Here is a 72,089-nt window from a genome sequence, read left to right on the forward strand (position 1 = left end):
AGACTCCTTGAAACAGTTTCCGTGAGCTGGCCAGGGCATTCATGATGTGGTTGAGCTCTCTGGTGTTCATTTTAATAATAATCATACATAACGTTTCTCCTCTGATTCACCTCAATAATATTGTCAAACACTGCATACACGACCATATTTACAGTGCGTGGTAGAGGCTGCTTGAAACGCATCTCCAAACGCATATTGCCCGTCTTCATCAGTGAAAAATGTTGTCCACACTCTTCGTCAGGGGTCAGGTTGAAACCGTACAGGGTGTAACCGCTGCAGTATTCCCGGCGATCGATCAGCCGGGAGTTTGATCCTTGAGATGGCGACCCGTAGCCAGTACTAGACTGTCATATTCACGAACCACATTGCCGTTTTCAAAGTCAGGTTGAAAAGGTCTGGATGGAACCTGCACACCATCGACGTACAACGCTATAAATTCCGCGTTATAATGTTTAAAGTTAAAGGGGTTCTTGTTGTAAACCCCGGTAAATGCATCATTATCCACGAGACCTATAATAACCTGTTTTGGGAGCTGTCCTAGAAACAGATTTTCCTGGTTCATCACCCGTGTCCCTGCGGGGATACTGTGGACTTTCATATAGACTCTTTCGATCGGGTACTTGGCGTTTGCCGTCATTAACGCCTGCGCGTGTCCTAGTTTAACCGCCGGGGAGACGGACACTTTTTTCACAAACAGCGAGGCCGATAATATGGTCAGTTTATATTTTTCAGTATCAGGGGTCATCAGACAAAAAGCACTTTTACTACGGATCATTTTAATTTTAATGTCTACCCCGTTGAGCATGAGTTTTTCTTGGAAAAATATGTCTGCATGGATATGCCCCATTAGCTCAAAGGTCCTCCCTTCTGTTGAAAAGGCCGTTCTTTTTTGCAAACCCTTATTGAGTCCCTCTGGATCCTTGTCGTCCATAGCTTCCGGGATGTCTTTGAAGAAAAGGCCGGGGTTGAACTGTTTGCTTAGGGTCTCCTCACTATAATTAAGTATACACTCCATCATGGCTCTATAGGGGTAAGTATTGCTGCTTTGACTAATGAGCCGATCTCCCAGGGTCACATCCACCTGTGAAAACATGGTGGCCACCGGGTAATTGATGACCCCAGCGTTGGTCGTCTTCTCGATTGCATCGCCATCCTCATCAGTCACTTTACAGTTCATTAAAATAAATGTGTTATTCAAATCAATATAATCCTCGCCATTGCCAGCTATAAAAAACTCCAGAGGGGCCGTGTCTGAAATTGCAGAAAGAGGGGGAATCTCTACATATATGATCTTATCTATACTTGTTTGAGTGTATGGAACTGTAAACAGATCCAGTTCTGATTTGACGCATTCTTCCGATAGACTGTGGACAAAAGACATGTTTAAAAGATGTATCCTGAGGCTCTATTTTTCTTTCTTTGAGACTTTCTTTTTGCAGGTTTTTTCTTGTGCTGCTTCCTTCTCCGAGTGTTTCCACGATATGTTGGAGAATGAGAGATTCTTCGTTTTTTGTTAGCCACGGATCTTTGTCGCCCCCTGGTGGACACATGCTGTTTCTTCTTTTACCCCCCTCCTCGCCATTACCATGAGACCTGAACCCTCCTGATGCTCATGGCTAGCTGCCCGGTTCATAACATTGGTGAACACGTCACTAACAATATTTTTAGCCGCTGATTTCAAGTGGGGTCTGGCTATAGCAAAGCCTCTCTTAAGTAGGGGTATGGCCATTCTAAAGAGACCACGAAAGAGTCCTCCTAGACCGGCGCCATACATTGTGGGGGCTCCTACAATACCGGGCAAGCCGTTCCATCTTGCATCTTGTAATAATCCACATAGGCGCTAGGATCTACATAACCCCTCGAGGTAGCCATTTTAATAATGTACAAACTGTTTCAGGGGTCGACAATGTAGTTTGACATTAACTTTAACGAAGCGGAAGGGTACGTTGATATTCTGATCTGATTTTACTTCGATCGTGATGTTGTCAAAGTGGGTCTTTGAGACTGGTACGTAGTGTGGTTTGTCATAAGTAATTGTGACCATGTCATTGCTTTTACCTTTATTAAGTACATTTCTCAAAAGGGGGACATAACTATCCCCGACCCTCTGGTGGGTTATGATATCCGTATACACATAAAGAGTGTAAAAGCCGCCCCACCACTTCTGAGAACCTGCTCTCTGTGTCAGAATAGAACCCAAATATACGCCCCAGTTGGCCGCTGGTTTGAATGCTAATACCTGGTTTTGACACCTTGTACACTCTGTTTTTAATAGGGTTGTAATATAGCTTGATGTTGGGGGTGCCTTCTGAGAACTGTTTATGCATCTCATCTAATATTTTATCCACATTGTCATAATAACCTCCTTGTATCGTGAATGTCCATTGACTCTTTTTAACATCATCAAAAATGGCGAAGGTGGCATCCTTATCTTGTAAAACAGCCCAAGTGTAAGGATACTGTATTTCCGCCAACCCCACTTCCCACGACCCCCTTAGATCTATAGATTTTCCAAATTCCAAATATTTCATTTTTAGGGTATATATCGAGAGAGGCGTTACTGGGTAGAGTCACGTAGAAGCCTCCTGATTCGATCTTGAGTATCGAAAGTAATGCCCCCAACACACCCGCGGGCAAGTTGTTATAAGGATTGAATATCGCAAACCTGTTGTTCCGGGACCCAACTATTGAACTTTTCAGGCCATCCAAGCCATTTCATCAACACATATTTTTTCCGGTTCTGGGTTTTTTCAGCTAATATCTTTTCAACTCTGTATACACTGTCTTTACCCACAATAATTTTTTGTAACTCGGCTTCGTAAAACGTTCCTTCTATATCCTCCCTGTCATAGTCTTTTAACCGGTACACGGGGGGGTCTCTAGCCAACTGTTCGGTAACTGTAAAATATTCGTCAGAAAATGTTTGTTCATAACCTTTGGCAAAAGTACTCCTTAGCTTTGAAACGCGAACCACATCACCGATGTTGAACTAATAAGTAGTTTTTCCCTTCTTAATAAATGGTCGGTATAATTTTTTATAGACCTTAAAAGAATTACTTTGATCAACATCTAAAGGCTTCATTTTAATACTGGTGTGATACCCTTGGTTGTAAGCATCGATAAAATCTTGAACTTTATCAAAATACTTGAACGTGTTGACCGCTGTAAAATATCTCCACATTTTGGTCTTTATGGTGCGGTTAAACCTCTCCACTACCGATGCCCTAAGCTCATTACCGGTGGTGAAATGATGTATTTTGTGTCTCTTCAGTAGATTCTGAAATTCTCTGTTGAGAAACTCTTTTCCTTTATCAGTCTGCAGTTTTTTAGGACATCGACCCTGGGACAATATATCCTCAAAGGCCCTTGTCACCGCCCGACCTGTTTTATTATGTAGAATGCGAGCCCAGGCATATTTTGATAACACATCGATACACATCAACATCAATTTGTGACCATTGTTATGTTTTGATAAATTTGACATATCGACTAGATCCATTTGCCATTGTGAATCTATGTCAGTTGCATATACGCGGTTTCTTTTAAAGTTAATCCTGAGAGGTTTATGTAAGGTATAGGCGTCTTGTTCCCGTAACCATTCTGAAACAACCACATCATTAACCTTCACTCCGGCCTCAGCGAGTCCTCTTTGAAAACCCTTCTTACCCGCCAAACCCCCAATCTTGGCTGGGTTGTAGTATAGTTCCTGCATTTGGGGAGCTTGCCGAGTCATTCTGTCAAATAACCACACAGACCCACACTATGCGCAAAGTTTTTATACAAGGTTTTTTATTCAACTTCAGGAGAGCAGATACCACTTTTTAGACATTTGAGAAAAGTATAACATACACAACAATTTTTTCTACGGTCCAGACAAAAATAAATCAGATGATTGGTTACTTGATCTATATCAACAAATATACCTGTTTCTTTATCTTGTAGGCACACACCTCAGTTACATATGTAAATAAAACAACAATATGACCTATTTTAAAAGTAAACAGAGGTGTATTAAACATGCTCAGTAAAAGGTCATACAGATGTTGATGAAATGGCCTAATATCATTCTTGGCCCCCTTGAGCCCTTCATCCCAGTGTTCGTACCCCCCGGTCTTTGTTACAGCAGCCATTCACTTTTCCAGGTTTGAAAGTTGATCCTCATCGATGGTTAAATCTGTAGAGAAAAGGCTCGCGTTGGCTACTTTTCTGTCAAGCACATGGTGTAATAGCGCTCTCAGGTTAGCTGCTGAGTGTTGATGACAGAACCAGTTGCAGAAGCAGTCCAGAACATTCCCCATGTTCAAAGTCCCTTAGTTCAGGTCAGAGTCTGAATCAGTGGCGTAGATGTCGAATTCTTCGTCGCTGCCCCCAGCTTTAACTTCTTTACGGAAGAAATAAGCTTTTAGCTTGCCAGCGGTTTTTCTACTCGGCTCATCCAGGTCATTGAGCAGCTGCCCAAGTTTCTCTATTATAAACGGCTCCTTTTTCAGCTCCAGCAAAATCTCATCTATGATTTTCTGGACTTGTCCCACAGTGACATGTATGTGGGAGTAAGAGAGCGCCTTGATTAGTGCCGGTTTCAGCCACGGTTTGTTCAGTCTTCTGTAAAACACGTTGAAATAGAACAGGAAATAGTAACGGTCTGGTTCAAACAAACAACTGTGTCTCAACTGACTGGGGTGATTCACTTCACACCCCCGACAGACTTCTTTCAGAGCTCGGTCGATGAGAGCACTCAGAATATACACCAGGGTGCTTTTAACCACTCTGCTTACTTGGTCACATACCCCGGGCAAAAATCCTGCGTCTTCATCACGCCCCCGGGACAGTCCGATGCTCATTGGGTCGCCTGGTGGTTTGTGGGGTGTTTCTCCATCCATTGGACTGACCCCCTCCTGAGACGCACAGACGGTAGACAGTTCGGCAAAATCAAGGCCCTCCATGAGCTCCAGAGGCTGTGGATCCCCGAGACTCATTTGGACATCCATCGCACCGCATGTTGTTTCGTCCTGAGGGACCGGGGTCTGAGGTCTTGGAGAGTAACCACAGTCAAAGGGTTCCAGAGTGTATACAAAATCTGGGGAATAGAACCAGGGGTGATCCCGGGTTTGAAGAGGCCTGTAGAGCCTGTCGACGTCCGCAGCTTTCGGGTAAGACATTCTCTTTAATTTTAAACCATGAATGAATTGTTGCACCTTTTATCCTATCTCTTCACTACGTCACGACACACCGCCCTCTTAGAAGAGAGTAGCCCCTGAGCCGTCAGACCCCCCTCCAAAACCCCACACGTCGTCTGTCGTAGTTCTGCAAGCTTTCCCATTCACACCTTTCAAAACCCTGAGTCGGAGACTCCATTTCGCATTCTCTTGGACCCTCTTGCAAGCCTTCTAGAGTCTTATCCACAAGCCCCAGATCTCTCCAGGCCATCACCTTCAACCAGTCCTCATAAGAGTATTCAATTACCGTCTCAAAAGGTTCCAACGTACCCTCCTTCTCTCCCAAAGCAAGAAGCTCCACTCCAACATAGCTGGGATCCCTTTTAAAGCGGTAACCCCGTCGAGCCCCCCAGAACAACACCCAGGAGCGTTCAATCTTCAAATTGGTGAGTACAGGAACCCTTGCCCGGGATTGTTTCTTGCGGGGTTTCATGTTGATGTCGCTGGACATGTTGAAGAAGCGGGATGTTTCAGAAGCTGAGAATTAAAGAGGTATTGCCTAAAAGAAGCGCGGGTTCTTAAATAGAGAGGAGAGTTTCGGGGCGTTGCCTTCAGAGGGGTGGGGGTATTTATGGGTGGCCTTGTTGTTCAGGGTTTTATGGGTGCACACTTTCTGACGGATATGACGTAGGAATAATTAAGGAAATAACTCTACCTAAAATCACGCCCCCCAATTATGACGTAGGAATATTAATAAGCTTAGGGCATACGTCATAACAAAATAGGCCGCGCCCAAAAAACCCTACTATCTACTCTTATGTAGTTGAAGGCGCAGTATAGCTCTCATAGTCTGGTGGAGACGGAAGACCACCAGCCGTTTGAACAAGCCATTCAGCATCACCTTGTTGGGTTAAGTGCAGGCACTGTCAGAGCGCAGGGCGTCCTGCCTTTGAAAGAGTTTCCGAAGTGTCCTGATGTGCCCTTTAGCAATGCAAAATAGGTCAGTGAAAATAGAAACCTATATCTCACAGGCTGGCCCACGGGAAACGCCTGTGCGCGTTTTATCAGCCTGCTTCGATGGGAGGCATTCGAAACGCCAGGACGGGTCGTTTTCCGTAGTGTAGTGGCTATCACGTTTGCCTCACACGCGAAAGGTCCCCGGTTCGAAACCGGGCGGAAACAACCCGCGGTGCACGCGTGCCAGTGCCATGTTACCCGTCGCCATCTCTCTGCCCCAAGGCAGGCCGTCGTTTTCTCTTCCTCGGAGTGGCAAGAAATCCTGACCTTGAGAACAAGCGATCGCAGAAGGGTAGCTTTGCGAGGCGCTGGAACTCACACTTTTAAAATCGATACATGTTGTAGCTGTTACAATACGACCGTAGCAGGATCAGCGACATTGCTGTTACTCTTATGTAGTCGAAGGCGCAGTATAGCTCTGATAGTCTGGTGGTGACGGAGGACCTCCAGCCGTTTGAACAAGCCATTCAGCATCACCTTGTTGGGCTAAGTGCAGGCACTGTCAGAGCGCAGGGCGACCTGCCTTTGATAGAGTTTCCTAAGTGTCCCGAAATCGGTGCACTCAGAGCGTCCGTCCGTCGACAGGTTGAAATTGTAAACGCTGGTGTAGCCACTTTTAATTGAAATATGATGATGATGATGATGATGTTGTTGTTCTTGTTCTTGTTGTTGTTGTTGTTCTTGTTTTTCTTGTTGTCGTCGTGGTCGCCGTCATTATTATTGTTAAAGTAAAGCAGTAGTTAGATTTGTTGCTACCGTAAGGTGTAGAAGGCACAATAGCTTTGTGATTGTCTGATGGTGGCACAAGACGAGCAGCAGCTGTTTGAACAAGCCATTGAACATCACCTTGTTGGGGTAAGTGTAAGTCTTGTCATAGCTCAGGGCGTTCTTCCTTTGAAAGAGTTTCCAAAGTGTCCTGATGTGCCCTTGAGCAATGCAAAATAGGTCAGTGAAAATAGAAACCTTTATCTCACAGGCTGGCCCACGGGAAACCCCTGTGCGCGTTTTACCAGCCGGCTTCGATGGGAGCCATTTGAAACACCAGGACGGGTCGGTTTCCGTAGTGTAGTGGCTATCACGTTCGCCTCACACGCGAAAGGTCCCTGGTTCGAAACCGGGCGAAAACAACCCGCGGTGCATGCGTGCCAGTGCCGTGTTACCCGTCGCCATCTCTCTGCCCCAAGGCCGGCCGTCGTTTTCTCTTCCTCGGAGTGGCAAGAAATCCTGACCTTGAGAACAAACGATCGCAGAAGGGTAGCTTTGCGAGGCACCGGAACTGACACTTTTAAAATCGATACATGTTGTTGCGTTACAATACGACCGTAGCAGGATCGGCGACATTGCTGTTACTCTTATGTAGTTGAAGGCGCAGTATAGCTCTGATAGTCTGGTGGTGACGGAAGACCACCAGCCGTTTGAACAAGCCATTCAGCATCACCTTGTAGGGCTAAACGCAGGCACTGTCAGAGCGCAGGTCGTCCTGCCTTTGAAAGAGTTTCCGAAGTGTCCCGAAATCCGTGCACTCAGAGCGTTCGTCCATCGACAGGTTGAAATTGTAAACGCTGGTGTAGCCACTTTTAATTAAAATCTGATGATGATGATGTTGTTGTTGTTATTCTTGTTGTCGTCGTAGTCGCCGTCATTATTAATGTTAAAGTAAAGCAGTAGTTAGATTTGTTGCTACCGTAAGGTGTAGAAGGCACAATAGCTCTGATAGTCTGGTGGTGAAGGAAGACCACCAGACGTTTGAACAAGCCATTCAGCATCACCTTGTTGGGTTAAGTGCAGGCACTGTCAGAGCGCAGGGCGTCCTGCCTTTAAAAGAGTTTCCGAAGTGTCCTGATGTGCCCTTTAGCAATGCCAAACAGGTCAGTGAAAATGGCATCCTTTCGCCGCACTTCAGACGCCATCTCACAGCCTAGCCGACCTGAAACACCTGAGCCCGTTTTACCAGCAGGCTTTAACGGTAACCATTTGAAGCAAGAGGCAGCGGTGTCAGTTTCCGTAGTGTAGCGGTTATCACGTTCGCCTAACGCGCGAAAGGTCCCCGGTTCGAAACCGGGCGGAAACAGCCTACTGTGGGCTGGCCCTTTTCGTCATTCTTGCCCTCGTGGTTCCCCGGAGGCGGTGGGTGTCTTTTCTTCATTGGAGTGCCCGCAATCGATGCACTCAGAGCGTCCGTCCGTCGACAGGTTGAAATTGTAAACGCTGGTGTAGCCACTTTTAATTAAAATCTGATGATGATGATGATGATGATTTTGTTGTTGTTGTTCTTGTTGTTGTTGTTCTTGTTGTCATCGTGGTCGCCGTCATTATTATTGTTAAAGTAAAGCAGTAGTTAGATTTGTTGCTACCGTAAGGTGTAGAAGACAACAGTTGGTATGGCGTGTGATATCAAAACATTCAGAATACGTTTAACCTATATAATTTATAAGCTTTGTAAAATAAACCCAAATATATCTTTTGCGGGGATAAACGCTGTTCTGAGTAGTTTGTGACTTGTTTAATACCAAACATAGCATCGCTATAAAAAAAAAAAAAAAATCACTGTAAAAGCGCTAGTTATTTTTGATCTTTATAGTTATTTTCTAGGCTCAGGTTGTTTTTTAGTGCTTATAAAGGCCTGAAATATTCTTAGTGGTTGTTGACTATAGGTCTTGATGTTTAAAAATGTTTTTTTGAGAGACCAAAAGGTTCTAATAAAAGTTTAGAGTAGAGAGGAGAGAGATCGTCTCCATCTTGGTTTCTATTTGAAATTTGATGCAATGTCATTTTATTGGTTGGTTTTGATATGTTAATTGGTAACAGGGCGGCACAAAGGCCAGACCAGAACAATGCCTTACAAGCAGATCCGGCATGTGGCCATCAGTATAAGTATGAAGGTCTGGTCTTCAGCTCGACAGACTCATACTGACCTTTCGATTTAAGACTAAAGATCAACAATGTCCGGAAACAACATCAGCGATTCGATTTAAACGAGTTTTTAGGCAAGTCTTCAGATTCTTTTCATTGACTCAGAGCGTGTTGTGTGCATGTATTGTAAATAAGGCTATAACATCTGTTTTAAGTTCTGTAAAATAATTTTTCAGCCAGTCAACAGGAGTTAATTCCCAACGCTGAGGAGATCATCTGGAACAACGACGGTAAGATTTTTGTGTTTGCGCTCATGGGTTCTTATGCATGGGTGTGTGTGGTTTGAAGCGGCTCATTAGAGTTATGAAAACGTTTTAATATATATTAATGCCGGTCTCTTTAATTACACAGAAACTATCGAAAGGCCTGTGATTAATGTCTCCAAGGATCGACCAAGAGAAGTGGTTGTCCCTAGACAGGCTGTCTGCCGACCGGGTAAGAACTAAACCCCTGTTTGTTTGTATAACGTTTCTGTAAGATGTTTGAGTCCAGTTTTGTTAATTTTAAAAAATTATCCTGTCTAACAGTATTAAGAAACGTGGTTCGAGACAACGAAAGGCCTTCCACATCGAGGGCTTGTTTCGTTTTACCTTCGAGAACCGTAACCTTTCAAGAATCTGAAAGGCCGTCAGCCCCGGTATCTGATAGCTGTGAGTATATATCTGCAGCCTGTAAGAGGTTAAAGCTTTTTATAAAGCGGTGTGGTTAAAGGTTAAACATGTCTCTTACCTTCACAGTGGTGCAAAAAGCTAAACCAGCCGAAAAACATAAGAAACGATTATTCTGTGGAGGTAAGTAAGATCTTTCAAACTTTAATGTTTTTAAAAGGGCTTTGTTTGCCCGTTGAGGGCTAATATTTAAGCGATTTAAGCGTTTCCTGTAGGGCGGGGGGTTCTGGGAAAGATCTTTAGAAGTCCGGACAGGTCTAGGCTTGTTTCTGGGGAACGTGTTTAGAAATGACCGATTGCCGTACCGTCTGGTTAGGAAGTAAAGCCGTCCGAAAGGGTTTAGTAAGTTGTTTGGCTTATCTCCCGCTATTATACTTCTGTTTTAAAGTGGTTGTAGGAAAAGGCTTGAAGGTGTTCATTGTATTTAATATTTAAACAGATCGTGAAAACGTTTGTGAAACAGGAAGTCCCGGGATCAGGAAGCGTTTACACTTGGAAGGTTCGTTTAAAAATGAAATGTTGTTGTGTGTGTGTGTGTTTTATTAACAATATTACAGTTTTTAAAGAAACATTTAAGAAACAGTTTATTTACAGCGGCTTCTCTGTTTTAAATTTATTATCAAGTCCTAATAAATATATTGTCTGTAAATAATAAGGCGTTGTAGTGAATGTCTAAGGCTATTTTCAAAGGTCTAAAAAAGCTAAAGGTTTTGAATGTCCTGGACATGTTGTTTTAAGTTTGATTTCTGTCGCCGTTTAAAGATGTAAATGTAATGTATATTTTTATTCTTCCCAAGACTCTTGGGATAGTCATTCTGTGAATGAGCTATTGAGGACAATTACCCCGTCTAAGTGGGATCAAACATCTTTCCCGGTGAGATCACCGAGAGGATCCCCCACGATGGTCTTGGAGACCCCCCAACATCTACTCAGGCCACAGCCTTCTGGGGGTAATTCAACACCCCAGATTCAGCCCGCCGCATTGTCGGGCGGAACAAATACAGGCATCCAACAACCTCAGGGGTCGCCGTCAGTCAGGGCTGACACACCACCCAACGACGGCCTAGTTTCAACATCGTCCCCCCAGACCCGTTTCTTGGCTACCGAAACGCGAAACAGTAACCCCGCGCTTGGCCAGGGTGTCACCGCAAAGGCCTTCTTGGTCTCCGTCCATGAGTATACACTCGCTCCCTGCCTCCTTCGACCGAGATTTACCGGAGCGACCATCCTTTGAAGCTGAGCCAGGCCACCAGCCCCCGGAGCTACTTCCTGAAGGTCGGCATGAGTTGCTACATACTTTGTTACAAAATCAAAGACTTGTGTTAGTGGGGCAAAACCTGGTGATAGAGAGCCAAAACACCCTTATTAATACCCTTACTAACGAATTGTACCGTATTTAATGTTTTAATAGACACAAAACGCCTTACTATTGTGGGTTGTTGGAAAAATAAAAAATAAATTAAAAAATGTCCTGACTTGGTAAAAGAACTCACAAACTAAAGGATTATGAACAAGCTAGGGCCCCAAAAAGACCTTCCCGAGAGAACATCCCCGGCCCTGTTGTGAACTCCTCTGATGTCCCAATGAACCTGGAACTATTACAAATGATAAATGATTTAAATAACCCCCAATTACCACCGATAGAATGTGAATTAACAGACTTACCTGTGAACCCCGACCTGTTACAGATGGTCAATGATCTAAATAACCACCTCCCACCGGTAGCGCTTATAGAGGTTCACCCCCTAGTTCACCCCGATTTGTTTGAAATGGTGGAGTCTTTGGAGGAGCTACCCCGACCAAATTCTGCCCCTATTATAAATGATTTGAAACAATTAGAACACAGGATGGCGGCAGAAGCAGCCATCACTATAGAGGAGGGTCTTGACATTAACCGGTTGGATATCTTTGAAGGACTTTTACAGGCTTTAAATGAGCCTCCTCAAAAAGGGGGTTTTGTAGATGTCAGCAGTGGGGGTGTTCGGAATGTGGAGGGTTCTGAGACTGATAAGGCTGTGGAGGACATGCTCTGTGAGAATGTAGGGGGTGAAGGCTTTGTTCAAAATGATGATGTGTCCAAGAGTACCAGTGATCCCGTGATTATAGATAGACCGGCCTATAACAATTTTGAAATGATTCAGTGTTTTAATTTTGCAGAACTTTTAAATTGTGACAATTATGCAGAAATATTTGTCAACATACACGAGGCTTTGCAGAAAATGCTTGAACAGGTTGCTGAAAGGGTCAGACCTCGAGATGTTGTACAGTTAGAACTCAGAGGGGATGATTTGTTTAGCATCTGTAATGCTGAGTGGAGATAATTTAGATGTCTGGCTAAAATCGAAGCGTTATTGCAAAGTAACGCAGCCATCTTAGCTGATGAAAGTCTGTCTCTGGTAATGAATGTGGTTCGTAACCCTGAGGGTGGGGCGCTTAGAAGACTGTCGAAATGCTTGTAGAACGACATAATTAGGACCAAGCTCAGGCAATTAGTGGTGAGTTCCAGTGGGGACAATAAGCTCTGTTTTGCTTACAGTTTAATAAAACTACTCACCCCCGACATCCCTGAACCCCAAGCTCTGCAAGAGGCTTTAACGCTTCATCAGAGGGCTGGCTTAAACTCTCAACAGAGGGTTGCCTTTTCAGACATCACCAAGTTGCAGGAACATAACTGTAAACCCCGCCAAGAGACAAATGTCCAAACTGATTTTAAACAGTCTGTGGGGTAAGTTTGGGGAAAGAAATTACCGTCTAAACACAACCTTGATTAAAACCCCTGAACAGTTTATAGAATTTATGTTTTCCAAACAACATGCAGTATCACACTTTCAATTCTTAAATGACCACGTGGCACAGGTCCAGTGGAGGGCCCTTAAAGATTTCCCCACCAAACAGGGGAACGTTAATGTTTTCATAGCGGTTTTTACCACGGCTTACGCCCGGCTTGAACTGTACAACTTAATGGATCAGTTGCAGGAACGCACACTCTATCATGATTCTGACTCTGTAATCTTTGTCACCAGGCCAGGGGATTGGGTCCCTCCCCTCGGGGACTACCTTGGGGAGTTAACGAGCGAACTAGATCCTCAGGACCACATAGTGGAGTTTGTTTCAGGGGGTCCTAAGACGCATACAGAACGGCTGCGGGTAAGACCTGTATGAAAGTTAAGGGTTTCACTCTGAACCATTGTAACAACAAGCTCATTAACATCAAGTCTCTGACGACCCTGGTAGAAAGTTTTGTAACCGAGAAACACGCGCCTCCTCGTGAGATTATTACAGCCGGAAATCAGATCTATCGCAATAAAAAGGAGTACACGTTGGAAAATAGATCACTAAACAAACGGTTCAGGGTGGTGTACAATAAAGGAGTGTTGAAGACTGATTATACCACTCTGCCTTATGGATATTAGCGGTGGTTTTGATAACAGACTTCAACACCCTTTCTCCTGTATTATAGCTGGTCCCTCCAATTCGGGGAAGAGCTATCTTATAAGGAACATCATAGAAGATGTGGACGCAACCGTGTCCCAAGCTCTTGACAACATAGTGTGGTGTTACTCTTGCTGGCAACCTCTCTACGATGATTTGGCTTCGAAAAAAAATAATCTGAAATTTGTGCAAGGTCTCCCCGCCTCGTTGTAAGACGATGACTTGTTCCCGCCCGGTCAAACTAACCTAGTGATCCTTGATGACCTGATGGAGCAGGCCGGTGACAACAGTGAAGTGGAAAAAGCTTTCACAAAGTACACTCATCATAGGAATTTAAGTATTCTTTATTTAGTTCAAAATCTATTTTTTCAAGGTAAAAAAAGCCGCACTATTAATTTAAATGCCAATTATATAATTCTTTTTAAAAACCCCAGAGATAAACTACAGGTCACCGTCTTGGCTCGTCAAATGTACCCTAACCAGACCAAGTTCTTTTTGGAGGCATTTGAGGATGCCACCAAAAAACCCTACGGGTACTTGATTGCGGACTTAAAAGCACAAACCCCAGAAGACTTTCGCCTCAGAACAGGTTTGTGCCCGCCCGATTGGCCGGCAGTGTATGTGCTAAAGAAAAGGAAATAAATAAGAATGTCTGTTCGGATTAAAAGAAATCTGCCACTTTTGCAAATGTTATTTGAGGGGAGCCTGCGCCATAGGAAAGCTGTGCTGGCAGGGGCCCCCTCGGATTTGATCGAGACCATGTGTGAAATAGCTTTTAACATCTTACACGGTAATATACCCCTAACCCCTTCTTAACATTCTAAACTCAAAAAACAAAAAGCGGTTATCAAGATCATCGCTAATAAGAAGTATTCTATTAAAAGAAAAAGAAAGAAGATTAATCAAACCAGGGGTTTTATAGGACCGCTGTTGAGCATAGCCGTGCCTTTCCTAACCAGTCTTCTAGCTTCCAGAGTGGGTTAATAATGGAATATGCTCAGAAAATGTTTTTGATCCCTCAGGAGCAGCTTGAGAAACTGAGAAAAAATGTTGTCGGGCAAGAGCCCATTAGACAAACGGCCGAAAACAACCTGGACTCTGAAATGAAAGCTATACAGGCCAGGGCCGATTTAAATCAGTATTCCAAAGCCCAGTTGTATACCAACACGTTACAGCGTTACCTCCGTCTGGTTAGACAGGGTGAAAAAGATCAAAACATTTTAACTTTAACCATGGCCTCTCAAGAAAATGGTTCTGGGGCTGATGCGGGGGGTACGGTTGATAAAGATGTTGCGGTGACCGAACCTGTTGAGAGTTCAGAGGGAGATGTTGTAACGGATGTTTTGAGAAACATGCCGGCCAGAAGCAGGAGACATGCAGAATATATCCTGCGCAAAATGGTTCAGAAACCGCGGGTAACGGCTTGGAATGAACAGGGTGAATTTGTTTTTAAAGGACAACTGATCAAAGGTTCACACATGTTTGATTTGTTGAAGAGTGTCAATAGCACTAATAAGGTACCCGAGAGTCGCCGACCTGTAGGCTGGAATGCTTTCCTACAGGCGATGGCCTGTCTGAACATGCCCCAATCCACAGTTCCTAACCAGGAAACGCGACAAAAAATCCATCTGTGTAAAGAGGTGTAGCCTGATCTGACTCCGATATCTCATTACTCTGACCGTGCTTAGCGACCATCCTCAGGATCTATCCATCGTTGGGAAGCTTATTAATCTCATGTTTTTATTTGTCTCCCCTGTAAATAATGACCCGACAAACAATTTTTTATTTATTTTTTTTTATTTTCAAATGTTGTACATTTATTTATAACATAACCCCTGCTTTGTATAAGAATTGTTTTGAATAAAAACAAAACTAATGATTCAAAGGCTGTTTTCATTATTTTTTCACCTTAACACGCATGACATCTTTTAAAATCCTCACAAGAACACCCCATCTGTATACATGACTGGCTAGGGTCGTAAGTCATTGTGTTATAAGGGGGGTCCACAGTGTACTGACAAACTCTGCCACTTTTTTATCATTTTGGCCTAAATCCTCACTGTACAAGGCCATAATATCGGGGTATGACCTTCCTTTAGATCTATGATATAAGAAAAACACACAGTGCTGACCACAAGTGAAGGTCTGAAGACTTTGTACTTGACGACCGCTGTAAATGGTTTCTTGACAGTTGTTGAGCAGAAAGTTATTGATCTTCCGAGGGAAAGGTCTGAAATCCGGGGGGTTTCCATAGGAATCAAAAAATTCACCACGGTGGTCCTCCCTTAGATAAATAGCCAGCCAATGTTCTCCGGGCATATTTTTAGGGTGTGTGTTGATTATGTACATTGCAGGTAAATTCTTGATCTTAAATTTAGGTAGCTGATCGCAGGCGTAGACTCCTTGAAACAGTTTCCGTGAGCCGGCCAGGGCATTCATGATGTGGTTGAGCTCTCTGGTGTTCATTTTAATAATAATCATACAGAACGTTTCTCCTCCGATTCACCTCAATAATGTTGTCAAACACAGCATACACGACCATATTTACAGTGCGTGGTAGAGGCTGCTTGAAACGCATCTCCAAACGCATATTGCCCGTCTTCATCAGTGAAAAATGTTGTCCACACTCTTCGTCAGGGGTCAGGTTGAAACCGTACAGGGTGTAACCGCTGCAGTATTCCCGGCGATCGATCAGCAGAGTTTGATCCTTGAGATGGCGACCCGTAGCCAGTACTACACTGTAATATTCACGAACCGCATTGCCGTTTTCAAAGTCAGGTTGAAAAGGTCTGGATGGAACCTGCACACCATCGACGTACAACGCTATAAATTCCGCGTTATAATGTTTAAAGTTAAAAAGGTTCTTGTTGTAAACCCCGGTAAATGCATCATTATCCACGAGACCAATAATAACCTGTTTTGGGAGCTGTCCTAGAAACAGATTTTCCTGGTTCATCACCCGTGTCCCTGCAGGGATACTGTGGACTTTCATATAGACTCTTTCGATCGGGTACTCGGCGTTTGCCGTCATTAACGCCTGCGCGTGTCCTAGTTTAACCGCCGGGGAGACGGACACTTTTTTCACAAACAGCGAGGCCGATAATATGGTCAGTTTATATTTTTCCGTATCAGGGGTCATCAGACAAAAAGCATTTTTACTACGGATCATTTTAATTTTAATGTCTACCCCGTTGAGCATGAGTTTTTCTTGGAAAAATATGTCTGCATGGATATGCCCCATTAGCTCAAAGGTCCTCCCTTCTGTTGAAGAGGCCGTTCTTTTTTGCAAACCCTTATTGAGTCCCTCTGGATCCTTGTCGTCCATAGCTTCCGAGATGTCTTTGAAGAAAAGGCCGGGGCTGAACTGTTTGCTTAGGGTCTCCTCACTATAATTAAGTTTACACTCCATCATGGCTCTATAGGGGTAAGTATTGCTGCTTTGACTAATGAGCCGATCTCCCAGGGTCACATCCACCTGTGAAAACATGGTGGCCACCGGGTAATTGATGACCCCAGCGATGGCCGTATTCTCGATTGCATCGCCATCCTAATCAGTCACTTTACAGTTCATTAAAATAAATGTGTTATTCAAATCAATATAATCCTCGCCATTGCCAGCTATAAAAAACTCCAGAGGGGCCGTGTTTGAAATTGCAGATAGAGGGGGAATCTCTACATATATGATCTTATCTATACTCGTTTGAGTGTATGGAACTGTAAACAGATCCAGTTCTGATTTGACGCATACTTCCGATAGACTGTGGAAAAAAGACATGTTTAAAAGATGTATCCTGAGGCTCTATTTTTCTTTCTTTGAGACTTTCTTTTTGCAGGTTTTTTCTTGTGCTGCTTCCTTCTCCGAGTGTTTCCACGATATGTTGGAGAATGAGAGATTCTTCGTTTTTTGTTAGCCACGGATCTTCGTCGCCCTGGTGGACACATGCTGTTTCTTCTTTTACCCCCCCTCCTCGCCATTACCATGAGACCCGAACCCTCCTGATGCTCATGGCTAGCTGCCCGGTTCATAACATTGGTGAACACGTCACTAACAATATTTTTAGCCGCTGATTTCAAGTGGGGTCTGGCTATAGCAAAGCCTCTCTTAAGCAGGGGTACGGCCATTCTAAAGAGACCATGAAAGAGTCCTCCTAGACCGGCGCCATACATTGTGGGGGCTCCTACAAAACCGGGCAAGCCGTTCCATCTTGCATCTTGTAATAATCCACATAGGCGCTAGGATCTACATAACCCCTCGAGGTAGCCATTTTAATAATGTACACACTGTTTCAGGGGTCGAAAATGTAGTTTGACATTAACTTTACCGAAGCGGAAGGGTACGTTGATATTCTGATCCGATTTTACTTCGATCGTGATGTTGTCAAAGTGGGTCATTGAGACTGGTACGTAGTGTGGTTTGTCATAAGTAATTGTGACCATGTCATTGCTTTTACCTTTAATAAGTACATTTCTCAAAAGGGGGACATAACTATCCCAGACCCTCTGGTGGGTTATGATATCCGTATACACATAAAGAGTGTAAAAGCCGCCACACCACTTCTGAGAACCTGCTCTCTGTGTCCGAATAGAACCCTAATATACGCCCCAGTTGGCCGCTGGTTTGAATGCTAATACCTGGTTTTGACACCTTGTACACTCTGTTTTTAATAGGGTTGTAATATAGCTTGATGTTGGGGGTGCCTTCTGAGAACTGTTTATGCATCTCATCTAATATTTTATCCACATTGTCATAATAACCTCCTTGTATCGTGAATGTCCATTGACTCTTTTTAACATCATCAAAAATGGCGAAAGTGGCATCCTTATCTTGTAAAACAGCCCAAGTGTAAGGATACTGTATTTCCGCCAACCCCACTTCCCACGACCCCCTTAGATCTATAGATTTTCCAAATTCCAAATATTTCATTTTTAGGGTATATATCGAGAGAGGCGTTACTGGGTAGAGTCACGTAGAAGCCTCCTGATTCGATCTTGAGTATCGAAAGTAATGCCCCCAACACACCCGCGGGCAAGTTGTTATAAGGATTGAATATCGCAAACCTGTTGTTCCGGGACCCAACTATTGAACTTTTCAGGCCATCCAAGCCATTTCATCAACACATATTTTTTCCGGTTCTGGGTTTTTTCAGCTAATATCTTTTCAACTCTGTATACACTGTCTTTACCCACAATAATTTTTTGTAACTCGGCTTCGTAAAACGTTCCTTCTATATTCTCCCCGTCATAGTCTTTTAACCGGTACACGGGGGGGTCTCTAGCCAACTGTTTGGTAACTGTAAAAGTACTCCTTAGCTTTGAAACGCGAACCACATCACAGATGTTGAACTTATAAGTAGTTTTTCCCTTCTTAATAAATGGTCCGTATAATTTTTTATAGACCTTAAAAGAATTACTTTGATCCACATCTATAGGCTTCATTTTAATACTGGTGTGATACCCTTGGTTGTAAGTATCGATAAAATCCTGAACTTTATCAAAATACTTGAACGTGTTGACCGCTGTAAAATATCTCCACATTTTGGTCTTTATGGTGCGGTTAAACCTCTCCACTACCGATGCCTTAAGCTCATTACCGGTGGTGAAATGATGTATTTTGTGTCTCTTCAGTAGATTCTGAAATTCTCTGTTGAGAAACTCTTTTCCTTTATCAGTCTGCAGTTTTTTAGGACATCGACCCTGGGACAATATATCCTCAAAGGCCCTTGTCACCGCCCGACCTGTTTTATTATGTAGAATGCGAGCCCAGGCATATTTTGATAACACATCGATACACATCAACATCAATTTGTGACCATTGTTATGTTTTGATAAATTTGACATATCGACTAGATCCATTTGCCATTGTGAGTCTATGTCAGTTGCATATACGCGGTTTCTTTTAAAGTTAATCCTGAGAGGTTTATGTAAGGTATAGGCGTCTTGTTCCCGTAACCATTCTGAAACAACCACATCATTAACCTTCACTCCGGCCTCAGCGAGTCCTCTTTGAAAACCCTTCTTACCCGCCAAACCCCCAATCTTGGCTGGGTTGTAGTATAGTTCCTGCATTTGGGGAGCTTGCCGAGTCATTCTGTCAAATAACCACACAGACCCACACTATGCGCAAAGTTTTTATACAAGGTTTTTTATTCAACTTCAGGAGAGCAGATACCCCTTTTTAGACATTTGAGAAAAGTATAACATACACAACAATTTTTTCTACGGTCCAGACAAAAAGAAATCAGATGATTGGTTACTTGATCTATATCAACAAATATACCTGTTTCTTTATCTTGTAGGCACACACCTCAGTTACATATGTAAATAAAACAACAATATGACCTATTTTAAAAGTAAACAGAGGTGTATTAAACATGCTCAGTAAAAGGTCATACAGATGTTGATGAAATGGCCTAATATCATTCTTGGCCCCCTTGAGCGCTTCATCCCAGTGTTCGTACCCCCCGGTCTTTGTTACAGCAGCCATTAACTTTTCCAGGTTTGAAAGTTGATCCTCATCGATGGTTAAATCTGTAGAGAAAAGGCTCGCATTGGCTACTTTTCTGTCAAGCACATGGTGTAATAGCGCTCTCAGGTTAGCTGCAGAGTGTTGATGACAGAACCAGTTGCAGAAGCAGTCCAGGGTCTGAGGTCTTGGAGAGTAACCGCAGTCAAAGGGTTCCAGAGTGTATACAAAATCTGGGGAATAGAACCAGGGGTGATCCCGGGTTTGAAGAGGCCTGTAGAGCCTGTCGACGTCCGCAGCTTTCAGGTAAGACATTCTCTTTAATTTTAAACCATGATTGAATTGTTGCGCCTTTTATCCTATCTCTTCACTACGTCACGACACACCGCCCTCTTAGAAGAGAGTAGCCCCTGAGCCGTCAGACCCCCCTCCAAAACCCCACACGTCGTCTGTTTTATCATCGTCGTCGTCATTCAAGGGGGATATATAATCCATAATCCAGCATATTCTCCTTCTAACCAAATCCAGTTGCGAACATTTGGTCAAGATGTCAAAACCATCATTTATACAGTTTATGACCTCTTTCAAGAACGGCCAGTCCACGGCGTCAAACATAATTTCAGTAACCTGTTTTTCTGGATCCTCCACACCCCCTTCAATAGGGTTTGTAATCAGGGTACTGCTAAACAAAACCTTACGATCTGTAGTTAGAGATAGACTCTTCACCACTCTACCGTAGTTCTGCAAGCTTTCCCATTCACACCTTTCAAAACCCTGAGTCGGAGACTCCATTTCGCATTCTCTTGGACCCTCTTGCAAGCCTTCTAGAGTCTTATCCACAAGCCCCAGATCTCTCCAGGCCATCACCTTCAACCAGTCCTCATAAGAGTATTCAATTACCGTCTCAAAAGGTTCCAACGTACCCTCCTTCTCTCCCAAAGCAAAAAGCTCCACTCCAACATAGCTGGGATCCCTTTTAAAGCGGTAACCCCGTCGAGCCCCCCAGAACAACACCCAGGAGCGTTCAATCTTCAAATTGGTGAGTACAGGAACCCTTGCCCGGGATTGTTTCTTGCGGGGTTTCATGTTGATGTCGCTGGACATGTTGAAGAAGCGGGATGTTTCTGATGCTGAGAATTAAAGAGGTATTGCCTAAAAGCAGCGCGGGTTCTTAAATAGAGAGGAGAGTTTCGGGGCGTTGCCTTCAGAGGGGTGGGGGTATTTATGGGTGGCCTTGATGTTCAGGGTTTTATGGGTGTACACTTTCTGACGGATATGACGTAGGAATAATTAAGGAAATAACTCTACCTAAAATCACGCCCCCCAATTATGACGTAGGAATATTAATAAGCTTAGGGCATACGTCATAACAAAATAGGCCGCGCCCAAAAAACCCTACTATCTACTCTTATGTAGTTGAAGGCGCAGTATAGCTCTGATAGTCTGGTGGTGACGGAAGACCACCAGCCGTTTGAACAAGCCATTCAGCATCACCTTGTTGGGCTAAGTGCAGGCACTGTCAGAGCGCAGGGCGTCCTGCCTTTGAAAGAGTTTCCGAAGTGTCCTGATGTGCCCTTTAGCAATGCCAAACAGGTCTGTGAAAATGGCATCCTTTCGCGGCACTTCAGACGCCATCTCACAGTCTAGCCGACCTGAAATGCCTGAGCCCGTTTTACCAGCAGGCTTCAACGGTAACCGTTTGAAGCAAGACGTGGCGGTGTCAGTTTCCGTAGTGTAGCGGTTATCACGTTCGCCTAACACGCGAAAGGTCCCCGGTTCGAAACCGGGCGGAAACAGCCTGCTGTGGGCCGGCCCTTTTCGTCCTGTTTGCCCTCGTGGTTCCCCGGAGGCGGTGGGTAGCTTTTCTTCATTGGAGTGCCCGAAATCGGTGCTCTCAGAGCGTCCGTCCGTCGACAGGTTGAAATTGTAAACGCTGGTGTAGCCACTTTTAATTAAAATCTGATGATGATGATGATGATGATGTTGTTGTTGTTGTTCTTGTTGTCATCGTGGTCGCCGTCATTATTATTGTTAAAGTAAAGCAGTAGTTAGATTTGTTGCTACCGTAAGGTGTAGAAGGCACAATAGCTCTGTGATTGTCTGATGGTGGCACAAGACGAGCAGCAGCTGTTTGAACAAGCCATTGAGCATCACCTTGTTGGGGTAAGTGTAAGTCTTGTCATAGCTCAGGGCATTCTTCCTTTAAAAGAGTTTCCAAAGTGTCCTGATGTGCCCTTGAGCAATGCAATATAGGTCAGTGAAAATAGAAACCTTTATCTCACAGGCAGGCCCACGGGAAACGCCTGTGCGCGTTTTACCAGCCTGCTTCGATGGGAGCCAATCGAAACCCCAGGACAGGTTGGTTTCTGTAGTGTAGTGGCTATCATGTTCGCCTCACACGCGAGAAGTCCCTGGTTCGAAACTGGGCGGAAACAACCCGCGGTGCACGCGTGCCAGTGCCGTGTTACCCGTCCTCATCTCTCTGCCCCATGGCCGGCCGTCGTTTTCTCTTCCTCGGAGTGGCAAGAAATCCTGACCTTGAGAACAAATGATCGCAGAAGGGTAGCTTTGCGAGGCGCTGGAACTGACACTTTTAAAATCGATACATGTCGTTGCTGTTGCAATACGACCGTAGCAGGATCGGTGACATTGCTGTTACTCTTATGTAGTTGAAGGCGCAAAATAGCTCTGATAGTCTGGTGGTGACGGAAGACCACCAGCCGTTTGAACAAGCCATTCAGCATCACCTTGTTGGGCTAAGTGCAGGCACTGTCTGATCGCAGGGCGTCCTGCCTTTGAAAGAGTTTCCGAAGTATCCCGAAATCGGTGCACTCAGAGCGTCCGTCCGTCGACAGGTTGAAATTGTAAACGCTGGTGTAGCCACTTTTAATTAAAATCTGATGATGATGATGATGATGTTGTTGTTGTTCTTGTTGATGTTGTTGTTGTTGTTGTTGTTCTTGTTGTCGTCGTAGTCGCCGTCATTATTAATGTTAAAGTAAAGCAGTAGTTAGATTTGTTGCTACCGTAAGGTGCAGAAGGCACAATAGCTCTGTGATTGTCTGATGGTGGCACAAGACGAGCAGCAGCTGTTTGAACAAGCCATTGAGCATCACCTTGTTGGGGTAAGTGTAAGTCTTGTCATTGCTCAGGGCGTTCTTCCTTTGAAAGAGTTTCCAAAGTGTCCTGATGTGCCCTTGAGCAATGCAAAATAGGTCAGTGAAAATAGAAACCTTTATCTCACAGGCTGGCCCACGGGAAACGCCTGTGTGCGTTTTACCAGCCGGCTTCGATAGGAGTTATTCGAAACACCAGGACGGGTTGGTTTCCGTAGTGTAGTGGCTATCACGTTCGCCTAACGCACGAAAGGTCCCCGGTTTGAAACCGGGCGGAAAGAGCCTGCTGTGGGCCGGCCCTTTTCGTCCTGCTTGCCCTCGTGGTTCCCCAGAGGCGGTAGGTGGCTTTTCTTCATTGGAGTTCCCGAAATTGTTGGACTCAGAGCGTCCGTCCGTCGACAGGTTGAAATTGTAAACGCTGGTGTAGCCACTTTTAATTAAAATCTGATGATGATGTTATTGTTCTTGTTGTTGTTGTTGTTGTTCTTGTTTTTCTTTTTGTCGTCGTGGTCGCCGTCATTATTATTGTTAAAGTAAAGCTACCGTAAGGTGTAGAAGGCACAATAGCTCTGTGATTGTCTGATGGTGGCACAAGACGAGCAGCAGCTGTTTGAACAAGCCATTGAGCATCACCTTGTTGGGGTAAGTGTAAGTCTTGTCATAGCTCAGGGCGTTCTTCCTTTGAAAGAGTTTCCAAAGTGTCCTGATGTGTCCTTGAGCAATGCAAAATAGGTCAGTGAAAATACACTCACCTAAAGGATTATTAGGAACACCATACTAATACTATGTTTGACACCCTTTCGCCTTCAGAACTGACTTAATTCTACGTGGCATTGATTCAACAAGGTGCTGAAAGCATTCTTTAGAAATGTTGGCCCATATTGATAGGATAGCATCTTGCAGTTGATGGAGATTTGTGGGATGCACATCCAGGGCACGAAGCTCCCGTTCCACCACATCCCAAAGATGCTCTATTGGGTTGAGATCTGGTGACTGTGGGGGCCAGTTTAGTACAGTGAACTCATTGTCATGTTCAAGAAACCAATTTGAAATGATTCAACCTTTGTGACATGGTGCATTATCCTGCTGGAAGTAGCCATCAGAGGATGGGTACATGGTGGTCATAAAGGGATGGACATGGTCAGAAACAATGCTCAGGTAGGCCGTGGCATTTAAACGATGCCCAATTGGCACTAAGGAGCCTAAAGTGTGCCAAGAAAACATCCCCCACACCATTACACCACCACCACCAGCCTGCACAGTGGTAACAAGGCATGATGGATCCATGTTCTCATTCTGTTTACGTCAAATTCTGACTCTACCATCTGAATGTCTCAACAGAAATCGAGACTCATCAGACCAGGCAACAACTGTCCAATTTTGGTGAGTTTGTGCAAATTGTAGCCTCTTTTTCCTATTTGTAGTGGAGATGAGTGGTACCCGGTGGGGTCTTCTGCTGTTGTAGCCCATCCGCCTCAAGGTTGTACGTGTTGTGGCTTCACAAATGCTTTGCTGCATACCTCGGTTGTAACGAGTGGTTATTTCAGTCAAAGTTGCTCTTCTATCAGCTTGAATCAGTCGGCCCATTCTCCTCTGACCTCTAGCATCAACAAGGCATTTTCGCCCACAGGACTGCCGCATACTGGATGTTTTTCCCTTTTCACACCATTCTTTGTAAACCCTAGAAATGGTTGTGCGTGAAAATCCCAGTAACTGAGCAGATTGTGAAATACTCAGACCAGCCCGTCTGGCACCAACAACCATGCCACGCTCAAAATTGCTTAAATCACCTTTCTTTCCCATTCAGACTTTCAGTTTGGAGTTCAGGAGATTGTCTTGACCAGGACCACACCCCTAAATGCATTGAAGCAACTGCCATATGATTGGTTGGTTATTGAACAGGTGTTCCTAATAATCCTTTAGGTGAGTGTAGAAACCTTTATCTCACAGGCTGGCCCACGGGAAACGCCTGTGCGCGTTTTACCAGCCGGCTTCGATGGGAGCCATTCGAAACACCAGGACAGGTCGGTTTCCGTAGTGTAGTGGCTATCACGTTCGCCTCACACGCGAAAGGTCCCTGGTTCGAAACCGGGCGGAAACAACCCGCGGTGCATGCGTGCTAGTGCACACAGTGCTGACCACAAGTGAAGGTCTGAAGACTTTGTACTTGACGACCGCTGTAAGTGGTTTCTTGACAGTTGTTGAGCAGAAAGTTATTGATCTTCCGAGGGAAAGGTCTGAAATCCGGGGGGTTTGCATAGGAATCAAAAAATTCACCACGATGGTCCTCCCTTAGATAAATAGCCAGCCAATGTTCTCCGGGCATATTTTTAGGGTGTGTGTTGATTATGTACATTGCAGGTAAATTCTTGATCTTAAATTTAGGCAGCTGATCGCAGGCGTTGACTCCTTGAAACAGTTTCCGTGAGCCGGCAAGGGCATTCATGATGTGGTTGAGCTCTCTGGTGTTCATTTTAATAATAATCATACGGAACGTTTCTCCTCTGATTCACCTCAATAATGTTGTCAAACACAGCATACACGACCATATTTACAGTGTGTGGTAGAGGCTGCTTGAAACGCATCTCCAAACGCATATTGCCCGTCTTCATCAGTGAAATATGTTGTCCACACTCTTCGTCAGGGGTCAGGTTGAAACCGTACAGGGTGTAACCGCTGCAGTATTCCCGGCGATCGATCAGCAGAGTTTGATCCTTGAGATGGCGACCCGTAGCCAGTACTAGACTGTAATATTCACGAACCGCATTGCCGTTTTCAAAGTCAGGTTGAAAAGGTCTGGATGGAACCTGCACACCATCGACGTACAATGCTATAAATTCCGCGTTATAATGTTTAAAGTTAAAGGTGTTCTTGTTGTAAACCCCGGTAAATGCATCATTATCCACGAGACCTATAATAACCTGTTTTGGGAGCTGTCCTAGAAACAGATTTTCCTGGTTCATCACCCGTGTCCCTGCGGGGATACTGTGGACTTTCATATAGACTCTTTCGATCGGGTACTTGGCGTTTGCCGTCACTAACGCCAGCGCGTGTCCTAGTTTAACCGCCGGGGAGACGGACACTTATTTCACAAACAGCGAGGCCGATAATATGGTCAGTTTATATTTTTCCGTATCAGGGGTCATCAGACAAAAAGCACTTTTACTACGGATCATTTTAATTTTAATGTCTACCCCGTTGAGCATGAGTTTTTCTTGGAAAAATATGTCTGCATGGATATGCCCCATTAGCTCAAAGGTCCTCCCTTCTGTTGAAGAGGCCGATCTTTTTTGCAAACCCTTATTGAGTCCCTCTGGATCCTTGTCGTCCATAGCTTCCGGGATGTCTTTGAAGAGAAGGCCGGGGCTGAACTGTTTGCTTAGGGTCTCCTCACTATAATTAAGGATACACTCCATCATGACTCTATAGGGGTAAGTATTGCTGCTTTGACTAATGAGCCGATCTCCCAGGGTCACATCCACCTGTGAAAACATGGTGGCCACCGGGTAATTGATTAATTGATGACCCCAGCGTTGGCCGTCTTCTCGATTGCATCGCCATCCTAATCAGTCACTTTACAGTTCATTAAAATAAATGTGTTATTCAAATCAATATAATCCTCGCCATTGCCAGCTATAAAAAACTCCAGAGGGGCCGTGTCTGAAATTGCAGAAAGAGGGGGAATCTCTACATATATGATCTTATCTATACTCGTTTGAGTGTATGGAACTGTAAACAGATCCAGTTCTGATTTGACGCATTCTTCCGATAGACTGTTGACAAAAGACATGTTTAAAAGATGTATCCTGAGGCTCTATTTTTCTTTCTTTGAGACTTTCTTTTTGCAGGTTTTTTCTTGTGCTGCTTCCTTCTCCGAGTGTTTCCACGATATGTTGGAGAATGAGAGATTCTTCGTTTTTTGTTAGCCACGGATCTTCGTCGCCCTGGTGGACACATGCTGTTTCTTCTTTTACCCCCCCTCCTCGCCATTACCATGAGACCCGAACCCTCCTGATGCTCATGGCTAGCTGCCCGGTTCATAACATTGGTGAACACGTCACTAACAATATTTTTAGCCGCTGATTTCAAGTGGGGTCTGGCTATAGCAAAGCCTCTCTTAAGCAGGGGTACGGCCATTCTAAAGAGACCATGAAAGAGTCCTCCTAGACCGGCGCCATACATTGTGGGGGCTCCTACAAAACCGGGCAAGCCGTTCCCGGCTTGCATCTTGTAATAATCCACATAGGCGCTAGGATCTACATAACCCCTCGAGGTAGCCATTTTAATAATGTACAAACTGTTTCAGGGGTCGAAAATGTAGTTTGACAATAACTTTACTGAAGCGGAAGGGTACGTTGATATTCTGATCCGATTTTACTTCGATCGTGATGTTGTCAAATTGGGTCTTTGAGACTGGTACGTAGTGTGGCTTGTCATAAGTTATTGTGACCATGTCATTGCTTTTACCTTTAATAAGTACATTTCTCAAAAGGGGGACATAACTATCCCCGACCCTCTGGTGGGTTATGATATCCGTATACACATAAAGAGTGTAAAAGCCGCCCCACCACTTCTGAGAACCTGCTCTCTGTGTCAGAATAGATCCCAAATATACGCCCCAGTTGGCCGCTGGTTTGAATGCTAATACCTGGTTTTGACACCTTGTACACTCTGTTTTTAATAGGGTTGTAATATAGCTTGATGTTGGGGGTGCCTTCTGAGAACTGTTTATGCATCTCATCTAATATTTTATCCACATTGTCATAATAACCTCCTTGTATCGTGAATGTCCATTGACTCTTTTTAACATCATCAAAAATGGCGAAGGTGGCATCCTTATCTTGTAAAACAGCCCAAGTGTAAGGATACTGTATTTCCGCCAACCCCACTTCCCACGACCCCCTTAGATCTATAGATTTTCCAAATTGTACCGTGTAACTGGATATTTCATTTTTAGGGTATATATCGAGAGAGGCGTTACTGGGTAGAGTCACGTAGAAGCCTCCTGATTCCATCTTGAGTATCGAAAGTAATGCCCACAACACACCCGCGGGCAAGTTGTTATAAGGATTGAATATCGCAAACCTGTTGTTCCGGGACCCAACTATTGAACTTTTCAGGCCATCCAAGCCATTTCATCAACACATATTTTTTCCGGTTCTGGGTTTTTTCAGCTAATATCTTTTCAACTCTGTATACACTGTCTTTACCCACAATAATTTTTTGTAACTCGGCTTCGTAAAACGTTCCTTCTATATCCTCCCCGTCATAGTCTTTTAACCGGTACACGGGTGGGTCTCTAGCCAACTGTTCGGTAACTGTAAAATATTCGTCAGAAAATGTTTCTTCATAACCTTTGGCAAAAGTACTCCTTAGCTTTGAAACGCGAACCACATCACCGATGTTGAACTTATAAGTAGTTTTTCCCTTCTTAATAAATGGTCCGTATAATTTTTTATAGACCTTAAAAGAATTACTTTGATCAACATCTTTAGGCTTCATTTTAATACTGGTGTGATACCCTTGGTTGTAAGCATCGATAAAATCCTGAACTTTATCAAAATACTTGAACGTGTTGACCGCTGTAAAATATCTCCACATTTTGGTCTTTATGGTGCGGTTAAACCTCTCCACTACCGATGCCCTAAGCTCATTACCGGTGGTGAAATGATGTATTTTGTGTCTCTTCAGTAGATTCTGAAATTCTCTGTTGAGAAACTCTTTTCCTTTATCAGTCTGCAGTTTTTTAGGACATCGACCCTGGGACAATATATCCTCAAAGGCCCTTGTCACCGCCCGACCTGTTTTATTATGTAGAATGCGAGCCCAGGCATATTTTGATAACACATCGATACACATCAACATCAATTTGTGACCATTGTTATGTTTTGATAAATTTGACATATCGACTAGATCCATTTGCCATTGTGAGTCTATGTCAGTTGCATATACGCGGTTTCTTTTAAAGTTAATCCTGAGAGGTTTATGTAAGGTATAGGCGTCTTGTTCCCGTAACCATTCTGAAACAACCACATCATTAACCTTCACTCCGGCCTCAGCGAGTCCTCTTTGAAAACCCTTCTTACCCGCCAAACCCCCAATCTTGGCTGGGTTGTAGTATAGTTCCTGCATTTGGGGAGCTTGCCGAGTCATTCTGTCAAATAACCACACAGACCCACACTATGCGCAAAGTTTTTATACAAGGTTTTTTATTCAACTTCAGGAGAGCAGATACCCCTTTTTAGACATTTGAGAAAAGTATAACATACACAACAATTTTTTCTACGGTCCAGACAAAAAGAAATCAGATGATTGGTTACTTGATCTATATCAACAAATATACCTGTTTCTTTATCTTGTAGGCACACACCTCAGTTACATATGTAAATAAAACAACAATATGACCTATTTTAAAAGTAAACAGAGGTGTATTAAACATGCTCAGTAAAAGGTCATACAGATGTTGATGAAATGGCCTAATATCATTCTTGGCCCCCTTGAGCGCTTCATCCCAGTGTTCGTACCCCCCGGTCTTTGTTACAGCAGCCATTAACTTTTCCAGGTTTGAAAGTTGATCCTCATCGATGGTTAAATCTGTAGAGAAAAGGCTCGCGTTGGCTACTTTTCTGTCAAGCACATGGTGTAATAGCGCTCTCAGGTTAGCTGCAGAGTGTTGATGACAGAACCAGTTGCAGAAGCAGTCCAGGGTCTGAGGTCTTGGAGAGTAACCGCAGTCAAAGGGTTCCAGAGTGTATACAAAATCTGGGGAATAGAACCAGGGGTGATCCCGGGTTTGAAGAGGCCTGTAGAGCCTGTCGACGTCCGCAGCTTTCAGGTAAGACATTCTCTTTAATTTTAAACCATGATTGAATTGTTGCGCCTTTTATCCTATCTCTTCACTACGTCACGACACACCGCCCTCTTAGAAGAGAGTAGCCCCTGAGCCGTCAGACCCCCCTCCAAAACCCCACACGTCGTCTGTTTTATCATCGTCGTCGTCATTCAAGGGGGATATATAATCCATAATCCAGCATATTCTCCTTCTAACCAAATCCAGTTGCGAACATTTGGTCAAGATGTCAAAACCATCATTTATACAGTTTATGACCTCTTTCAAGAACGGCCAGTCCACGGCGTCAAACATAATTTCAGTAACCTGTTTTTCTGGATCCTCCACACCCCCTTCAATAGGGTTTGTAATCAGGGTACTGCTAAACAAAACCTTACGATCTGTAGTTAGAGATAGACTCTTCACCACTCTACCGTAGTTCTGCAAGCTTTCCCATTCACACCTTTCAAAACCCTGAGTCGGAGACTCCATTTCGCATTCTCTTGGACCCTCTTGCAAGCCTTCTAGAGTCTTATCCACAAGCCCCAGATCTCTCCAGGCCATCACCTTCAACCAGTCCTCATAAGAGTATTCAATTACCGTCTCAAAAGGTTCCAACGTACCCTCCTTCTCTCCCAAAGCAAAAAGCTCCACTCCAACATAGCTGGGATCCCTTTTAAAGCGGTAACCCCGTCGAGCCCCCCAGAACAACACCCAGGAGCGTTCAATCTTCAAATTGGTGAGTACAGGAACCCTTGCCCGGGATTGTTTCTTGCGGGGTTTCATGTTGATGTCGCTGGACATGTTGAAGAAGCGGGATGTTTCTGATGCTGAGAATTAAAGAGGTATTGCCTAAAAGCAGCGCGGGTTCTTAAATAGAGAGGAGAGTTTCGGGGCGTTGCCTTCAGAGGGGTGGGGGTATTTATGGGTGGCCTTGATGTTCAGGGTTTTATGGGTGTACACTTTCTGACGGATATGACGTAGGAATAATTAAGGAAATAACTCTACCTAAAATCACGCCCCCCAATTATGACGTAGGAATATTAATAAGCTTAGGGCATACGTCATAACAAAATAGGCCGCGCCCAAAAAACCCTACTATCTACTCTTATGTAGTTGAAGGCGCAGTATAGCTCTGATAGTCTGGTGGTGACGGAAGACCACCAGCCGTTTGAACAAGCCATTCAGCATCACCTTGTTGGGCTAAGTGCAGGCACTGTCAGAGCGCAGGGCGTCCTGCCTTTGAAAGAGTTTCCGAAGTGTCCTGATGTGCCCTTTAGCAATGCCAAACAGGTCTGTGAAAATGGCATCCTTTCGCGGCACTTCAGACGCCATCTCACAGTCTAGCCGACCTGAAATGCCTGAGCCCGTTTTACCAGCAGGCTTCAACGGTAACCGTTTGAAGCAAGACGTGGCGGTGTCAGTTTCCGTAGTGTAGCGGTTATCACGTTCGCCTAACACGCGAAAGGTCCCCGGTTCGAAACCGGGCGGAAACAGCCTGCTGTGGGCCGGCCCTTTTCGTCCTGTTTGCCCTCGTGGTTCCCCGGAGGCGGTGGGTAGCTTTTCTTCATTGGAGTGCCCGAAATCGGTGCTCTCAGAGCGTCCGTCCGTCGACAGGTTGAAATTGTAAACGCTGGTGTAGCCACTTTTAATTAAAATCTGATGATGATGATGATGATGATGTTGTTGTTGTTGTTCTTGTTGTCATCGTGGTCGCCGTCATTATTATTGTTAAAGTAAAGCAGTAGTTAGATTTGTTGCTACCGTAAGGTGTAGAAGGCACAATAGCTCTGTGATTGTCTGATGGTGGCACAAGACGAGCAGCAGCTGTTTGAACAAGCCATTGAGCATCACCTTGTTGGGGTAAGTGTAAGTCTTGTCATAGCTCAGGGCATTCTTCCTTTAAAAGAGTTTCCAAAGTGTCCTGATGTGCCCTTGAGCAATGCAATATAGGTCAGTGAAAATAGAAACCTTTATCTCACAGGCAGGCCCACGGGAAACGCCTGTGCGCGTTTTACCAGCCTGCTTCGATGGGAGCCAATCGAAACCCCAGGACAGGTTGGTTTCTGTAGTGTAGTGGCTATCATGTTCGCCTCACACGCGAGAAGTCCCTGGTTCGAAACTGGGCGGAAACAACCCGCGGTGCACGCGTGCCAGTGCCGTGTTACCCGTCCTCATCTCTCTGCCCCATGGCCGGCCGTCGTTTTCTCTTCCTCGGAGTGGCAAGAAATCCTGACCTTGAGAACAAATGATCGCAGAAGGGTAGCTTTGCGAGGCGCTGGAACTGACACTTTTAAAATCGATACATGTCGTTGCTGTTGCAATACGACCGTAGCAGGATCGGTGACATTGCTGTTACTCTTATGTAGTTGAAGGCGCAAAATAGCTCTGATAGTCTGGTGGTGACGGAAGACCACCAGCCGTTTGAACAAGCCATTCAGCATCACCTTGTTGGGCTAAGTGCAGGCACTGTCTGATCGCAGGGCGTCCTGCCTTTGAAAGAGTTTCCGAAGTATCCCGAAATCGGTGCACTCAGAGCGTCCGTCCGTCGACAGGTTGAAATTGTAAACGCTGGTGTAGCCACTTTTAATTAAAATCTGATGATGATGATGATGATGTTGTTGTTGTTCTTGTTGATGTTGTTGTTGTTGTTGTTGTTCTTGTTGTCGTCGTAGTCGCCGTCATTATTAATGTTAAAGTAAAGCAGTAGTTAGATTTGTTGCTACCGTAAGGTGCAGAAGGCACAATAGCTCTGTGATTGTCTGATGGTGGCACAAGACGAGCAGCAGCTGTTTGAACAAGCCATTGAGCATCACCTTGTTGGGGTAAGTGTAAGTCTTGTCATTGCTCAGGGCGTTCTTCCTTTGAAAGAGTTTCCAAAGTGTCCTGATGTGCCCTTGAGCAATGCAAAATAGGTCAGTGAAAATAGAAACCTTTATCTCACAGGCTGGCCCACGGGAAACGCCTGTGTGCGTTTTACCAGCCGGCTTCGATAGGAGTTATTCGAAACACCAGGACGGGTTGGTTTCCGTAGTGTAGTGGCTATCACGTTCGCCTAACGCACGAAAGGTCCCCGGTTTGAAACCGGGCGGAAAGAGCCTGCTGTGGGCCGGCCCTTTTCGTCCTGCTTGCCCTCGTGGTTCCCCAGAGGCGGTAGGTGGCTTTTCTTCATTGGAGTTCCCGAAATTGTTGGACTCAGAGCGTCCGTCCGTCGACAGGTTGAAATTGTAAACGCTGGTGTAGCCACTTTTAATTAAAATCTGATGATGATGTTATTGTTCTTGTTGTTGTTGTTGTTGTTCTTGTTTTTCTTTTTGTCGTCGTGGTCGCCGTCATTATTATTGTTAAAGTAAAGCTACCGTAAGGTGTAGAAGGCACAATAGCTCTGTGATTGTCTGATGGTGGCACAAGACGAGCAGCAGCTGTTTGAACAAGCCATTGAGCATCACCTTGTTGGGGTAAGTGTAAGTCTTGTCATAGCTCAGGGCGTTCTTCCTTTGAAAGAGTTTCCAAAGTGTCCTGATGTGTCCTTGAGCAATGCAAAATAGGTCAGTGAAAATACACTCACCTAAAGGATTATTAGGAACACCATACTAATACTATGTTTGACACCCTTTCGCCTTCAGAACTGACTTAATTCTACGTGGCATTGATTCAACAAGGTGCTGAAAGCATTCTTTAGAAATGTTGGCCCAAATTGATAGGATAGCATCTTGCAGTTGATGGAGATTTGTGGGATGCACATCCAGGGCACGAAGCTCCCGTTCCACCACATCCCAAAGATGCTCTATTGGGTTGAGATCTGGTGACTGTGGGGGCCAGTTTAGTACAGTGAACTCATTGTCATGTTCAAGAAACCAATTTGAAATGATTCAACCTTTGTGACATGGTGCATTATCCTGCTGGAAGTAGCCATCAGAGGATGGGTACATGGTGGTCATAAAGGGATGGACATGGTCAGAAACAATGCTCAGGTAGGCCGTGGCATTTAAACGATGCCCAATTGGCACTAAGGAGCCTAAAGTGTGCCAAGAAAACATCCCCCACACCATTACACCACCACCACCAGCCTGCACAGTGGTAACAAGGCATGATGGATCCATGTTCTCATTCTGTTTACGTCAAATTCTGACTCTACCATCTGAATGTCTCAACAGAAATCGAGACTCATCAGACCAGGCAACAACTGTCCAATTTTGGTGAGTTTGTGCAAATTGTAGCCTCTTTTTCCTATTTGTAGTGGAGATGAGTGGTACCCGGTGGGGTCTTCTGCTGTTGTAGCCCATCCGCCTCAAGGTTGTACGTGTTGTGGCTTCACAAATGCTTTGCTGCATACCTCGGTTGTAACGAGTGGTTATTTCAGTCAAAGTTGCTCTTCTATCAGCTTGAATCAGTCGGCCCATTCTCCTCTGACCTCTAGCATCAACAAGGCATTTTCGCCCACAGGACTGCCGCATACTGGATGTTTTTCCCTTTTCACACCATTCTTTGTAAACCCTAGAAATGGTTGTGCGTGAAAATCCCAGTAACTGAGCAGATTGTGAAATACTCAGACCAGCCCGTCTGGCACCAACAACCATGCCACGCTCAAAATTGCTTAAATCACCTTTCTTTCCCATTCAGACTTTCAGTTTGGAGTTCAGGAGATTGTCTTGACCAGGACCACACCCCTAAATGCATTGAAGCAACTGCCATATGATTGGTTGGTTATTGAACAGGTGTTCCTAATAATCCTTTAGGTGAGTGTAGAAACCTTTATCTCACAGGCTGGCCCACGGGAAACGCCTGTGCGCGTTTTACCAGCCGGCTTCGATGGGAGCCATTCGAAACACCAGGACAGGTCGGTTTCCGTAGTGTAGTGGCTATCACGTTCGCCTCACACGCGAAAGGTCCCTGGTTCGAAACCGGGCGGAAACAACCCGCGGTGCATGCGTGCTAGTGCACACAGTGCTGACCACAAGTGAAGGTCTGAAGACTTTGTACTTGACGACCGCTGTAAATGGTTTCTTGACAGTTGTTGAGCAGAAAGTTATTGATCTTCCGAGGGAAAGGTCTGAAATCCGGGGGGTTTGCATAGGAATCAAAAAATTCACCATGGTGGTCCTCCCTTAGATAAATAGCCAGCCAATGTTCTCCGGGCATATTTTTAGGGTGTGTGTTGATTATGTACATTGCAGGTAAATTCTTGATCTTAAATTTAGGCAGCTGATCGCAGGCGTAGACTCCTTGAAACAGTTTCCGTGAGCCGGCCAGGGCATTCATGATGTGGTTGAGCTCTCTGGTGTTCATTTTAATAATAATCATACGGAACGTTTCTCCTCTGATTCACCTCAATAATGTTGTCAAACACAGCATACACGACCATATTTACAGTGTGTGGTAGAGGCTGCTTGAAACGCATCTCCAAACGCATATTGCCCGTCTTCATCAGTGAAATATGTTGTCCACACTCTTCGTCAGGGGTCAGGTTAAAACCATACAGGGTGTAACCGCTGCAGTATTCCCGGCGATCGATCAGCAGAGTTTGATCCTTGAGATGGCGACCCGTAGCCAGTACTAGACTGTAATATTCACGAACCGCATTGCCGTTTTCAAAGTCAGGTTGAAAAGGTCTGGATGGAACCTGCACACCATCGACGTACAATGCTATAAATTCCGCGTTATAATGTTTAAAGTTAAAGGTGTTCTTGTTGTAAACCCCGGTAAATGCATCATTATCCACGAGACCTATAATAACCTGTTTTGGGAGCTGTCCTAGAAACAGATTTTCCTGGTTCATCACCCGTGTCCCTGCGGGGATACTGTGGACTTTCATATAGACTCTTTCGATCGGGTACTTGGCGTTTGCCGTCACTAACGCCAGCGCGTGTCCTAGTTTAACCGCCGGGGAGACGGACACTTATTTCACAAACAGCGAGGCCGATAATATGGTCAGTTTATATTTTTCCGTATCAGGGGTCATCAGACAAAAAGCACTTTTACTACGGATCATTTTAATTTTAATGTCTACCCCGTTGAGCATGAGTTTTTCTTGGAAAAATATGTCTGCATGGATATGCCCCATTAGCTCAAAGGTCCTCCCTTCTGTTGAAGAGGCCGATCTTTTTTGCAAACCCTTATTGAGTCCCTCTGGATCCTTGTCGTCCATAGCTTCCGGGATGTCTTTGAAGAGAAGGCCGGGGCTGAACTGTTTGCTTAGGGTCTCCTCACTATAATTAAGGATACACTCCATCATGACTCTATAGGGGTAAGTATTGCTGCTTTGACTAATGAGCCGATCTCCCAGGGTCACATCCACCTGTGAAAACATGGTGGCCACCGGGTAATTGATTAATTGATGACCCCAGCGTTGGCCGTCTTCTCGATTGCATCGCCATCCTAATCAGTCACTTTACAGTTCATTAAAATAAATGTGTTATTCAAATCAATATAATCCTCGCCATTGCCAGCTATAAAAAACTCCAGAGGGGCCGTGTCTGAAATTGCAGAAAGAGGGGGAATCTCTACATATATGATCTTATCTATACTCGTTTGAGTGTATGGAACTGTAAACAGATCCAGTTCTGATTTGACGCATTCTTCCGATAGACTGTTGACAAAAGACATGTTTAAAAGATGTATCCTGAGGCTCTATTTTTCTTTCTTTGAGACTTTCTTTTTGCAGGTTTTTTCTTGTGCTGCTTCCTTCTCCGAGTGTTTCCACGATATGTTGGAGAATGAGAGATTCTTCGTTTTTTGTTAGCCACGGATCTTCGTCGCCCTGGTGGACACATGCTGTTTCTTCTTTTACCCCCCCTCCTCGCCATTACCATGAGACCCGAACCCTCCTGATGCTCATGGCTAGCTGCCCGGTTCATAACATTGGTGAACACGTCACTAACAATATTTTTAGCCGCTGATTTCAAGTGGGGTCTGGCTATAGCAAAGCCTCTCTTAAGCAGGGGTACGGCCATTCTAAAGAGACCATGAAAGAGTCCTCCTAGACCGGCGCCATACATTGTGGGGGCTCCTACAAAACCGGGCAAGCCGTTCCCGGCTTGCATCTTGTAATAATCCACATAGGCGCTAGGATCTACATAACCCCTCGAGGTAGCCATTTTAATAATGTACAAACTGTTTCAGGGGTCGAAAATGTAGTTTGACAATAACTTTACTGAAGCGGAAGGGTACGTTGATATTCTGATCCGATTTTACTTCGATCGTGATGTTGTCAAATTGGGTCTTTGAGACTGGTACGTAGTGTGGCTTGTCATAAGTAATTGTGACCATGTCATTGCTTTTACCTTTAATAAGTACATTTCTCAAAAGGGGGACATAACTATCCCCGACCCTCTGGTGGGTTATGATATCCGTATACACATAAAGAGTGTAAAAGCCGCCCCACCACTTCTGAGAACCTGCTCTCTGTGTCAGAATAGATCCCAAATATACGCCCCAGTTGGCCGCTGGTTTGAATGCTAATACCTGGTTTTGACACCTTGTACACTCTGTTTTTAATAGGGTTGTAATATAGCTTGATGTTGGGGGTGCCTTCTGAGAACTGTTTATGCATCTCATCTAATATTTTATCCACATTGTCATAATAACCTCCTTGTATCGTGAATGTCCATTGACTCTTTTTAACATCATCAAAAATGGCGAAGGTGGCATCCTTATCTTGTAAAACAGCCCAAGTGTAAGGATACTGTATTTCCGCCAACCCCACTTCCCACGACCCCCTTAGATCTATAGATTTTCCAAATTGTACCGTGTAACTGGATATTTCATTTTTAGGGTATATATCGAGAGAGGCGTTACTGGGTAGAGTCACGTAGAAGCCTCCTGATTCCATCTTGAGTATCGAAAGTAATGCCCACAACACACCCGCGGGCAAGTTGTTATAAGGATTGAATATCGCAAACCTGTTGTTCCGGGACCCAACTATTGAACTTTTCAGGCCATCCAAGCCATTTCATCAACACATATTTTTTCCGGTTCTGGGTTTTTTCAGCTAATATCTTTTCAACTCTGTATACACTGTCTTTACCCACAATAATTTTTTGTAACTCGGCTTCGTAAAACGTTCCTTCTATATCCTCCCCGTCATAGTCTTTTAACCGGTACACGGGTGGGTCTCTAGCCAACTGTTCGGTAACTGTAAAATATTCGTCAGAAAATGTTTCTTCATAACCTTTGGCAAAAGTACTCCTTAGCTTTGAAACGCGAACCACATCACCGATGTTGAACTTATAAGTAGTTTTTCCCTTCTTAATAAATGGTCCGTATAATTTTTTATAGACCTTAAAAGAATTACTTTGATCAACATCTTTAGGCTTCATTTTAATACTGGTGTGATACCCTTGGTTGTAAGCATCGATAAAATCCTGAACTTTATCAAAATACTTGAACGTGTTGACCGCTGTAAAATATCTCCACATTTTGGTCTTTATGGTGCGGTTAAACCTCTCCACTACCGATGCCCTAAGCTCATTACCGGTGGTGAAATGATGTATTTTGTGTCTCTTCAGTAGATTCTGAAATTCTCTGTTGAGAAACTCTTTTCCTTTATCAGTCTGCAGTTTTTTAGGACATCGACCCTGGGACAATATATCCTCAAAGGCCCTTGTCACCGCCCGACCTGTTTTATTATGTAGAATGCGAGCCCAGGCATATTTTGATAACACATCGATACACATCAACATCAATTTGTGACCATTGTTATGTTTTGATAAATTTGACATATCGACTAGATCCATTTGCCATTGTGAGTCTATGTCAGTTGCATATACGCGGTTTCTTTTAAAGTTAATCCTGAGAGGTTTATGTAAGGTATAGGCGTCTTGTTCCCGTAACCATTCTGAAACAACCACATCATTAACCTTCACTCCGGCCTCAGCGAGTCCTCTTTGAAAACCCTTCTTACCCGCCAAACCCCCAATCTTGGCTGGGTTGTAGTATAGTTCCTGCATTTGGGGAGCTTGCCGAGTCATTCTGCCAAATAACCACACAGACCCACACTATGCGCAAAGTTTTTATACAAGGTTTTTTATTCAACTTCAGGAGAGCAGATACCCCTTTTTAGACATTTGAGAAAAGTATAACATACACAACAATTTTTTCTACGGTCCAGACAAAAAGAAATCAGATGATTGGTTACTTGATCTATATCAACAAATATACCTGTTTCTTTATCTTGTAGGCACACACCTCAGTTACATATGTAAATAAAACAACAATATGACCTATTTTAAAAGTAAACAGAGGTGTATTAAACATGCTCAGTAAAAGGTCATACAGATGTTGATGAAATGGCCTAATATCATTCTTGGCCCCCTTGAGCGCTTCATCCCAGTGTTCGTACCCCCCGGTCTTTGTTACAGCAGCCATTCACTTTTCCAGGTTTGAAAGTTGATCCTCATCGATGGTTAAATCTGTAGAGAAAAGGCTCGCGTTGGCTACTTTTCTGTCAAGCACATGGTGTAATAGCGCTCTCAGGTTAGCTGCAGAGTGTTGATGACAGAACCAGTTGCAGAAGCAGTCCAGAACATTCCCCATGTTCAAAGTCCCTTAGTTCAGGTCAGAGTCTGAATCAGTGGCGTAGATGTCGAATTCTTCGTCGCTGCCCCCAGCTTTAACTTCTTTACGGAAGAAATAAGCTTTTAGCTTGCCAGCGGTTTTTCTACTCGGCTCATCCAGGTCATTGAGCAGCTGCCCAAGTTTCTCTATTATAAACGGCTCCTTTTTCAGCTCCAGCAAAATCTCATCTATGATTTTCTGGACTTGTCCCACAGTGACATGTATGTGGGAGTAAGAGAGCGCCTTGATTAGTGCCGGTTTCAGCCACGGTTTGTTCAGTCTTCTGTAAAACACATTGAAATAGAACAGGAAATAGTAACGGTCTGGTTCAAACAAACAACTGTGTCTCAACTGACTGGGGTGATTCACTTCACACCCCCGACAGACTTCTTTCAGAGCTCGGTCGATGAGAGCACTCAGAATATACACCAGGGTGCTTTTAACCACTCTGCTTACTTGGTCACATACCCCGGGCATAAATCCTGCGTCTTCATCACGCCCCCGGGACAGTCCGATGCTCATTGGGTCGCCTGGTGGTTTGTGGGGTGTTTCTCCATCCATTGGACTGACCCCCTCCTGAGACGCACAGACGGTAGACAGTTCGGCAAAATCGAGGCCCTCCATGAGCTCCAGAGGCTGGGGATCCCCGAGACTCATTTGGACATCCATCGCACCGCATGTTGTTTCGTCCTGAGGGACCGGGGTCTGAGGTCTTGGAGAGTAACCACAGTCAAAGGGTTCCAGAGTGTATACAAAATCTGGGGAATAGAACCAGGGGTGATCCCGGGTTTGAAGAGGCCTGTAGAGCCTGTCGACGTCCGCAGCTTTCGGGTAAGACATTCTCTTTAATTTTAAACCATGAATGAATTGTTGCACCTTTTATCCTATCTCTTCACTACGTCACGACACACCGCCCTCTTAGAAGAGAGTAGCCCCTGAGCCGTCAGACCCCCCTCCAAAACCCCACACGTCGTCTGTCGTAGTTCTGCAAGCTTTCCCATTCACACCTTTCAAAACCCTGAGTCGGAGACTCCATTTCGCATTCTCTTGGACCCTCTTGCAAGCCTTCTAGAGTCTTATCCACAAGCCCCAGATCTCTCCAGGCCATCACCTTCAACCAGTCCTCATAAGAGTATTCAATTACCGTCTCAAAAGGTTCCAACGTACCCTCCTTCTCTCCCAAAGCAAGAAGCTCCACTCCAACATAGCTGGGATCCCTTTTAAAGCGGTAACCCCGTCGAGCCCCCCAGAACAACACCCAGGAGCGTTCAATCTTCAAATTGGTGAGTACAGGAACCCTTGCCCGGGATTGTTTCTTGCGGGGTTTCATGTTGATGTCGCTGGACATGTTGAAGAAGCGGGATGTTTCAGAAGCTGAGAATTGAAGAGGTATTGCCTAAAAGAAGCGCGGGTTCTTAAATAGAGAGGAGAGTTTCGGGGCGTTGCCTTCAGAGGGGTGGGGGTATTTATGGGTGGCCTTGTTGTTCAGGGTTTTATGGGTGTACACTTTCTGACGGATATGACGTAGGAATAATTAAGGAAATAACTCTACCTAAAATCACGCCCCCCAATTATGACGTAGGAATATTAATAAGCTTAGGGCATACGTCATAACAAAATAGGCCGCGCCCAAAAAACCCTACTATCTACTCTTATGTAGTTGAAGGCGCAGTATAGCTCTCATAGTCTGGTGGTGACGGAAGACCTCCAGCCGTTTGAACAAGCCATTCAGCATCACCTTGTTGGGCTAAGTGCAGGCACTGTCAGAGCGCAGGGCGACCTGCCTTTGATAGAGTTTCCTAAGTGTCCCGAAATCGGTGCACTCAGAGCGTCCGTCCGTCGACAGGTTGAAATTGTAAACGCTGGTGTAGCCACTTTTAATTAAAATATGATGATGATGATGATGATGTTGTTGTTCTTGTTCTTGTTCTTGTTGTTGTTGTTGTTCTTGTTTTTCTTGTTGTCGTCGTGGTCGCCGTCATTATTATTGTTAAAGTAAAGCAGTAGTTAGATTTGTAGCTACCGTAAGGTGTAGAAGGCACAATAGCTCTGTGATTGTCTGATGGTGGCACAAGACGAGCAGCAGCTGTTTGAACAAGCCATTGAGCATCACCTTGTTGGGGTAAGTGCAGGCACTGTCAGAGCGCAGGGCGTCCTGCCTTTGAAAGAGTTTCCAAAGTGTCCTGATGTGCCCTTTAGCAATGCAAAATAGGTCAGTGAAAATAGAAACCTTTATCTCACAGGCTGGCCCACGGGAAACGCCTGTGCGCGTTTTATCAGCCTGCTTCGATGGAAGCCATTCGAAACACCAGGACGGGTCGTTTTCCGTAGTGTAGTGGCTATCACGTTTGCCTCACACGCGAAAGGTCCCCGGTTCGAAACCGGGCGGAAACAACCCGCGGTGCACGCGTGCCAGTGCCATGTTACCCGTCGCCTTCTCTCTGCCCCAAGGCCGGCCGTCGTTTTCTCTTCCTCGGAGTGGCAAGAAATCCTGACCTTAAAAACAAACGATCGCAGAAGGGTAGCTTTGCGAGGCGCTGGAACTCACACTTTTAAAATCGATACATGTTGTAGCTGTTACAATACGACCGTAGCAGGATCAGCGACATTGCTGTTACTCTTATGTAGTCGAAGGCGCAGTATAGCTCTGATAGTCTGGTGGTGACGGAAGACCTCCAGCCGTTTGAACAAGCCATTCAGCATCACCTTGTTGGGCTAAGTGCAGGCACTGTCAGAGCGCAGGGCGACCTGCCTTTGATAGAGTTTCCTAAGTGTCCCGAAATCGGTGCACTCAGAGCGTCCGTCCGTCGACAGGTTGAAATTGTAAACGCTGGTGTAGCCACTTTTAATTAAAATATGATGATGATGATGATGATGTTGTTGTTCTTGTTCTTGTTCTTGTTGTTGTTGTTGTTCTTGTTTTTCTTGTTGTCGTCGTGGTCGCCGTCATTATTATTGTTAAAGTAAAGCAGTAGTTAGATTTGTAGCTACCGTAAGGTGTAGAAGGCACAATAGCTCTGTGATTGTCTGATGGTGGCACAAGACGAGCAGCAGCTGTTTGAACAAGCCATTGAGCATCACCTTGTTGGGGTAAGTGTAAGTCTTGTCATAGCTCAGGGCGTTCTTCCTTTGAAAGAGTTTCCAAAGTGTCCTGATGTGCCCTTGAGCAATGCAAAATAGGTCAGTGAAAATAGAAACCTTTATCTCACAGGCTGGCCCACGGGAAACCCCTGTGCGCGTTTTACCAGCCGGCTTCGATGGGAGCCATTTGAAACACCAGGACGGGTCGGTTTCCGTAGTGTAGTGGCTATCACGTGCGCCTCACACGCGAAAGGTCCCTGGTTCGAAACCGGGCGGAAACAACCCGCGGTGCACGCGTGCCAGTGCCGTGTTACCCGTCGCCATCTCTCTGCTCCAAGGCCGGCCGTCGTTTTCTCTTCCTCGGAGTGGCAAGAAATCCTGACCTTGAGAACAAACGATCGCAGAAGGGTAGCTTTGTGAGGCACTGGAACTGACACTTTTAAAATCGATACATGTTGTTGCTGTTACAATACGACCGTAGCAGGATCGGCGACATTGCTGTTACTCTTATCTAGTTGAAGGCGCAGTATAGCTCTGATAGTCTGGTGGTGACGGAAGACCACCAGCCGTTTGAACAAGCCATTCAGCATCACCTTGTTGGGCTAAACGCAGGCACTGTCAGAGCGCAGGTCGTCCTGCCTTTGAAAGAGTTTCCGAAGTGTCCCGAAATCGGTGCACTCAGAGCGTCCGTCCGTCGACAGGTTGAAATTGTAAACGCTGGTGTAGCCACTTTTAATTAAAATCTGATGATGATGATGTTGTTGTTGTTATTCTTGTTGTCGTCGTAGTCGCCGTCATTATTAATGTTAAAGTAAAGCAGTAGTTAGATTTGTTGCTACCGTAAGGTGTAGAAGGCACAATAGCTCTGATAGTCTGGTGGTGAAGGAAGACCACCAGACGTTTGAACAAGCCATTCAGCATCACCTTGTTGGGCTAAGTGCAGGCACTGTCAGAGCGCAGGGCGTCCTGCCTTTAAAAGAGTTTCCGAAGTGTCCTGATGTGCCCTTTAGCAATGCCAAACAGGTTAGTGAAAATGGCATCCTTTCGCCGCACTTCAGACGACATCTCACAGCCTAGCCGACCTGAAACACCTGAGCCCGTTTTACCAGCAGGCTTTAACGGTAACCATTTGAAGCAAGAGGCAGCTGTGTCAGTTTCCGTAGTGTAGCGGTTATCACGTTCGCCTAACGCGCGAAAGGTCCCCGGTTCGAAACCGGGCGGAAACAGCCTACTGTGGGCTGGCCCTTTTCGTCATGCTTGCCCTCGTGGTTCCCCGGAGGCGGTGGGTGTCTTTTCTTCATTGGAGTGCCCGCAATCGATGCACTCAGAGCGTCCGTCCGTCGACAGGTTGAAATTGTAAACGCTGGTGTAGCCACTTTTAATTAAAATCTGATGATGATGATGATGATGATGTTGTTGTTGTTGTTCTTGTTGTTGTTGTTCTTGTTGTCATCGTGGTCGCCGTCATTATTATTGTTAAAGTAAAGCAGTAGTTAGATTTGTTGCTACCGTAAGGTGTAGAAGACAACAGTTGGTATGGCGTGTGATATCAAAACATTCAGAATACTTTTAACCTATATAATTTATAAGCTTTGTAAAATAAACCCAAATATCTCTTTTGCGGGGATAAACGCTGTTCTGAGTAGTTTGTGACTTGTTTAATACCAAACAAAGCATCGCTATTAAAAAAAAAAAAAAATCACTGTAAAAGCGCTAGTTATTTTAGATCTTTATAGTTATTTTCTAGGCTCAGGTTGTTTTTTAGTGCTTATAAAGGCCTGAAATATTCTTAGTGGTTGTTGACTATAGGTCTTGATGCTTAAAAATGTTTTTTTGAGAGACCAAAAGGTTCTAATAAAAGTTTAGAGTAGAGAGGAGAGAGATCGTCTCCATCTTGGTTTCTATTTGAAATTTGATGCAGTGTCATTTTATTGGTTGGTTTTGATATGTTAATTGGTAACAGGGCGGCACAAAGGCCAGACCAGAACAATGCCTTACAAGCAGATCCGGCATGTGGCCATCAGTATAAGTATGAAGGTCTGGTCTTCAGCTCGACAGACTCATACTTACCTTTCGATTTAAGACTAAAGATCAACAATGTCCGGAAACAACATCAGCGATTCGATTTAAACGAGTTTTTAGGCAAGTCTTCAGATTATTTTCATTGACTCAGAGCGTGTTGTGTGCATGTATTGTAAATAAGGCTATAACATCTGTTTTAAGTTCTGTAAAATTATTTTTCAGCCAGTCAACAGGAGTTCATTTCCAACGCTGAGGAGATCATCTGGAACAACGACGGTAAGAATTTTGTGTTTGCGCTCATGGGTTCTTATGCATGGGTGTGTGTGGTTTTGAAGCGGCTCATTAGAGTTATGAAAACGTTTTAATATATATTAATGCCGGTCTCTTTAATTACACAGAAACTATCGAAAGGCCTGTGATTAATGTCTCCGAGGATCGACCAAGAGAAGTGGTTATCCCTAGACAGGCTGTCTGCCGACCGGGTAAGAACTAAACCCCTGTTTGTTTGTATAACGATTCTGTAAGATGTTTGAGTCCAGTTTTGTTAATTTAAAAAAATTATCCTGTCTAACAGTATTAAGAAATGTGGTTCGAGACAACGAAAGGCCTTCCACATCGAGGGCTTGTTTCGTTTTACCTTCGAGAACCGTAACCTTTCAAGAATCTGAAAGGCCGTCAGCCCCGGTATCTGATAGCTGTGAGTATATATCTGCAGCCTGTTAGAGGTTAAAGCTTTTTATAAAGCGGTGTGGTTAAAGGTTAAACATGTCTCTTACCTTCACAGCGGTGCAAAAAGCTAAACCAGCCGAAAAACATAAGAAACGATTATTCTGTGGAGGTAAGTAAGATCTTTCAAACTTTAATGTTTTTAAAAGGGCTTTGTTTGCCCGTTGAGGGCTAATATTTAAGCGATGGGTGACCGTTTCCTGTAGGGCGGGGGGTTCTGGGAAAGATCTTTAGAAGTCCGGACAGGTCTAGGCTTGTTTCTGGGGAACGTGTTTAGAAATGACCGATTGCCGTACCGTCTGGTTAGGAAGTAAAGCCGTCCGAAAGGGTTTAGTAAGTTGTTTGGCTTATCTCCCGCTATTATACTTCTGTTTTAAAGTGGTTGTAGGAAAAGGCTTGAAGGTGTTCATTGTATTTAATATTTAAACAGATCGTGAAAACGTTTGTGAAACAGGAAGTCCCGGGATCAGGAAGCGTTTACACTTGGAAGGTTCGTTTAAAAATGAAATGTTGTTGTGTGTGTGTGTGTTTTATTAACAATATTACAGTTTTTAAAGAAACATTTAAGAAACAGTTTATTTACAGCGGCTTCTCTGTTTTAAATTTATTATCAAGTCCTAATAAATATATTGTCTGTAAATAATAAGGCGTTGTAGTGAATGTCTAAGGCTATTTTCAAAGGTCTAAAAAAGCTAAAGGTTTTGAATGTCCTGGACATGTTGTTTTAAGTTTGATTTCTGTCGCCGTTTAAAGATGTAAATGTAATGTATATTTTTATTCTTCCCAAGACTCTTGGGATAGTCATTCTGTGAATGAGCTATTGATGACAATTACCCCGTCTAAGTGGGATCAAACATCTTCCCCGGTGAGATCACCGAGAGGATCCCCCACGGTGGTCTTGGAGACCCCCCAACATCTACTCAGGCCACAGCCTTCTGGGGGTAATTCAACACCCCAGATTCAGCCCGCCGCATTGTCGGGCGGAACAAATACAGGCATCCAACAACCTCAGGGGTCGCCGTCAGTCAGGGCTGACACACCACCCAACGACGGCCTGGTTTCAACATCGTCCCCCCAGACCCGTTTCTTGGCTACAGAAACGCGGAACAGTACCCCGCGCTTGGCCAGGGTGTCACCGCAAAGGCCTTCTTGGTCTCCGTCCATGAGTATACACTCGCTCCTTGCCTCCTTCGACCGAGATTTACCGGAGCGACCATCCTTTGAAGCTGAGCCAGGCCACCAGCCCCCGGAGCTTCTTCCTGAAGGTCGGCATGAGTTGCTACATACTTTGTTACAAAATCAAAGACTTGTGTTAGTGGGGCAAAACCTGGTGATAGAGAGCCAAAACACCCTTATTAATACCCTTACTAACGAATTGTACCGTATTTAATGTTTTAATAGACACAAAACGCCTTACTATTGTGGGTTGTTGGAAAAATAAAAAATAAATTAAAAAATGTCCTGACTTGGTAAAAGAACTCACAAACTAAAGGATTATGAACAAGCTAGGGCCCCAAAAAGACCTTCCCGAGAGAACATCCCCGGCCCTGTTGTGAACTCCTCTGATGTCCCAATGAACCTGGAACTATTACAAATGATAAATGATTTAAATAACCCCCAATTACCACCGATAGAATGTGAATTAACAGAATTACCGGTGAACCCCGACCTGTTACAGATGGTCAATGATCTAAATAACCACCTCCCACCGGTAGCGCTTATAGAGGTTCACCCCCTAGTTCACCCCGATTTGTTTGAAATGGTGGAGGCTTTGGAGGAGCTACCCCGACCAAATTCTGCCCCTATTATAAATGATTTGAAACAATTAGAACACAGGATGGCGGCAGAAGCAGCCATCACTATAGAGGAGGGTCTTGACATTAACCGGTTGGATATCTTTGAAGGACTTTTACAGGCTTTAAATGAGCCTCCTCAAAAAGGGGGTTTTGTAGATGTCAGCAGTGGGGGTGTTTGGAATTTGGAGGGTTCTGAGACTGATAAGGCTGTGGAGGACATGCTCTGTGAGAATGTAGGGGGTGAAGGCTTTGTTCAAAATGATGATGTGTCCAAGAGTACCAGTGATCCCGTGATTATAGATAGACCGGCCTATAACAATTTTGAAATGATTCAGCGTTTTAATTTTGCAGAACTTTTAAATTGTGACAATTATGCAGAAATATTTGTCAACATATACGAGGCCTTGCAGAAAATGCTTGAACAGGTTGCTGAAAGGGTCAGACCTCGAGATGTTGTACAGTTAGAACTCAGAGGGGATGATTTGTTTAGCAACCTATCTGTAATGCTGAGTGGAGATAATTTAGACATCTGGCTAAAATCGAAGCGTTATTGCAAAGTAACGCAGCCATCATAGCTGATGAAAGTCTGTCTCTGGTAATGAATGTGGTTCGTAACCCTGAGGGTGGGGTGCTTAGAAGACTGTCGAAATGCTTGAAGAACGACATAATTAGGACCAAGCTCAGGCAATTAGTGGTGAGTTCCAGTGGGGACAATAAGCTCTGTTTTGCTTACAGTTTAATAAAATTACTCACCCCCGACATGCCTGAACCCCAAGCTCTGCAAGAGGCTTTAATGCTTCATCAGAGGGCCGGCTTAAACTCTCAACAGATGGTTGCCTTTTCAGACATCACCAAGTTTGAGGAGTTGTTGTCTTTAAAAATTGTTGTGTGGTACCGTTGTGAGGTAAAGGAAGTATTTGTGAAATTTCAGACACATCCTGAAACCCATACACAGACACTGTTTCTCTTCCTAAGTGATAGTCATTACTTTGGAATAAAGAGTTTGACGGCTTTTTTGGGTTGTTCGTATGTTTGTCATTGTTGTTATAAGGCCTTCAATGATAAGCTTAAGCACCGCTGTGACGGTTACTGTAACGTCTGATTCAATCCCCAATGTTGTAAGGGTTTGGCCCCTACCATCCGATGAAAAGATTGCTTAAGGATTTGTCTCTCTGCGTTCTGTTTTTCCGAGCATAAGGTACAGAGGGCCGCTGCTGAGGGGGTTAAAAAACTGAGTTATTGTGATCAAACTAAATATTGCCCGCAGTGTTGCCTCCAGTACCGTTTTCATGAGGTTAAACCACACAAATGTCTGGAGCCGAGATGCAGGATCTGTAATGCTGATTTAACCCCGGGGTCCGAACACCAGTGCTTTATTCAGCCGGTTAAAAAGGAGCCGCCGCACAACCGGTATGTCTTTTTTGCTTTTGAATGCCGGCAAGAAAACGGGGTCCACGTTGCTAATTATATACACTGTATTGACATGTTGGATCGTGAGTGGTCAGCTAGCGGTGAGAGTTGTGTCAGGGAAATCATTACGCGGTATCGCGGTCCAAAATACCTCAATTACACATTTATTGCCCACAATGCTAAGGGTTATGATTCTTACATTTTGATGAAGTATCTGGTGGAAAATGGGGTGACCCCAAAAATAATAGCTCAGGGTAGCAAGATCATGTGTTTCACCGACGAAGCTTTCAACTAACGTTACATAGACTCGTTAAATTTCCTCCCCATTAAATTGAGCGCTTTGCCTAAGGCTCTGGGTTTTGAGGCTCAGAAGAAAGGTTGGTTCTGCCATTTTTTTAATACTAAGGACACTCAAAATTATCGAGGGTCCTACCCGCCCGCCTCTTATTATGGGGTTGATACTATGATGTCTCATGAGAGGGACGAATTCTTTAAATGGTACAATACCGAGAAGAGATGGCCGCTTATTGTAAAAATGATGTGGTGATCCTTAAAGAAGCCTGTGTGCGTTTCTGCGCCGAGGTTATCAACACATCAGGTCTCGACCCTTTGCAAAGTGTGACCATAGCGTCTCTCTGCATGAAAATGTATCGGTCCAATTTCTTGCAGAAAAACACTATAGTGGTCACCACTTCTGACAACTATCGTGCTAGACAAAAGAACTTTTCGACTGTCTCCATACAGTGGCTGGAATACCTGAGTGCCCGGGATAACATCTTCATCAGACATGCTTTAAATCAAGGGAAAGTCAAAATGGGGCCTTACTACTTAGACGGTTTTAGCGACGTGTCCGGGCGGCGTACCGCTTATGAGTTTGCTGGTTGTATTTACCATGGCTGTCCTCAGTGCTTCGACCCAAACACCTTTAACCCCGTAACACAAAAACTCTGCGGTGATATGTACTATGATTTCCAGGAACGAATTGAAACTTTAAAAAACACCTATGGTTTGAACGTGCTGGTGATTTGGGAACACGAGTGGACGACCCTGAAGCAACAGGATGCGGGGGTACAACGGTTTATGGAAACCTTGGACTTTCCTGAACGTCTAGAGCCCCGGGATGCGTTATTTGGGGGTCGTACCAACGCCCTCTGTTTACATTATGAGGTAAAGGAGGGTGAGAGAGTAGATTACTATGATTTCACCAGTCTGTACCCTTATGTCAACAAGACCAAAATGTACCCGGTGGGGCGTCCAACCATTGTTTATCGTGACTTTCTCAAAATCGGACATTTCTTTGGTTTGATCAAAGTCACCATGTACCCTCCTCGTGAGCTGTTCTTACCCGTGTTGCCTTACAGGTGTTCGGGAAAATTGATGTTCCCTCTGTGTAGAACGTGTGTGGAAACTGAAAATCAAACTACCTCTTGTCTGCACAGTGATGAAGAGAGAGCGCTGACGGGTGTCTGGTGTAGCATTGAGCTTGACAAGGCGGTGGAGAAAGGTTACAGAGTCGGTAAGGTGTATGAGGTTTGGCATTTTTCTGAAAAACCTGATACTCTTTTTGCTGATTACATTATGACCCATCTGAAAGGGAAACAGGAGGCATCGGGCTATCCCTCATGGTGTGTTGACTCCGCGGCCAAAGAGCGATACGTTCATCAATATTTTGAAAAGGAAGAGATCCGTCTAGAGCCGGGGAACATAACTGTAAACCCCGCCAAGAGACAAATGTCCAAACTGATTTTAAACAGTCTGTGAGGTAAGTTTGGGGAAAGAAATTACCGTCTAAACACAACCATGATTAAAACCCCTGAACAGTTTATAGAATTTATGTTTTCCAAACAACATGCAGTATCACACTTTCAATTCTTAAATGACCACGTGGCACAGGTCCAGTGGAGGGCCCCTAAAGATTTCCCCACCAAACAGGGGAACGTTAATGTTTTCATAGCGGTTTTTACCACGGCTTACGCCCGGCTTGAACTGTACAACTTAATGGATCAGTTGCAGGAACGCACGCTCTATCATGATACTGACTCTGTAATCTTTGTCACCAGGCCAGGGGATTGGGTCCCTCCCCTCGGGGACTACCTTGGGGAGTTAACGAGCGAACTAGATCCTCAGGACCACATAGTGGAGTTTGTTTCAGGGGGTCCTAAGACTTACGCATACAGAACGGCTGCGGGTAAGACCTGTATGAAAGTTAAGGGTTTCACTCTGAAACATTGTAACAACAAGCTCATTAACATCAAGTCTCTGACGACCCTGGTAGAAAGTTTTGTAACCGAGAAAGACGCGCCTCCTCGTGAGATTATTACAGCCGGAAATCAGATCTATCGCAATAAAAAGGGGTACACGTTGGAAAATAGATCACTAAACAAACGGTTCAGGGTGGTGTACAATAAAAGAGTCTTGAAGACTGATTATACCACTCTGCCTTATGGATATTAGCGGTGGTTTTGATAACAGACTTCAACACCCTTTCTCCTGTATTATAGCCGGTCCCTCCAATTCGGGGAAGAGCTATCTTATAAAGAACATCATAGAAGATGTGGACGCAACCGTGTCCCAAGCTCTTGACAACATAGTGTGGTGTTACTCTTGCTGGCAACCTCTCTACGATGATTTGGCTTCGAAAAAAAATAATCTGAAATTTGTGCAAGGTCTCCCCGCCTCGTTGTGTGACGATGACTTGTTCCCGCCCGGTCAAACTAATCTAGTGATCCTTGATGACCTGATGGAGCAGGCCGGTGACAACAGTGAAGTGGAAAAAGCTTTCACAAAGTACACTCATCATAGGAATTTAAGTATTATTTATTTAGTTCAAAATCTATTTTTTCAAGGTAAAAAAAGCCGCACTATTAATTTAAATGCCAATTATATAATTCTTTTTAAAAACCCCAGAGATAAACTACAGGTCACCGTCTTGGCTCGTCAAATGTACCCTAACCAGACCAAGTTCTTTTTGGAGGCATTTGAGGATGCCACCAAAAAACCCTACGGGTACTTGATTGCGGACTTAAAAACACAAACCCCAGAAGACTTTCGCCTCAGAACAGGTTTGTGCCCGCCCGATTGGCCGGCAGTGTATGTGCTAAAGAAAAGGAAATAAATAAATGTCTGTTCGGATTAAAAGAAATCTGCCGCTTTTGCAAATGTTATTTGAGGGGAGCCCGCGCCATAGGAAAGCTGTGCTGGCAGGGGCCCCCTCGGATTTGATCGAGACCCTGTGTGAAATAGCTTTTAACATCTTACGCGGTAATATACCCCTAACCCCTTCTCAACATTCTAAACTCAAAAAACAAAAAGCGGTTATCAAGATCATCGCTAATAAGAAGTATTCTATTAAAAGAAAAAGAAAGAAGATTAATCAAACCGGGGGTTTTATAGGACCGCTGTTGAGCATAGCCGTGCCTTTCCTAACCAGTCTTCTAGCTTCCAGAGTGGGTTAATAATGGAATATGCTCAGAAAATGTTTTTGATCCCTCAGGAGCAGCTTGAGAAACTGAGAAAAAATGTTGTCGGGCCAGAGCCCATTAGACAAACGGCCGAAAACAACCTGGACTCTGAAATGAAAGCTATACAGGCCAGGGCCGATTTAAATCAGTATTCCAAAGCCCAGTTGTATACCAACACGTTACAGCGCTACCTCCGTCTGGTTAGACAGGGTGAAAAAGATCAAAACATTTTAACTTTAACGGTGACCGAACCTGTTGAGAGTTCAGAGGGAGATGTTGTAACGGATGTTTTGAGAAACATGCCGGCCAGAAGCAAAAGACATGCAGAATATATCCTGCACAAAATGGTTCAGAAACCGCGGGTAACGGCTTGGAATGAACAGGGTGAATTTGTTTTTAAAGGACAACTGATCAAAGGTTCACACATGTTTGATTTGTTGAAGAGTGTCACTAGCACTAATAAGGTACCCGATAGTCGCCGACCTGTAGGCTGGAATGCTTTCCTATAGGCGATGGCCTGTCTGAACATGCCCCAATCCACAGTTCCTAACCAGGAAACGCGACAAAAAATCCGTCTGTGTAAAGAGGTGGAGCCTGATCTGACTCCGATATCTCATTACTCTGACCGTGCTGAGCGACCATCCTCAGGATCTATCCATCGTTGGGAAGCTTATTAATCTCATGTTTTTATTTGTCTCCCCTGTAAATAATGACCCGACAAACAATTTTTTATTTTATTTTTTTTATTTTCAAATGTTGTACATTTATTTATAACATAACCCCTGCTTTGTATAAGAATTGTGTTGAATAAAAACAAAACTAATGATTAAAAGGCTGTTTTCATTATTTTTTCACCTTAACACGCATGACATCTATTAAAATCCTCACAAGAACACCCCATCTGTATACATGGCTGGCTAGGGTCGTAAGTCATTGTGTTATAAGGGGGGGTCCACAGTGTCCTGACAAACTCTGCCACTTTTTTATCATTTTGGCCTAAATCCTCACTGTACAAGGCCATAATATCGGGGTATGACCTTCCTTTAGATCTATGATATAAGAAAAACACACAGTGTTGACCACAAGTGAAGGTCTGAAGACTTTGTACTTGACGACAGCTGTAAATGCTTTCTTGACAGTTGTTGAGCAGAAAGTTATTGATCTTCCGAGGGAAAGGTCTGAAATCTGGGGGGTTTCCATAGGAATCAAAAAATTCACCACGTTGGTCCTCCCTTAGATAAATAACCAGCCAATGTTCTCCGGGCATATTTTTAGGGTGTGTGTTGATTATGTACATTGCAGGTAAATTCTTGATCTTAAATTTAGGCAGCTGATCGCAGGCGTAGACTCCTTGAAACAGTTTCCGTGAGCCGGCCAGGGCATTCATGATGTGGTTGAGCTCTCTGGTGTTCATTTTAATAATAATCATACAGAACGTTTCTCCTCTGATGCACCTCAATAATGTTGTCAAACACAGCATACACGACCATATTTACAGTGCGTGGTAGAGGCTGCTTGAAACGCATCTCCAAACGCATATTGCCCGTCTTCATCAGTGAAAAATGTTGTCCACACTCTTCGTCAGGGGTCAGGTTGAAACCGTACAGGGTGTAACCGCTGCAGTATTCCCGGCGATCGATCAGCAGAGTTTGATCCTTGAGATGGCGACCCTTAGCCAGTACTAGACTGTAATATTCACGAACCGCATTGCCGTTTTCAAAGTCAGGTTGAAAAGGTCTGGATGGAACCTGCACACCATCGACGTACAATACTATAAATTCCACGTTATAATGTTTAAAGTTAAAGGGGTTCTTGTTGTAAACCCCGGTAAATGCATCATTATCCACGAGACCTATAATAACCTGTTTTGGGAGCTGTCCTAGAAACAGATTTTCCTGGTTCATCACCCGTGTCCCTGCGGGGATACTGTGGACTTTCATATAGACTCTTTCGATCGGGTACTTAACGCCTGCGCGTGTCCTAGTTTAACCGCCGGGGAGACGGACACTTTTTTCACAAACAGCGAGGCCGATAATATGCTCAGTTTATATTTTTCAGTATCAGGGGTCATCAGACAAAAAGCACTTTTACTACGGATCATTTTAATTTTTATGTCTACCCCGTTGAGCATGAGTTTTTCTTGGAAAAATATGTCTGCATGGATATGCCCCATTAGCTCAAAGGTCCTCCCTTCTGTTGAAGAGGCCGTTCTTTTTTGCAAACCCTTATTGAGTCCCTCTGGATCCTTGTCGTCCATAGCTTCCGGGATGTCTTTGAAGAAAAGGCCGGGGCTGTACTGTTTGCTTAGGGTCTCCTCACTATAATTAAGTTTACACTCCATCATGGCTCTATAGGGGTAAGTATTGCTGCTTTGACTAATGAGCCGATCTCCCAGGGTCACATCCACCTGTGAAAACATGGTGGCCACCGGGTAATTGATGACCCCAGCGTTGGTCGTCTTCTCGATTGCATCGCCATCCTAATCAGTCACTTTTCAGTTCATTAAAATAAATGTGTTATTCAAATCAATATAATCCTCGCCATTGCCAGCTATAAAAAACTCCAGAGGGGCCGTGTCTGAAATTGCAGAAAGAGGGGGAATCTCTACATATATGATCTTATCTATACTCGTTTGAGTGTATGGAACTGTAAACAGATCCAGTTCTGATTTGACGCATTCTTCCGATAGACTGTGGACAAAAGACATGTTTAAAAGATGTATCCTGAGGCTCTATTTTTCTTTCTTTGAGACTTTCTTTTTGCAGGTTTTTTCTTGTGCTGCTTCCTTCTCCGAGTGTTTCCACAATATGTTGGAGAATGAGAGATTCTTCGTTTTTTGTTAGCCACAGATCATCGTCGCCCTGGTGGACACATGCTGTTTCTTCTTTTACCCCCCCTCCTCGCCATTACCATGAGACCCGAACCCTCCTGATGCTCATGGCTAGCTGCTCGGTACATAACATTGGTGAACACGTCACTAACAATATTTTTAGCCGCTGATTTCAAGTGGGGTCTGGCTATAGCAAAGCCTCTCTTAAGCAGGGGTACGGCCATTCTAAAGAGACCACGAAAGAGTCCTCCTAGACCGGCGCCATACATTGTGGGGGCTCCTACAAAACCGGGCAAGCCGTTCCATCTTGCATCTTGTAATAATCCACATAGGCGCTAGGATCTACATAACCCCTCGAGGTAGCCATTTTAATAATGTACACACTGTTTCAGGGGTCGAAAATGTAGTTTGACATTAACTTTACCGAAGCGGAAGGGTACGTTGATATTCTGATCCGATTTTACTTCGATCGTGATGTTGTCAAAGTGGGTCTTTGAGACTGGTACGTAGTGTGGCTTGTCATAAGTAATTGTGACCATGTCATTGCTTTTACCTTTAATAAGTACATTTCTCAAAAGGGGGACATAACTATCCCCGACCCTCTGGTGGGTTATGATATCCGTATACACATAAAGAGTGTAAAAGCCGCCCCACCACTTCTGAGAACCTGCTCTCTGTGTCAGAATAGAACCCTAATATACGCCCCAGTTGGCCGCTGGTTTGAATGCTAATACCTGGTTTTGACACCTTGTACACTCTGTTTTTAATAGGGTTGTAATATAGCTTGATGTTGGGGGTGCCTTCTGAGAACTGTTTATGAATCTCATCTAATATTTTATCCACATTGTCATAATAACCTCCTTGTATCGTGAATATCCATTGATTTTAACATCATCAAAAATGGCGAAGGTGGCATCCTTATCTTGTAAAACAGCCCAAGTGTAAGGATACTGTATTTCCGCCAACCCCACTTCCCACGACCCCCTTAGATCTATAGATTTTCCAAATTGTACCGTGTAACTGGATATTTCATTTTTAGGGTATATATCGAGAGAGGCGTTACTGGGTAGAGTCACGTAGAAGCCTCCTGATTCCATCTTGAGTACCGAAAGTAATGCCCCCATCACACCCGCGGGCATGTTGTTATAAGGATTGAATATCGCAAACCTGTTGTTCCGGGACCCAACTATTGAACTTTTCAGGCCATCCAAGCCATTTCACCAACACATATTTTTTCCGGTTCTGGGTTTTTTCAGCTAATATCTTTTCAACTCTGTATACACTGTCTTTACCCACAATCATTTTTTGTAACTCGGCTTCGTAAAACGTTCCTTCTATATCCTCCCCGTCATAGTCTTTTAACCGGTACATGGGGGGGTCTCTAGCCAACTGTTCGGTAACTGTAAAATATTCGTCAGAAAATGTTTGTTCATAACCTTTGGCAAAAGTACTCCTTAGCTTTGAAACGCGAACCACATCACCGATGTTGAACTTATAAGTAGTTTTTCCCTTCTTAATAAATGGTCCGTATAATTCTTTATAGACCTTAAAAGAATTACTTTGATCAACATCTATCGGCTTCATTTTAATACTGGTGTGATACCCTTGGTTGTTAGCATCAATAAAATCCTGAACTTTATCAAAATACTTGAACGTGTTGACCGCTGTAAAATATCTCCAGATTTTGGTCTTCATGGTGCGGTTAAACCTCTCCACTACCGATGCCTTAAGCTCATTACCGGTGGTGAAATGATGTATTTTGTGTCTCTTCAGTAGATTCTGAAATTCTCTGTTGAGAAACTCTTTTCCTTTATCAGTCTGCAGTTTTTTAGGACATCGACCCTGGGACAATATATCCTCAAAGGCCCTTGTCACCGCCCGACCTGTTTTTTTATGTAGAATGCGAGCCCAGGCATATTTTGATAACACATCGATACACATCAACATCAATTTGTGACCATTGTTATGTTTTGATAAATTTGACATATCGACTAGATCCATTTGCCATTGTGAGTCTATGTCAGTTGCATATACGCGGTTTCTTTTAAAGTTAATCCTGAGAGGTTTATGTAAGGTATAGGCGTCTTGTTCCCGTAACCATTCTGAAACAACCACATCATTAACCTTCACTCCGGCCTCAGCGAGTCCTCTTTGAAAACCCTTCTTACCCGCCAAACCCCCAATCTTGGCTGGGTTGTAGTATAGTTCCTGCATTTGGGGAGCTTGCCGAGTCATTCTGTCAAATAACCAAACAGACCCACACTATGCGCAAAGTTTTTATACAAGGTTTTTTATTCAACTTCAGGAGAGCAGATACCCCTTTTTAGACATTTGAGAAAAGTATAACATACACAACAATTTTTTCTACGGTCCAGACAAAAAGAAATCAGATGATTGGTTACTTGATCTATATCAACAAATATACCTGTTTCTTTATCTTGTAGGCACACACCTCAGTTACATATGTAAATAAAACAACAATATGACCTATTTTAAAAGTAAACAGAGGTGTATTAAACATGCTCAGCAAAAGGTCATACAGATGTTGATGAAATGGCCTAATATCATTCTTGGCCCCCTTGAGCGCTTCATCCCAGTGTTCGTACCCCCCGGTCTTTGTTACAGCAGCCATTCACTTTTCCAGGTTTGAAAGTTGATCCTCATCGATGGTTAAATCTGTAGAGAAAAGGCTCGCGTTGGCTACTTTTCTGTCAAGCACATGGTGTAATAGCGCTCTCAGGTTAGCTGCAGAGTGTTGATGACAGAACCAGTTGCAGAAGCAGTCCAGAACATTCCCCATGTTCAAAGTCCCTTAGTTCAGGTCAGAGTCTGAATCAGTGGCGTAGATGTCGAATTCCTCGTCGCTGCCCCCAGCTTTAACTTCTTTACGGAAGAAATAAGCTTTTAGCTTGCCAGCGGTTTTTCTACTCGGCTCATCCAGGTCATTGACCAGCTGCCCAAGTTTCTCTATTATAAACGGCTCCTTTTTCAGCTCCAGCAAAATCTCATCTATGATTTTCTGGACTTGTCCCGCAGTGACATGTATGTGGGAGTAAGACAGCGCCTTGATTAGTGCCGGTTTCAGCCACGGTTTGTTCAGTCTTCTGTAAAACACGTTGAAATAGAACAGGAAATAGTAACGGTCTGGTTCAAACAAACAACTGTGTCTCAACTGACTGGGGTGATTCACTTCACACCCCCGACAGACTTCTTTCAGAGCTCGGTCGATGAGAGCACTCAGAATATACACCAGGGTGCTTTTAACCACTCTGCTTACTTGGTCACATACCCCGGGCATAAATCCTGCGTCTTCATCACGCCCCTGGGACAGTCCGATGCTCCTTGGGTCGCCTGGTGGTTTGTGGGGTGTTTCTACATCCATTGGACTGACCCCCTCCTGAGACGCACAGACGGTAGACAGTTCGGCAAAATCGAGGCCCTCCATGAGCTCCAGAGGCTGGGGATCCCCGAGACTCATTTGGACATCCATCGCACCGCATGTTGTTTCGTCCTGAGGGACCGGGGTCTGAGGTCTTGGAGGGTAACCGCAGTCAGAGGGTTCCAGAGTGTATACAAAATCTGGGGAATAGAACCAGGGGTGATCCCGGGTTTGAAGAGGCCTGTAGAGCCTGTCGACGTCCGCAGCTTTAGGGTAAGACATTCTCTTTAATTTTAAACCATGAATGAATTGTTGCGCCTTTTATCCTATCTCTTCACTACGTCACGACACACCGCCCTCTTAGAAGAGAGTAGCCCCTGAGCCGTCAGACCCCCCTCCAAAACCCCACACGTCGTCGGTTTTATCATCGTCGTCGTCATTCAAGGGGGATATATAATCCATAATCCAGCATATTCTCCTTCTAACCAAATCCAGTTGCGAACATTTGGTCAAGATGTCAAAACCATCATTTATACAGTTTATGACCTCTTTCAAGAACGGCCAGTCCACGGCGTCAAACATAATTTCAGTAACCTGTTTTTCTGGATCCTCCACACCCCCTTCAATAGGGTTTGTAATCAGGGTACTGCTAAACAAAACCTTACGATCTGTAGTTTGAGATAGACTCTTCACCACTCTACCGTAGTTCTGCAAGCTTTCCCATTCACACCTTTCAAAACCCTGAGTCGGAGACTCCATTTCGCATTCTCTTGGACCCTCTTGCAAGCCTTCTAGAGTCTTATCCACAAGCCCCAGATCTCTCCAGGCCATCACCTTCAACCAGTCCTCATAAGAGTATTCAATTACCGTCTCAAAAGGTTCCAACGTACCCTCCTTCTCTCCCAAAGCAAAAAGCTCCACTCCAACATAGCTGGGATCCCTTTTAAAGCGCAGGGAGACCTGCCTTTGAAAGAGTTTCCAAAGTGTCCTGATGTGCCCTTTAGCAATGCCAAACAGGTCTGTGAAAATGGCATCCTTTCGCAGCACTTCAGACGCCATCTCACAGTCTAGCCGACCTGAAATGCGTGAGCCCGTTTTACGAGCAGGCTTCAACGGTAATCGTTTGAAGCAAGACGTGGCGGTGTCAGTTTCCGTAGTGTAGCGGTTATCACGTTTGCCTAACGTGCGAAAGGTCCCCCGATAGAAATCAGGCGGAAACAGCCTGCTGTGGGCCGGTCCGTTTCGTCCTGCTTGCCCTCGTGGTTCCCCGGAGGCGGTGGGTGGTTTTTCTTCATTGGAGTGCCCGAAATCGGTGCACTCAGAGCGTCCGTCCGTCGACAGGTTGAAATTGTAAACGCTGGTGTAGCCACTTTTAATTAAAATCTGATGATGTTGATGATGTTGTTGTTGTTGTTGTTGTTGTTGAAGTTGTTCTTGTTGTTCTTGTTGTCGTCGTAGTCACCGTCATTATTAATGTTAAAGTAAAGCAGTAGTTAGATTTGTTGCTATCGTAAGGTGTAGAACGCACAATAGCTCTGTGATTGTCTGATGGTGGCACAAGACGAGCAGCAGCTGTTTGAACAAGCCATTGAGCATCACCTTGTTGGTGTAAGTGTAAGTCTTGTCATAGCTCAGGGCGTTCTTCCTTTGAAAGAGTTTCCAAAGTGTCCTGATGTGCCCTTGAGCAATGATAAATAGGTCAGTGAAAATAGAAACCTTTATCTCACAGGCTGGCCCATGGGAAACGCCTGTGTGCGTTTTACCAGCCGGCTTCGATGGGAGCCATTCGAAACGCCAGGACAGGTCGGTTTCCGTAGTGTAGTGGCTATTACGTTCGCCTCACACGCAAAAATTCCCTGGTTCGAAAACGGCCGGAAACAACCCGAGGTGCACGCGTGCCAGTGCCGTGTTACCCGTCCCCATCTCTCTGCCCCAAGGCTGGCCGTCGTTTTCTCTTCCTCGGAGTGGCAAAAATTCCTGACCTTGAGAACAAACGATCGCAGAAGGGAAGCTTTGCGAGGCGCTGGAACTGACACTTTTAAAATCGATACATGTTGTTGCTGTTACAATACGACCGTAGCAGGATCGGCGACATTGCTGTTACTCTTATGTAGTTGAAGGCGCAGTATAGCTCTGATAGTCTGGTGGTGACGGAAGACCACCAGCCGTTTGAACAAGCCATTCAGCATCACCTTGTTGGGCTAAGTGCAGGCACTGTCAGAGCGCAGGGCGTCCTGCCTTTGAAAGAGTTTCCGAAGTATCCTGATGTGCCCTTTAGCAATGCCAAACAGGTCAGTGAAAATGGCATCCTTTCGCGGCACTACAGACGCCATCTCACAGCCTAGCCGACCTGAAACGCCTGAGCCCGTTTTACCAGCAGGCTCCAACGGTAACCGTTCGAAGCAAGAGGCCACAGTGTCAGTTTCCATAGTGTAGCAGTCATCACGTTTGCCTAACGCGCGAAAGGTCCCCCGTTCGAAACCGGGCGGAAACAGCCTGTTGTGGGCCGGTCCTTTTCATCCTGCTTGCCCTCGTGGTTCCCTGGAGGCAGTGGGTGGCTTTTCTTCATTGGAGTGCCCGAAATCGGTGCACTCAGAGCGTCCGTCCGTCGACAGGATGAAATTGTAAACGCTGGTGTAGCCACTTTTAATTAAAATCTGATGATGATGATGATGATGATGATGTTGTTGTTGTTGTTGTTGTTGTTGTTGTTGTCGTCGTGGTCGCCGTCATTATTATTGTTAAAGTAAAGCAGTAGTTAGATTTGTTGCTACCGTAAGGTGTAGAAGGCACAATAGCTCTGATAGTCTGGTGGTGAAGGAAGACCACCAGCCGTTTGAACAAGCCATTCAGCATCACCTTGTTGGGCTAAGTGCAGGCACTGTCAGAGCGCAGGGCGTCCTGCCTTTGAAAGAGTTTCCAAAGTGTCCTGATGTGCCCTTGAGCAATGCAAAATAGGTCAGTGAAAATAGAAACCTTTATCTCACAGGCTTGCCCACGGGATACGCCTGTGCGCGTTTTACCAGCCTGCTTCGATGGGAGCCATTCGAAACGCCAGGACGGGTCGGTTTCCTTAGTGTAGTGGCTATAACGTTTGCCTCACACGCGAAAGGTCCCTAGTTCGAAACCGGGCAGAAACAACCCGCGGTGCACGCGTGCCAGTGCCGTGTAACCTGTCCCTGTAACGCGGCTGGCCATCGTTTTCTCTTCCTCGGAGTGTCAAGAAATCCTGACCTTGAGAACAAACGATCACAGAAGGGTAGCTTTGCGAGGCGCTGGAACTGACACTTTTAAAATCGATACATGTTGTTGCTGTTACAATATGACCGTAGCAGGATCGGCGACATTGCTGTTACTCTTATGAGTAGATAGTAGGATTTTTTGGGCGCGGCCTATTTTGTTATGACGTATGCCCTAAGCTTATTAATATTCCTACGTCATAATTGGGGGGCGTGATTCTAGGTAGAGTTATTTCCTTAATTATTCCTACGTCATATCCGTCAGAAAGTGTACACCCATAAAACCCTGAACAACAAGGCCGCCCATAACCTGTTGTTCTTGTTGTTCTTGTTGGTCAACTGTAGAGTGTGAATGGGTCGGCTCTTCCTGTAGTGGTTGGGGGTCTTTTTTAAATATACATGTAATGGTTTAGTAAATCTAAACCGTTATAAGATCAACAAGTTCTGTTGTCTGTAATGGTCCCAGGTCTTAACAATGCCAGTTTTGAATAGTGCGTTTATCATATTCACACTGTCTCTGTCTGTCTCTCTCTCTCTCTCTCTCTCGCCCAATCATTTTATAAGATCAACAAGTTCTGTTGTCTGTTATGATCCCAGGTCCTAACAATGCCTGTTTTGCATAGGGTACTTATGTTATCCACACTGTATCTGGCTCTGTCTCTCCCCTCAAATTTAATTAAAAATAAAATTAAAAAAGAGGGTGTGTGTGTGGGTGTTTGTGTGTATAGGTTAATTGTTTTTGTAAAAAAAAAAAAAAAAAAGCTGTGGTTATATTTTATCTCTCACATAATGTGTTCAGTCGTTTTACTTAAATACATTCTAGGGTCTTAAAGCTCATAAGAGTTAGACTTAAGATAAGGATATGCTTTTAAGGTATTTTAGCAGTCTCAATCCCTGATGATAAGGAATCATTTAAAAAATAAAAACAACTGATCACTCAATGCTAAATAGATCACATCACTCAAGGCTAAATCACTCACACCATGGGGGGCGGGGGCGGGGGCGGGGGCGGGGGCGGGAATGGGCTCAGACAACAGTAGGTATGGCGTGTGGTATCAAAACATTCAGAATACTTTTAACCTATATAATTTATAAGCTTTGTAAAATAAACCCAAATATCTCTTTTGCGGGGATAAATGCTGTTCTGAGTAGTTTGTGACTTGTTTAATACCAAACAAAGCATCGCTATAAAAAAAAAAAAAAATCACTGTAAAAGCGCTAGTTATTTTAGATCTTTATAGTTATTTTCTTGGCTCAGGTTGTTTTTTAGTGCTTATAAAGGCCTGAAATATTCTTAGTGGTTGTTGACTACAGGTCTTGATGCTTAAAAATGTTTTTTTGAGAGACCAAAAGGTTCTAATAAAAGTTTAGAGTAGAGAGGAGAGAGATCGTCTCCATCATGGTTTCTATTTGAAATTTGATGCAGTGTCATTTTATTGGTTGGTTTTGATATGTTAATTGGTAACAGGGCGGCACAAAGGCCAGACCAGAACAATGCCTTACAAGCAGATCCGGCATGTGGCCATCATTATAAGTATGAAGGTCTGGTCTTCAGCTCGACAGACTCTTACTGACCTTTCGATTTAAGACTAAAGATCAACAATGTCCGGAAACAACATCAGCGACTTCGATTTAAACGAGTTTTTAGGCAAGTCTTCAGATTATTTTCATTGACTCAGAGCGTGTTGTGTGCATGTATTGTAAATAAGGCTATAACATCTGTTTTAAGTTCTGTAAAATTATTTTTCAGCCAGTCAACAGGAGTTAATTCCCAACGCTGAGGAGATCATCTGGAACAACGACGGTAAGATTTTTGTGTTTGCGCTCATGGGTTCTTATGTATGGGTGTGTGTGGTTTTGAAGCGGCTCATTAGAGTTATGAAAACGTTTTAATATATATTAATGCCGGTCTCTTTAATTACACAGAAACTATCGAAAGGTCTGTGATTAATGTCTCCGAGGATCGACCAAGAGAAGTGGTTGTCCCTAGACAGGCTGTCTGCCGACCGGGTGAGAACTAAACCCCTGTTTGTTTGTATAACGTTTCTGTAAGATGTTTGAGTCCAGTTTTGTTAATTTTAAAAAATTATCCTGTCTAACAGTATTAAGAAACGTGGTTCGAGACAACGAAAGGCCTTCCACATCGAGGGCTTGTTTCGTTTTACCTTCGAGAACCGTAACCTTTCAAGGATCTGAAAGGCCGTCAGCCCCGGTATCTGATAGCTGTGAGTATATGTCTGCAGCCTGTAAGAGGTTAAAGCTTTTTATAAAGCGGTGTGGTTAAAGGTTAAACATGTCTCTTACCTTCACAGCGGTGCAAAAAGCTAAACCAGCCGAAAAACATAAGAAACGATTATTCTGTGGAGGTAAGTAAGATCTTTCAAACTTTAATGTTTTTAAAAGGGCTTTGTTTGCCCGTTGAGGGCTAATATTTAAGCGATGGGTGACCGTTTCCTGTAGGGCGGGGGGTTCTGGGAAAGATCTTTAGAAGTCCGGACAGGTCTAGGCTTGTTTCTGGGGAACGTGTTTAGAAATGACCGATTGCCGTACCGTCTGGTTAGGAAGTAAAGCCGTCCGAAAGGGTTTAGTAAGTTGTTTGGCTTATCTCCCGCTATTATACTTCTGTTTTAAAGTGGTTGTAGGAAAAGGCTTGAAGGTGTTCATTGTATTTAATATTTAACAGATCGTGAAAACGTTTGTGAAACAGGAAGTCCCGGGATCAGGAAGCGTTTACACTTGGAAGGCTCGTTTAAAAATGAAATGTTGTTGTGTGTGTGTGTGTTTTATTAACAATATTACAGTTTTTAAAGAAACATTTAAGAAACAGTTTATTTACAGTGGCTTCTCTGTTTTACATTTATTATCAAGTCCTAATAAATATATTGTCTGTATATAATAAGGCGTTGTAGTGAATGTCTAAGGCTATTTTCAAAGGTCTAAAAAAGCTAAAGCTTTTGAATGTCCTGGACATGTTTTAAGTTTGATTTCTGTTGCCGTTTAAAGATGTAAATGTAATGTATATTTTTATTCTTCCCTAGACTCTTGGGATAGTCATTCTGTGGATGAGCTATTGAGGACAATTACCCCGTCTAAGTGGGATCAAACATCTTCCCCGGTGAGATCACCGAGAGGATCCCCCACGGTGGTCTTGGAGACCCCCCAACATCTACTCAGGCCACAGCCTTCTGGGGGTAATTCAACACCCCAGATTCAGCCCGCCACATTGTCGGGCGGAACAAATACAGGCATCCAACAACCTCAGGGGTCGCCGTCAGTCAGGGCGGACACACCACCCAACGACGGCCTGGTTTCAACATCGTCCCCCCAGACCCGTTTCTTGGCTACAGAAACGCGGAACAGTACCCCGCGCTTGGCCAGGGTGTCACCGCAAAGGCCTTCTTGGTCTCCGTCCATGAGTATACGCTCGCTCCCTGCCTCCTTCGACCGAGATTTACCGGAGCGACCATCCTTTGAAGCTGAGCCAGGCCACCAGCCCCCGGAGCTACTTCCTGATGGTCGGCATGAGTTGCTACATACTTTGTTACAAAATCAAAGACTTGTGTTAGTGGGGCAAAACCTGGTGATAGAGAGCCAAAACACCCTTATTAATACCCTTACTAACGAATTGTACCGTATTTAATGTTTTAATAGACACAAAACGCCTTACTATTGTGGGTTGTTGGAAAAATAAAAAATAAATTAAAAAATGTCCTGACTTGGTAAAAGAACTCACAAACTAAAGGATTATGAACAAGCTAGGGCCCCAAAAAGACCTTCCCGAGAGAACATCCCCGGCCCTGTTGTGAACTCCTCTGATGTCCCAATGAACCTGGAACTATTACAAATGATAAATGATTTAAATAACCCCCAATTACCACCGATAGAATGTGAATTAACAGACTTACCGGTGAACCCCGACCTGTTACAGATGGTCAATGATCTAAATAACCACCTCCCACCGGTAGCGCTTATAGAGGTTCACCCCCTAGTTCACCCCGATTTGTTTGAAATGGTGGAGGCTTTGGAGGAGCTACCCCGACCAAATTCTGCCCCTATTATAAATGATTTGAGACAATTAGAACACAGGATGGCGGCAGAAGCAGCCATCACTATAGAGGAGGGTCTTGACATTAACCGGTTGGATATCTTTGAAGGACTTTTACAGGCTTTAAATGAGCTTCCTCAAAAAGGCGGTTTTGTAGATGTCAGCAGTGGGGGTGTTCGGAATGTGGAGGGTTCTGAGACTGATAAGGCTGTGGAGGACATGCTCTGTGAGAATGTAGGGGGTGAAGGCTTTGTTCAAAATGATGATGTGTCCAAGAGTACCAGTGATGCCGTGATTATAGATAGACCGGCCTATAACAATTTTGAAATGATTCAGCGTTTTAATTTTGCAGAACTTTTAAATTGTGACAATTATGCAGAAATATTTGTCAACATACACGAGGCCTTGCAGAAAATGCTTGAACAGGTTGCTGAAAGGGTCAGACCTCGAGATGTTGTACAGTTAGAACTCAGAGGGGATGATTTGTTTAGCAACCTATCTGTAATGCTGAGTGGAGATAATTTAGACGTCTGGCTAAAATCGAAGCGTTATTGCAAAGTAACGCAGCCATCTTAGCTGATGAAAGTCTGTATCTGGTAAAGAATGTGGTTCGTAACCCTGAGGGTGGGGCGCTTAGAAGACTGTCGAAATGCTTGAAAAACGACATAATTAGGACCAAGCTCAGGCAATTAGTGGTGAGTTCCAGTGGGGACAATAAGCTCTGTTTTGCTTACAGTTTAATAAAACTACTCACCCCCGACATGCCTGAACCCCAAGCTCTGCAAGAGGCTTTAATGCTTCATCAGAGGGCCGGCTTAAACTCTCAACAGATGGTTGCCTTTTCAGACATCAGCAAGTTTGAGGAGTTGTTGTCTTTAAAAATTGTTGTGTGGTACCGTTGTGAGGTAAAGGAAGTATTTGTGAAATTTCAGACACATCCTGAAACCCATACACAGACACTGTTTCTCTTCCTAAGTGATAGTCATTACTTTGGAATAAAGAGTTTGACTGCTTTTTTGGGTTGTTCGTATGTTTGTCATTGTTGTTATAAGGCCTTCAATGATAAGCTTAAGCACCGCTGTGACGGTTACTGTAACGTCTGTTTCAATCCGCAATGTCGTAAGGGTTTGGCCCCTACCATCCGATGTAAAGATTGCTTAAGGATTTGTCTCTCTGCGTTCTGTTTTTCCGAGCATAAGGTACAGAGGGCCGCTGCTGAGGGGGTTAAAAAACGGAGTTATTGTGATCAAACTAAATATTGCCCGCAGTGTTGCCTCCAGTACCGTTTTCATGAGGTTAAACCACACAAATGTCTGGAGCCGAGATGCAGGATCTGTAATGCTGATTTAACCCCGGGGTCCGAACACCAGTGCTTTATTCAGCCGGATAAAAAGGAGCCGCCGCACAACCGGTATGTCTTTTTTGATTTTGAATGCCGAAAAGAAAACGGGGTCCATGTTGCTAATTATATACACTGTATTGACATGTTGGATCGTGAGTGGTCAGCTAGCGGTGATAGTTGTGTCAGGGATTTCTTTACGCGGTATCGCGGTCCAAAATACCTCAATTACACATTTATTGCCCACAATGCTAAGGGTTATGATTCTTACATTTTGATGAAGTATCTGGTGGAAAATGGGGTGACCCCAAAAATAATAGCTCAGGGTAGCAAGATCATGTGTTTCACCGACGAAGCTTTCAACTAACGTTACATAAACTTGTTAAATTTCCTCCCCATGAAATTGAGCGCTTTGCCTAAGGCTCTGGGTTTTGAGGCTCAGAAGAAAGGTTGGTTCTGCCATTTTTTTAATACTATGGACACTCAAAATTATCGAGGGTCCTACCTGCCCGCCTCTTATTATGGGGTTGATACTATGATGTCTCATGAGAGGGAGGAATTCTTTAAATGGTACAATACGGTTAAGGGAGGTGTTTTTGATTACCGAGAAGAGATGGCCGCTTATTGTAAAAATGATGTGGTGATCCTTAATGAAGCCTGTGTGCGTTTCCGCGCCGAGGTTATCAACACATCGGGTCTCGACCCTTTGCAAAGTGTGACCATAGCGTCTCTCTGCATGAAAATGTATCGGTCCAATTTCTTGCAGAAAAACACTATAGCGGTCACCACTTCTGACAACTATCGTGCTAGACAAAAGAACTTTTCGACTGTCTCCATACAGTGGCTGGAATACCTGAGTGCCCGGGATAACATCTTCATCAGACATGCTTTAAATCAAGGGGAAGTCAAAATGGGGCCTTACTACTTAGACGGTTTTAGCGACGTGTCCGGGCGGCGTACCGCTTATGAGTTTGCAGGTTGTATTTACCATGGCTGTCCTCAGTGCTTCGACCCAAACACCTTTAACCCCGTAACACAAAAACTCTGCGGTGATATGTACTATGATTTCCAGGAACGAATTGAAACTTTAAAAAACACCTATGGTTTGAACGTGCTGGTGATTTGGGAACACGAGTGGACAACCCTGAAGCAACAGGATGCGGGGGTACAATGGTTTATGGAAACCTTGGACTTTCCTGAACGTCTAGGGCCCCGGGATGCGTTATTTGGGGGTTGTACCAACGCCCTCTGTTTACATTATGAGGTAAAGGAGGGTGAGAGAGAAGATTTCTATGATTTCACCAGTCTGTACCCTTATGTCAACAAGACCAAAATGTACCCGGTGGGGCGTCCAACCATTGTTTATCGTGACTTTCTCGAAATCGGACATTACTTTGGTTTGATCAAAGTCACCATGTACCCTCCTCCGTGTTGCCTTACAGGTGTTCGGGAAAATTGATGTTCCCTCTGTGTAGAACGTGTGTGGAAACTGAAAATCAAACTACCTCTTGTCTGCACAGTGATGAAGAGAGAGCGCTGACGGGTGTCTGGTGTAGCATTGAGCTTGACAAGGCGGTGGAGAAAGGTTACAGAGTCGGTAAGGTGTATGAGGTTTGGCATTTTTCTGAAAAACCTGATACTCTTTTTGCTGATTACATTATGACCCATCTGAAAGGGAAACAGGAGGCATCGGGCTATCCCTCATGGTGTGTTGACTCCGCGGCCAAAGAGCGATACGTTCAGCAATATTTTGAAAAGGAAGGGATCCGTCTAGAGCCGGGGAACATAACTGTAAACCCCGCCAAGAGACAAATGTCCAAACTGATTTTAAACAGTCTGTGGGGTAAGTTTGGGGAAAGAAATTACCGTCTAAACACAACTTTGATTAAAACCCCTGAACAGTTTATAGAATTTATGTTTTCCAAACAACATGCAGTATCACACTTTCAATTCTTAAATGACCACGTGGCACAGGTCCAGTGGAGGGCCCCTAAAGATTTCCCCACCAAACAGGGGAACGTTAATGTTTTCATAGCGGTTTTTACCACGGCTTACGCCCGGCTTGAACTGTACAACTTAATGGATCAGTTGCAGGAACGTTAGCTCTATCATGATACTGACTCTGTAATCTTTGTCACCAGGCCAGGGGATTGGGTCCCTCCCCTCGGGGACTACCTTGGGGAGTTAACGAGCGAACTAGATCCTCAGGACCACATAGTGGAGTTTGTTTCAGGGGGTCCTAAGACTTACGCATACAGAACGGCTGCGGGTAAGACCTGTATGAAAGTTAAGGGTTTCAATCTGAACCATTGTAACAACAAGCTCATTAACATCAAGTCTCTGACGACCCTGGTAGAAAGTTTTGTAACCGAGAAAGACGCGCCTCCTCGTGAGATTATTACAGCCGGAAATCAGATCTATCGCAATAAAAAGGGGTACACGTTGGAAAATAGATCACTAAACAAACGGTTCAGGGTGGTGTACAATAAAAGAGTGTTGAAGACTGATTATACCACTCTGCCTTATGGATATTAGCGGTGGTTTTGATAACAGACTTCAACACCCTTTCTCCTGTATTATAGCCGGTCCCTCCAATTCGGGGAAGAGCTATCTTATAAAGAACATCATAGAAGATGTGGACGCAACCGTGTCCCAAGCTCTTGACAACATAGTGTGGTGTTTCTCTTGCTTGCAACCTCTCTACGATGATTTGGCTTCGAAAAAAAATAATCTGAAATTTGTGCAAGGTCTCCACGCCTCGTTGTGTGACGATGACTTGTTCCCGCCCGGTCAAACTAATCTAGTGATCCTTGATGACCTGATGGAGCAGGCCGGTGACAACAGTGAAGTGGAAAAAGCTTTCACAAAGTACACTCATCATAGGAATTTAAGTATTATTTATTTAGTTCAAAATCTATTTTTTCAAGGTAAAAAAAGCCGCACTATTAATTTAAATGCCAATTATATAATTCTTTTTAAAAACCCCAGAGATAAACTACAGGTCACCGTCTTGGCTCGTCAAATGTACCCTAACCAGACCAAGTTCTTTTTGGAGGCATTTGAGGATGCCACCAAAAAACCCTACGGGTACTTGATTGCGGACTTAAAAGTACAAACCCCAGAAGACTTTCGCCTCAGAACAGGTTTGTGCCCGCCTGATTGGCCGGCAGTGTATGTGCTAAAGAAAAGGAAATAAATAAGAATGTCTGTTCGGATTAAAAGAAATCTGCCGCTTTTGCAAATGTTATTTGAGGGGAGCCCGCGCCATAGGAAAGCTGTGCTGGCAGGGGCCCCCTCGGATTTGATCGAGACCCTGTGTGAAATAGCTTTTAACATCTTACGCGGTAATATACCCCTAACCCCTTCTCAACATTCTAAACTCAAAAAACAAAAAGCGGTTATCAAGATCATCGCTAATAAGAAGTATTCTATTAAAAGAAAAAGAAAGAAGATTAATCAAACCGGGGGTTTTATAGGACCGCTGTTGAGCATATCCGTGCCTTTCCTAACCAGTCTTCTAGCTTCCAGAGTGGGTTAATAATGGAATATGCTCAGAAAATGTTCTTGATCCCTCAGGAGCAGCTTGAGAAACTGAGAAAAAATGTTGTCGGGCCAGAGCCCATTAGACAAACGGCCGAAAACAACCTGGACTCTGAAATGAAAGCTATACAGGCCAGGGCCGATTTAAATCAGTATTCCAAAGCCCAGTTGTATACCAACACGTTACAGCGCTACCTCCGTCTGGTTAGACAGGGTGAAAAAGATCAAAACATTTTAACTTTAACCATGGCCTCTCAAGAAAATGGTTCTGGGGCTGATGCGGGGGGTACGGTTGATAAAGATGTTGCGGTGACCGAACCTGTTGAGAGTTCAGAGGGAGATGTTGTAACGGATGTTTTGAGAAACATGCCGGCCAGAAGCAAAAGACATGCACAATATATCCTGCACAAAATGGTTCAGAAACCGCGGGTAACGGCTTGGAATGAACAGGGTGAATTTGTTTTTAAAGGACAACTGATCAAAGGTTCACACATGTTTGATTTGTTGAAGAGTGTCACTAGCACTAATAAGGTACCCGATAGTCGCCGACCTGTAGGCTGGAATGCTTTCCTACAGGCGATGGCCTGTCTGAACATGCCCCAATCCACAGTTCCTAACCAGGTAACGCGACAAAAAATCCGTCTGTGTAAAGAGGTGGAGCCTGATCTGACTCCGATATCTCATTACTCTGACCGTGCTGAGCGACCATCCTCAGGATCTATCCATCGTTGGGAAGCTTATTAATCTCATGTTTTTATTTGTCTCCCCTGTAAATAATGACCCGACAAACAATTTTATTTTTTATTTTTTTTAATTTCAAATGTTGTACATTTATTTATAACATAAACTCTGCTTTGTATAAGAATTGTGTTGAATAAAAACAAAACTAATGATTCAAAAGCTGTTTTCATTATTTTTTCACCTTAACATGCATGACATCTTTTAAAATCCTCACAAGAACACCCCATCTGTATACATGGCTGGCTAGGGTTGTAAGTCATTGTGTTATAAGGGGGGGTCCACAGTGTCCTGACAAACTCTGCCACTTTTTTATCATTTTGGCCTAAATCCTCACTGTACAAGGCCATAATATCGGGGTATGACCTTCCTTTAGATCTATGATATAAGAAAAACACACAGTGCTGACCACAAGTGAAGGTCTGAAGACTTTGTACTTGACGACCGCTGTAAATGGTTTCTTGACAGTTGTTGAGCAGAAAGTTATTGATCTTCCGAGGAAAAGGTCTGAAATCCGGGGGGTTTGCATAGGAATCAAAAAATTCACCACGGTGGTCCTCCCTTAGATAAATAGCCAGCCAATGTTCTCCGGGCATATTTTTAGGGTGTGTGTTGATTATGTACATTGCAGGTAAATTCTTGATCTTAAATTTAGGCAGCTGATCGCAGGCGTAGACTCCTTGAAACAGTTTCCGTGAGCCGGCCAGGGCATTCATGATGTGGTTGAGCTCTCTGGTGTTCATTTTAATAATAATCATACATAACGTTTCTCCTCTGATTCACCTCAATAATGTTGTCAAACACAGCATACACGACCATATTTACAGTGTGTGGTAGAGGCTGCTTGAAACGCATCTCCAAACGCATATTGCCCGTCTTCATCAGTGAAATATGTTGTCCACACTCTTCGTCAGGGGTCAGGTTTAAACCATACAGGGTGTAACCGCTGCAGTATTCCCGGCGATCGATCAGCAGAGTTTGATCCTTGAGATGGCGACCCGTAGCCAGTACTAGACTGTAATATTCACGAACCGCATTGCCGTTTTCAAAGTCAGGTTGAAAAGGTCTGGATGGAACCTGCACACCATCGACGTACAACGCTATAAATTCCGCGTTATAATGTTTAAAGTTAAAGGGGTTCTTGTTGTAAACCCCGGTAAATGCATCATTATCCACGAGACCTATAATAACCTGTTTTGGGAGCTGTCCTAGAAACAGATTTTCCTGGTTCATCACCCGTGTCCCTGCGGGGATACTGTGGACTTTCATATAGACTCTTTCGATCGGGTACTTGGCGTTTGCCGTCATTAACGCCTGCGCGTGTCCTAGTTTAA

The 72,089-nt window shown here is 44.3% G+C and overlaps 8 non-coding genes across 8 annotated transcripts; all 8 read left to right on the plus strand.

The window, feature by feature from the left end:
* The first annotated feature begins 7,227 nt into the window (after positions 1–7,227).
* Positions 7,228–7,300, plus strand: trnav-cac (transfer RNA valine (anticodon CAC)). Its single transcript has one exon. It is a non-coding gene; the product is annotated as a tRNA-Val (tRNA).
* An 871-nt stretch (positions 7,301–8,171) lies between these two features.
* On the plus strand, positions 8,172–8,244 carry trnav-aac (transfer RNA valine (anticodon AAC)). The gene has a single exon. It is a non-coding gene; the product is annotated as a tRNA-Val (tRNA).
* A 13,128-nt stretch (positions 8,245–21,372) lies between these two features.
* Positions 21,373–21,445, plus strand: trnav-aac (transfer RNA valine (anticodon AAC)). Its single transcript has one exon. It is a non-coding gene; the product is annotated as a tRNA-Val (tRNA).
* A 3,348-nt stretch (positions 21,446–24,793) lies between these two features.
* On the plus strand, positions 24,794–24,866 carry trnav-cac (transfer RNA valine (anticodon CAC)). Its single transcript has one exon. It is a non-coding gene; the product is annotated as a tRNA-Val (tRNA).
* A 6,151-nt stretch (positions 24,867–31,017) lies between these two features.
* trnav-aac (transfer RNA valine (anticodon AAC)) lies at positions 31,018–31,090 on the plus strand. Its single transcript has one exon. It is a non-coding gene; the product is annotated as a tRNA-Val (tRNA).
* Positions 31,091–34,438: 3,348 nt separating this feature from the next.
* trnav-cac (transfer RNA valine (anticodon CAC)) lies at positions 34,439–34,511 on the plus strand. Its single transcript has one exon. It is a non-coding gene; the product is annotated as a tRNA-Val (tRNA).
* Positions 34,512–42,438: 7,927 nt separating this feature from the next.
* trnav-cac (transfer RNA valine (anticodon CAC)) lies at positions 42,439–42,511 on the plus strand. Its single transcript has one exon. It is a non-coding gene; the product is annotated as a tRNA-Val (tRNA).
* An 872-nt stretch (positions 42,512–43,383) lies between these two features.
* Positions 43,384–43,456, plus strand: trnav-aac (transfer RNA valine (anticodon AAC)). Its single transcript has one exon. It is a non-coding gene; the product is annotated as a tRNA-Val (tRNA).
* Positions 43,457–72,089: the final 28,633 nt, after the last annotated feature.

This window comes from Amia ocellicauda (genome assembly GCF_036373705.1).
Source record: "Amia ocellicauda isolate fAmiCal2 chromosome 11 unlocalized genomic scaffold, fAmiCal2.hap1 SUPER_11_unloc_5, whole genome shotgun sequence".
Classification (NCBI taxonomy): Eukaryota; Metazoa; Chordata; class Actinopteri; order Amiiformes; family Amiidae; genus Amia; species Amia ocellicauda.